Below are 71,910 nucleotides of genomic sequence, written 5' to 3' on the forward strand. Positions count from 1 at the left end.
CTAACACACTTGGCATTCTCTCCTTTTCTTCAAAAGCAAAAGCAAAATGCTGCGGATGCTGGAAATCTGAAATAAAAACAGAAAATGCTAGAAATACTCAGCAGGCCAGGCAGCATCTGTGGAGAGAGAAACAGAGTTAACGTTTCAGGTCGATGACCTTTTGTCAGAACTCTCCTTTTCTTCATTGCCCACCCTGTGTACCAGCACACATTTCATGCTCTCAAATCAACACTTTCACAACAAACCTTTCACATTGCACTCTGGTAAAGGGCAGCTCTAACTCGGATCCTGCACTATGGCTACATAGTTCCCCTATCACCAATAACAGGTATACAAAACCCAAATCCCTTCCTCCACTCGAACAGCCCCATACTCTCCATTTGTTATTTCACTTCTCCTATGCCGCTTGGCACACACTCAACTACTAACGTTATTTGCTCATTCTTTTTGCAGGACAAATTGTCACATGGTGCCCACCAAAGGCAGGCCACCAGAGGGGGCCTCCCCACCTTTAAACCTCTCACCCCCTTCGAGGACAAGGCATTGAAGAGGAATATGAGAACTGAGGACACCTTCCCTATGCAGCCGCTTCACCCTGCCATCCTCCTCTGCCTGAACCACCGCCAACTCACTACCTGCGGGATTTGCTTCCTCACTCTCAGGCACCGGCACAGTTTCTTTCACCCAGGGAAATTAAATAGTGATAGTGAGGATGTGGCACTGGATCATTCGCAGAACACGGGGGAACCAGAGGATTGACTGACGATGTGCTACCTTCCCAGGGGAGGCGGAGAACAAGGCTGGCTATAGAGTTGGAGTTGTGGGACACCGAACGCATGGGCACTTGCCTGAAAAGAGGGATGTTTGAGGAACATCATAGCTACATGCAGGTCTCTGAGTTCAGTCTCTGAGGCTGTGGGGCAATTCCCAGGTGTGACGCTCAAGTCTCCAGCTGTCCTGTGCAACAACATCACGGAAGCTTTGTCTTCCTTGAAGGTGATATGCCATCAATGACTCAAAGACAAGGATTCAACTGAAGGCTTTTAATCACTAAGAACATAGCAGCATAGCAGGTCTTCCCACATCGGGTTCGTCTGGTAGTGAATGACTCATACAGCTCCTGAGACCTTTATATGGCAAAAGACAGGGGCGTAGCCAATACACACAATAGGAACAAAAGGGTGTGGTTCACACAATACAAGCAGGTAAAATACAAGCAGGTAAAATACAAGCAGGTCTGATGAAGGCATATTTCATCACATTCACCCCTTCTACAGATTTAGTCTGTCCGGGGGTGTGATAGTCCTTCCTGAACGTCGCAACAGTACCTCGGGTTCCGACCGGGAGTCCGTGGTGCCCTCCTGGGCATACCCATGTGCTGGGGGTGTTGCAGGTACTTCTGGGGGTGGTGAGGATACCTCTGGGGATGGTGGAGGTTCTTCTGGGGGTGTTGGTGATGGGTCGTCGTCGTCGCTTCCTGCCGAGGCGAGGTCCTTTATGGACACGGTGTCTTCACGCCTGTCGGCGTGCTTGACGTACATGTACTGTGGGTTTGCGTGGAGTAGGTGTACTGCCTCCACGAGGGGATCCGTTTTGTGGCCCCTCACATGCTTCCGTAACAGGACTGTCCCTGGGGTGGAGAGCCACGAGGGTAGGGATACTCCTGAGGTTGATTTGCGGGGAAAAACAAACATCTTCTCGTGAGGAGTGGCGTTAGTAGCAGTACACAGTAGCGACCTTATCGAGTGGAGTACGTCTGGGAGGACCTCCTGCCAGCGGGAGGTGGGGAGGCCTTTAGACCTTAGTGCTAAGGTGACCGCCTTCCACACTGTCGCGTTCTCCCTCTCCACTTGCCCATTACCCCGGGGGTTATAACTAGTGGTCCGACTCGTGGCTATCCCCTTCGACAGCAGGTATTGGCGCAGTTCATCGCTCATGAACGACGCCCCCCTGTCAGTGTGGATGTAGTTAGGCATGCTGAACGTGCAAAATAGGTTGCCGAGGCACTTGATGACCGTGGCACTGGTCATATCTGGGCAGGGGTAGGCGAATGGGAAGCGGGACCGCCCTCAGACTCAATCTCACCTACAACGAGGATAAGTGTGTCTTTAGCACCACGCGCCTCTGTATCCTGGGCTGCGTGGTGGAAAACGGGGAAATCGGTCCGGACCCCGACTGATTGCGCCCCCTACGGGAGCTACCCCTACCAAACACTCCCAAGGCCCTGAAAAGGTGCCTGGGGTTCTTCTCCTATTACGCCCAATGGGTCCCCAATTATTCCGACAAGGCCCATCCCCTCCTGAAATCAACGTCCTTCCCGCTCACAGCCGAGGCCCACGCCGCCTTCAACAGCATTAAACACGACATTGAGAAGGCCGCGCTGCGGGCAGTGGATGAAAACATCCCTTTCCAGGTCGAAAGCGATGCGTCCGACTTTGCTTTAGCAGCCACCCTCAACCAGGATGGGCGGCCCGTAGCCTTTTTCTCAAGAACCCTCCAAGGGCCCGAGATCAGGCACTCCTCGGTAGAGAAGGAGGCCCAGGCCATAGTGGAGGCAGTGCGGCACTGGAGGCACTACCAGACGAACCCAATGTGGGAAGACCTGCTATGCTGCTATGTTCTTAGTGATTAAAATTGATATGCCATCAATGACTCAAAGACAAGGATTCAACTGAAGGCTTTTAATCACTAAGAACATAGCAGCATAGCAGGTCTTCCCACATTGGGTTCGTCTGGTAGTGAATGACTCATACAGCTCCTGAGACCTTTATATGGCAAAAGACAGGGGCGTAGCCAATACACACAATAGGAACAAAAGGGTGTGGTTCACACAATGCAAGCAGGTAAAATACAAGCAGGTCTGACGAAGGCATATTTCATCACAGAAGGCACCAATGGAGTGAGCGGCAGCCTCACTGGAACCTGCGGCAGTCGGTGTCTCCACCTCCACAGAAGCACAGGCTGCCGCTCTGGAGGTAACAGGGGACAGACTGGAGTGCAGCTTCCAGAATATGGTGAGGACCGTGTCGCAGGGCTTTCAGGTTCCGATAGTTGCTATTAAACCAACCATTCCACTGATCAATGGGGCCACAAATCCAGGGCCCAGTGGAATGGTGAGAGCCAGAGTCCACTGCATGATACTACCATCACTTAGGTCAGTGGTATCCCTTCCTGTTCACATAATTGAGTGGCAGTTCTGCGGATGCCCTCAAAACAATGTGGGTGCCATCGATTGCACCCTGGGCTTTAGGGAAACTAGCTATGCAATAAAATTGTACGGCTCTATCTCCCTGCCACCTTACTGGAATTCCTGTTGGGCTACTCTTCTGTCAGTGATCTGACGAATTCATGCCCATACTGCTCCCTATCTGAAGTTGCAGTCAACTGTAGCTGCCTGAACTGATCCTGTGCTGCAGAAGTTGAGAGGCGACGGAAATGTCTTTGATCTGAATTTCCTCGCTAAAAAATTTGCAATGCCAGTCCTGCAGGGTAAGTGCATTAAAGTGGTGAGGAAATTCACGCCTTAAGTGTTTATTAGTCTTCTAATTTTCAGTTTGTCCAAGTAAATTCAGGGTTTGATGGGTATATTCACGGTTTATCAGAATGAAGAGTATTGTGTGGCTGTAAACTTCAACATTGTTTTTATCCGGTTATGTTCCTGTGTGTAACTATTGTACTATAATGGAGTGACTAATCGTAGTTCGTATGCTGCCACCTTCAGGATAAAGCAATACTTGCTGTTACATTTTTAGGCTTTGTGCTGCACTGTCTGAAGAATTGCTGATTGACCAACGAAGATCAAAGAGACCTAGTTAGGAAGAGTCGGGAGTGGAGTAGGCTTTGGAGGGAAGGCCAGAGCAATCAGAGCACACCTTCAAGAAAATTGGCATCTAGGACCGCGTGGTGAAGAGAGGATGGTCGGTGCCAGCAAATGGGAAACAGCAGACAGGCACCGGCCCAACGGCTGAGCATCACAGGCAGGCAGGTAACAAGAAAGCAGGCGATTGAAAACTGGAACGGAAGGCGTGGAAGGAGACTAAATATTAAAACAAAATATTAAAGTCAAATATATACAAAATTTCTTGAAGGTGTGCTTTGCTCGACTGTGTTTAGGGATTCTCCTGTCACTGGTAAGAGAACTTCTCTCCTCGCTCTGACCTCTTCCAGCAGGACCTCCAGGGAGGCTTCAGAGAATGTGGGGGCTTGTTTTCTCGACATCTCTGATGTTTCTCTTCTCTGCTCAGCAACATTTATCCAGGAGACAGAAGGCATCACTTTATGAGGCGCATTGCTGCTTTAAATAGTTATCTGGCTGACATGCCGGAAATTGCTCTCTGGAAGTGGGCAGGTTTCCCAGCGGGTCAGTGACGCAGGTGCGAAATCCGCCTCTGAGAATCTAATGAGGCTCGGGAGTTAAAATGCCAGTTTTCAAATGCAGCGGAGGAGTTTCGAGCTACCCGCCCGCCATCCACCTGCCCACAATCCGCCTGGAGCTAAAACTGATTATTGAAAAATAAACCATATCAATAAGGTGTTTGTGTATTTTACATTTTAATGAACTAATTTTGCATTTGCCTTTAAACTGCTTGTTTATAAACTATATATATTTAGATCAGGTCATTATGAGAATTTAGTTCTCATTGCTGCTTTCTGTGTACCAGCAAGTGTCAGAAATTGCAAAGAGTAATCATTAGCTGTATGTTTAGGAAGCAGTACCAGGAGGCTTATATTTAGTCTCGTGCAAAACATGGGGAGCAGACCATTATGTCTCTCAGCTTATAAGAACATTATTTAAGACTATATAGGAATAGGAAAAATTCTTTAAACCAAACATTGACATTGGTGAGGGGAGAGAGAGGGAAGGGGAAGCATGAAGTGAGGGGCAGATAGCAAAAGTGGATGGGGAGAGAAAGATGGGAAGAGATGGGGGGGAGAAGTGAAGAGAGATAGGAGGGGGAAAAGAGAGGGGAGAGAGGAGGTGGGGCAGGGTGAAGAGAGGGACGATGAGGGGATGGATCGAGGAAATTGGAAGGGAGGAGAGATGGCAAGGGGGGAAAGAGATGGGAAATGGGAGAGAGGGAAGGAGGACGAGATGGGAGAAGAGGGCAAAGATGGGAGGGGAGAGAGATGGGAGAGTGGGAAAGATGGGAGAGGTGGAGATGAATGGGAGAGAGGAGAAAAAATGGGATAGAAATGGTAGCAGGGAGAGGGATGGGAAAGAGTGGAGAAAGATGGGCGAGGGGGTAGGGAAGAGAAATATGGTCATTGTTGTAATGTTGGAAAACACGGCAGCCAAATTGTGCACAGCAAGATCCTACAAACAGCAATAAATAAATGACCAGGTAATCTGATTTTTTAATGCTATTTATTGAGGGATAAATGTTGGTCACGACACTGGGAGAACTCCCCTGCTCTTCTTCGAATAGTGCCACTGGATCCTGTACATCCACCTGAGGGATAGACGAGGCCTCGGTTTAACATCTTATCTGAAAGAAGGCTCCTTTGATGGTACAGCACTCCCTCAGTACTACACTGAATTGTCAGCTCCAATTATGTACTCGACATAGGAACAAGAAAATGCCATTCAGCCCAGCGAGCCTGTTCCACCATTCACTAAAGGGGGTGAATTTCCACTGGGGTTCTGCCGCTCATCTGCTGAAACATTGCCGGCAACTCGCAGAATCTCCATGAGAATGGCGTAAATGGTGTTTGCCCCATTTTCTGCAGCTTTTCTGCTGATGTGGTTTTCAGTGACTCACAACTCTAGACAAGCAGGAGAACCCCTGTGGATATTCACCTAAGAATCAACTACATAGTTAGTACAGCACAAAAGGTGGCCATTTGGCCCATTGAGTCTGTGCCGGCTCTTTCAAAGAATAATCCTGTTAGTCCCACTCCCCCGCTCTTTCCCCATAGCCCTGCAGTTTTTTTCTCCAAGTATTTATCCAATTCCCTTTTGAAGGCTACTATTGAATCTGTATCCACCACCCTATCAGGCAGTGCATTCCAAATCTTAAACACTCGTTGCATAAAAATGTTTCTCCTCATGTCGCCTCTGGTTCTTTTACCAATCACCTTAAATCTGTGCCCTCTGGTTATTGACCCTTCAGCCATTGGAAACAGTTTCTCTTTATTTACTCCATCTAAACCCTTCATGATTTTAAACACCTCTATCAAATCTCCTCTTAGCCTTCTCTGCTCCAAGGAGAAGAACCCCAGCTTCTCCAGTCTATCTACGTAACTGTATTCCCTCATCCCTCGAACCATTCCAGTACCCTCTTCTGTACCCTCTCCATAGCCTTCATGTCCTTCCTAAGGGATTCTATGATTCTACAGTCATGGGTGAAGTAGTCATGTATAGGCTGCAGAGGGAACATAAGAAATGCCACAGGAGGTCTACTGTATCAATATATTCGTGTTTTTAAAAAAGTCATTGAAGATTGGAGGCTGGAGGAGAGAGCTGGATCACCCACCAGACAAGCTTGTCCTTGCCCAATCCTTGACCTGTCCAGGAACAGGAGAGAATAGAACAAATCAACATCTATTTCCACTGATTTCAATTAGATTGAAAAGGCATTGAATACAATGCCGCTAACTATAGGATGACTAAGTGAGTAAATGAGTATGTTATCAGCCATGTCTTCAGTGACACAGAACTCTAATCATTGCCATGGAAACCGTGGATAGCTGATCAGAAAATGAAGTACGGGAAATGAAAGAATTTCCACAGTAGTGTACAATTATGCAATACCACATTTACATTTGAAGAAGAAATGATTCAGCTACTTGTTCAGTGTGTATTCCTCCTTGGCCTCCACTGAGTACTGATGTGCGGAGCAGAATTATTGAAAAGATTCAGAACATGGAATACTCTTGTACTCCAATCCCCTTGCAATAAAGGCCTTTCTAATTGCTTGCTGTACCTGCATGCTAACTCTCTGGCCGCAATTTTCCCTACCTCGGCGGGTCTGTGGCGGGTGACGTCAGTGGTGGGTCCCAGTTCCACTCCTGTCTCCATCCCAGCCTCCGACATGACTTTCCCCTGATTGGGCTTGTTAAGCCCGCCCAGCGAGTTTCCCAGCCAATTGAAGGAAGCGGGTTTGACGATGTCATTTGATGACGCATTATCAGCCGGTTTCCTTAAAGCATGCGCAAATTTACTTTGACATTTGTGCTGTCAGGGTTCTACAGCATTGAGGTGCTGCAAACACTTACAAGCACAGAGGTGCACGGCTGCACCCAGGCTCTCCAATGACTCCCTCCATATGCTTATGGAGGGAGTTGCAGCACGCAGGGAGGTTCTCTTCCCTTCCAATGGGTGGAAGAGATCTCCCCAGGAGACCAATGCAGCCTGGTTGCACATTGCACAGGAGGACACAAGCAGGGATGTCGTCAGGAGGACAAGGCTGCAGTGGCGCAACCCTTTCAATGATCTCAGTAGATCACGAAACATTACTGCAAAGCCACACTCAACCTCATCTTGCTGTGCCACTCATCACATCCCCATCACTCTGCCTTCCCTACTCTACTCCTGCACATCCTTACTCACGCCAACTTATCTTGCACCTTCACCCAGCCCTCTCTATCTACATTATCACTTCCCCATCTCACTAGCTACCTCTCACACTCGCCCGCATCCTAGTGCAATCATACCAACTAACAACACACAAGGGTAGGCACTTGGGTGTTTAAGCCAATGCTCATGTGAAGTTTTTGTTAATGTGCTGTCAAACATTGAAATCTTTATTTTCAACACTTTGTGTTTTTGAACAGATTTGTGTGCACCTTTGGAAGTGGCTTAGTGAGTTGCAGTGAATGCTGAGACATAATGGTACCCCTGCAATGCTGATGAGTGTGAAAGGAATAGTTTGGGCATTGTAGAGATGCTTTATGTTGTTGGTGTGGGGTGGTGCCAACCTGGCGCATCATGTGACAGCCAGGGTGTGCAGCGTCAAGTGAAGTAAATGTGGCCATGGCGAGGCCATCCCTGGCGTCCCAGGCAGCAAAGAGGTCAGGTGCTGATGTCCTCTGTCCTGTGCAGCATCAGGTGATTGCGGAGAAGTTTGGTGTTGTTGGTGCTGCTGGTGTTGGGCTGATCGTGGTCAGATTCTGAGGACCAAGGTGAGAGAGTATAAAGTGCACGCATGCTGATGGAATAGATGGCAGATGAAGTCGAGATGACAGAAGCGATCCATCAATGGTGGGCGAGGTAATAAGGTCAGACTGGATGGAGACTTGTGTAAAGACTTGCAGCATTCTGAATCTGTAGTGGAAATGCAATTTAGAGAAGCTAGTGGTTAAGGGAACATTTCTCAATCAGCTGGGAGCTTTGACTTGACATTTGAAGCTGTCAACTCATTAGCTGATTCAATGGCCAGTGACCTCCCACCTCAGCTTCACAGACGCGGTCTAGGCACAGCGGAAAACCGCTGGGCAATCTGTCAAATTCAAAAATCTGGGGAAAAAAAGCATTGTTAAGTGGCTGTAAACAAGCCACTAATGATTTGAATTGGATCCCCCGCCGCTACCTGTCGGGTCTGCTCAGTGCTGGCAGACCCGACATCGGGAAATGCAAGTGTGCACGTTTTGACAGCGGGTTCCTGACCCACTGTCAATCATTTAAAATTTCACAGCTGACCCGCCACCAATCGGATCCGCTGAATGCTGGCAAAATCGTGCCCTCTGTTTCCTGTACAAAGACACCTAAATCTCTCTGAACACCAACATTTAATAGTTTCTCACCATTTAAAAAAATTCTGTTTTTCTATTCTTCCTACAAAATCTCATATTTCCCCACATTATACTCCATCTCCCACCTTATTGCCCACTCACTTAACCTGTCTATATTCCTTTGCAAGCTCCTCACAGCTTACTTTCCCACCTAGCTTTGTACTGTCATCAAATTTAGATACATTCCACTCGGTCCCTTCATCTAAGTCATTAATATAGATAGTAAACATCTGAGGACCAAGCACTGATCCTTATAGCACCCCACTAGTTACAGCCTGCCAACCGGAAAATGACCTACTCTGTTTTCTGTCAGTTAACCAATCCTCTCTCTGCTACCCACGACCCCATGAGCTCTTATCTTGCGTAACAACTTTTTATGTGGCACCTTATTGAATGCCTTTTTGGAAATCCAAATATACTACATCCAATTGTTCCCCTTCATCCACCCTGCTAGTTACATCCTCAAAAAACTCAAATAAATTTGTTAAACACGATTTCCCTTTCATAAAACCATGTTGACTCTGCCTAATCCTGTTATGATTTTCTAAGTGACCTGTTACCACTTCCTTAATAATGGATTCCAGCATTTCCCCAACAACCGATGCCAGTGACAATGAAGGAACGGCGATATATTTCCAATTCAGGATGGTGTGTAACTTGGAGGTGGTGGTGTTCCCCTGCACCTGCTGCCCTTGTCCTTCTAGGTGGAAGAGGTCGTGGGTTTGGGAGGTGCTGCTGAAGAAGCCTTGGCAAGTTGTTGCAGTGCATCTTTTTGATGGTACACACTGCAGCCACGGTACGCTGGTGGTGGAGGGAGTGAATGTTTAAGGTGGTGGATGGGGTGCCAATCAAGCGGGCTGCTTTGTCTTGGTGTCGAGCTTCTTGAGTGTTGTTGGAGCTGTACTTATCCAGGCAAATGGAGAGCATTCCATCACACTCCTGGCTTGTGCCTTGTAGATGGTGGAAAGGCTTTGGGGAGTCAGGAGGTGAGACAGCCCAATACCTATTCAAACGATAGATATTGGGCTGTCCCAGGGATCATATCACTGCTTACTGTGATCTTGCACATGCCACCACATGCATTCTACTATCTTTTAGAGGGCAGACTGAAAAGCACTCCAGCGAGGCAAGTCCAATTGTAAACCAATAAACTAGGCTATTTTACCCGAGAAGTATTAATAGATTGAACATAGTTTTCCACTGAGAGTGAAACAATTCTCTACTGCTCCTTGTAACATCAAAATAATAAATGATGCAACTCTGCCCCTCTGCTACATATTTTATAAGCTAGCAATCTGAATTAATTGGCAGTAACCTAACTCTTACAGGACAGACACGTTTATACCGTAGCAAAAAAACTCTCACTCAACTACTTGCGCCTTTAATGTAGTAAAATGGCCCAAAGTGCTTCACGGAGCATTAACAAGAGATTAGGACAGATGATCTAAAGCTTGGTCAAAGAGGTCGGTTTTAAGGACCATCTTAAAGGAGGAAAGAGAAGCGGAGAGGTTTAGGGAGGGAATTCCAGAGCTTAGGGCCTTGGCAGCTGAAGGCACTGCCGCCACTGATGGAGCGATTAAAATTGGGAGCGATTAAAATTGGGCTCAAGAGGCCAGAATTGGAGGAGCGCAGAGATATTTCAAGCTATATGATATGCCAACCTTTGAAGATGCCCTCTTGTATTTTAACTAAGATTTAAGACTCAACAGATTGCTGCACTGTTGTCTTTTTTGGTGTATGACCAAAGGGTACAGGAATATTCAGGTAGTACCCTGGGATAGAAAGGTACGGTGCAAAAGGCTCCCACTGCTATTAAAAACAGAACTGCAATGTGCTCACATTGCCCGTTCATCACTGGATGTTAGAATGTTAGAATTTAACACAGCTGCCAAAAACAGTTGTTTTGTTGCCTTATGTTTTGCAGATGTTATCATTTAAAATCAAAATGCTGAGCAATGTGTTTCGTTTCAAATGGAACTGACCGCTGCTCCTGTTCCCTCCCCTAGTCTTCTCTCGTTCTGTAAGGAAAGAGCAGAGTACAGTTCCATTTATAATCAAAAGCATGATGTTCAGCATCTGAATTGAAATTAGAAAATATAAATTGTGACAGGAAAGCAATACATTAAATGCACACATTTTGAAACATCCTTTAGTGCAAACATGTATTTTCAAAAACAATTATTAGGAATGCAGTTTTAAGAATTTACTCGAGAAATGCTGATTGATTTCAATTAAACATTTTCGATAATTTAAATCAAACAGATCGTTAGAAAACACCATTTCAATGAATTCAAGCTCACACTCAATGAACTGGGAGGTATTTTGTACATATTGTTTGCGAGGCTCCACCATATACAAAGAGCTGCTTTGTTTGTATATGAAAGTGAATACTTTTGCTGTATATAGCTCATAGCTATTATCTTTTGGAGTAACAAAGGAACAATCGATCTATCAACATGTGAAACAAAGCTTTAGTTGCAACTCATCCCAGTGCATAACATGTGGTAACATCAGCTTTTCAATTTATTGCAATCACAGCAAGCTGGCAAAGTGCAGCAAAATTCAGTGAATGGTGAAACACCCAGCAGCAGCAAATCTGCATTTATCCTAAACAAATGCTCCTCAGTTGATAATTACGCTCACTCCATAATTACACTCACTCCACAGTATCCAAGCCGTAGAGCTCAGGAAGGTTATAGGTTTGATTTTCTGGTCTCTGCTATGTTAGATGATCTCAACCAGGCCAGTAGTAGAGGTGCTACACTTGGCCTCAGTGGTCCTGGGCTAGGGAGTGGGTGGAGGTAAATCGATGAAAGTTTGCACTCCTGATTGCTATTTAGTGAGTAGCTAGAAAGTCCACGTGTCAGGGGAGGATAGGATCAGGATCCATTGTGAAAATCTGCTTTAATAGCCTGCTTTCACTCACAGTCTAAGTTTATACATGAAGAATGACCATTTGGACGAAGGTACTGGAGAGAACCTAATGGTCCGGATTTTGCGGAGGTAATGATGGCAAAACTGTCAGTGTTCACAGTCATTACCCCTCTGAAACTGGCCATAACTTCAGGATTTAGCGCATGCACAGATAAACGCAGAAATCCTGGAATTGCTGTCAGTAATTCCCTGTTTGTGTGGAACTCCCCAAACCCGGCAATCACTGAAGTCACTTGAACTGACGAAAACTTTTCTGCTCTAATATCGCCGTTAAAAAAGTTAAGCCTTATTGAAAGAGGTGTAACTGGGTTTACATAAGATATATGGCACAGAAACAGGCCATTCGGCCCAACCAGTCCATGCTGGCGTTTATGCTCCACACGAGCCTCCTCCCGTCTTTCCTCATCTAACTCTATCAGCATAACCCTCTATTCCCTTCTCCCTCATATGCTTGTGTAGCCTCCCCTTCAATGCAATTCGCTTCAGCCACTCCCTGTGGTAGCGAGTTCCACATTCTCACCACTCTCTGGGTAAAGAAGTATCTTCTGAATTCCCTATTGGATTTCTTGGTGACTATCTTATATTGATGGCCTCTAGTTATGCTCCTCCCCACGAGTGGAAACATTCTCTCTGTATCCATTCTATTAAATACTTTCATAATTTTAAAGACCTCTATTAGGTCACCCCTCAGCTTTTTTCAAGAGAAAAAAGAGACCCAGCCTGTTCATCCTTTCCTGATATGTATACGCTCGCATTTCTGGTATCATTCTAGTAAATCTTCTCTGCACCTTCTCCAGTGCCTCTGTATCCTTTTTTATAATATGGCTACCAGAACTGTACGCAGTACTTTAAGTGTGGTCTAACCAAGTGTAATACCCACTGGAAATGTTATGTACGCTAAGTATGGTTATCAATCTTTAACTTAAACACTGTATTATCATTGTTATAAATCCCTGGGTTAAAGTTGCCCATGTGAAGGTACGGCAAGAACTTTTAAGGACACAATGTGACTAAGAGCAGACTTTCCATAATTCTGCACCAGTATCAACTGTTGCAGACAGTGAGGCTGCGCAGTCTCCAGGCAGAAACCCCAGGAGGAAGGGGTGGAGTCGGGTTTTTCGAGCGGGAAAACGCGAGCGACTGGAAGAAAAGAGGGCAGGAGCTCTGAAAAGAGGGCTCAGGAGCTCTGAAAAGAGGGCTCAGGAGGCAAATGGCAGCCGCATCCCGTCCCGGGCTTCCAAACTCGGCCGCCGCCCTTCGTATTAGTAGCTCTGCATCCAGAACTCAAAGTGGGATTCAGTGATCGTGAAGAGAATTCAACGAAGGGGTTCGGAGTCGTAAGTCTTGCAGACATTATACATACCATGAGCTCCAACTTAAGCGCGCCAACGAAAGAGTGCACTCGAATTTGGACACAGGGACAGATTCTCCTTTGAATCCATATAAATGGAGAATGTATGTTTATTATGTCTAGATTCATTCTAATGTATGCAAATATCTAATTTAGGTCATTGACCCGTAATCTTCTTATACTGTCTGACGTTAAAACTATAAAGTAAGATAATTAGAATTAAGCCATTGTAGTAGTGATCTCCTTACTGGACTATAGAATGCTGTCTACAACAGAGACCACATCTCACATATATCTAGAGAACCGTGAAGGGGTTACATTTTGGGGGCTCGTCCGGGATTGTGGTCTATTTATGTCAGTAAACTAACAGTATTGAATGCTCATTGCTAAGAGAGTGGTTTGTGGTTTCTACTGGGCTGTTTGAGCATAAAAGATGGATGTTATTGAGGTTGAAGCTTGGTGCAAATGGAAGCAGATAGCTACTACCCATGCCATTGTGCTGAATGGTGTTGCTAACGATGACCCTGATGATGTCTTGCTAAGGGCTCTGAATTGTGTCAAAGCCTTTGGAAAGGTTAGGATAGTTGAGCGCTGCTTGGATACAGCTACCAAGAAGCAGTTTGTGTTGATCCAGACATCAGAGAACCTGAGAGGTCATGGTTTACCTGAGGCAGTTGGGCTTGCTGAAGAGGCTGGTCCCTGGCCAGTTCAGTTTGTCCCTATTACTACTAAGGAAGAAGAAGGGTTTCAGACCAAGTTGTTGTCATTCTTGAGACAAGAAGGAAAGACTGTTGCTGATGTCAAAGGTCTGATAGGTCCTTCGGCCCTGGATATGAACACTCAGTTGGTCAGTGCCATTAGTTCTCTGGTGGATAAATGCACCAATCTGCCCTTCGAGGCTCAGGGATACCGTAAGCTCCGTATGTTCTCAGGAGTGAGACCAACTCCCAGTGGGGAAGAGGAGTACGACGCCTGGGCTGAGCAGACCCTGCCTCTGCTGGAGGAATGGCAGTGCAGTGACAATGTGAAGAGGCAGAGAGTAGTAGAAAGCCTTACGGGTCCTGCTGCTGACATTGTAAGATTCTTAAAGGTGCAGAACACCTCTGCTACTTCCTTTGACTACATGCAGGCTCTAGAAACTGCCTTTGGAACTACTGAAACCATTTCAGATTTGATGGTCAGATTCAGAAGCACATTCCAGTGTGAGGGAGAGAAGCTGTCCAGTTATCTGCTGAGAATAGACAAACTGCTGCATTGTATGTTACGGAAAAGAGGGATTGAGTTGCCTGAAATGAATCGGTTCCGCATTGAACAGGTTGTGCGAGGTGCATTGCTCGAAGACGTGACTGCTCTTCGCATACGCATGACCCATAAGTTGCGAGATCCACCTACCTTCACTGAGCTGCTAAGGGAAGTCAGAGAGGAGGAGGATATGCTTCAGGCCCGGAATGTAGCAAAGAGTGCTGTGATGTCCAAGCTTGTGACTCCTGTTACAGTTCCTACTCCTAAGGGTGATGTCAACCCTGAGATGGAGCAGCTGAAGAAGGAAATAAATGTCATGAGAGCCGAGATGGCATATTTTCGGTCTAAGCCCAACACAGAAAGGGATGACGCACGGGTGCAAAAGGTTGAACACCCTGCGAAGTCTAACAGCACAATGAATGATTCCTCTAAAGGATATCCCCATGAAGGAGATAGACCTGGAGTCTTTTGTTATAACTGTGGAAAGGATGGACATTTCAAGCGAGAATGTAGAGGTGAGGAAAATCTAAAAAAAGTAAATGACCGCCTCATAAAACTTACCAAGAAGTCGGGAAACTACTAAGGGGCACAGTAACGGAACGGCCTGCTGCCCCTGTAGTTAAGACACATTCCGCTAAGTGCAATAATAGACGAGGGGATATGAAAGACATCATACCTGAAGGTTTAGTAGGGCCGAGTTCTGCTGTATCAATACAGATTGAAGGCATTTATACTAAAGCTATCCTCGACACGGGTTCTCAGGTTACCATACTGTACAGATCCTTCTATGACCGATACCTGACGCATTTGCCGTTAACCCCAATCAATCAGTCTTCTGCAGATCTGGGGCCTTAGTCCTGCTGATTACCCATATGATGGCTATTTGTCGCTGAGGTTGGAGTTCTTGGAAGCTGATGTAGGGACCACTGAGACCATTGATGCACTTGTGTTGGTTTGCCCTGACCCCATGGTGAAAGGTGAGGTTTCCATACTGGTTGGCAGTAATACACCCATAGTGAGACGACTCCTGACAAGCTGCAAAGAGCAGGGAGGTGAAAACTTCTTGAGCACCAGACACATTCACCGTTTTCAAAAAGGCTTTTGAGAAACTGCCTGAACTTTCTTCCGACGTAGATGATAGCAAAAGAGGAACTGTGTGGTACGTTCGAGCCAAACCTATCACCCTGCATCCTGGAGGAGTGGCTAGAATCCCTGGGATACCAAAATTCCCTGGAACGCCAGGTACTGAAGCCATTCTGATAGAGTCACCTGATGATCCTGCAGAAGAGTCACGGTTTCCAAATGAGCTTCTGGTGAGACCAGAGTTGCAGACCCCGACAGCTGTGATGTCAAGGAGTTACAGTGACCGTGAGGAATATGTCAGGCAAAGGAATCACATTGAGGAAAGGAATGCCGATTGCGCATCTGTTTCCTGTAAATGTACTGTCGTCACATGTGAAGGAAGAGTCCAAAGTTAACTCAACCGGAGATCTGACACCCTCCTCCTTCAACTTTGGAGATTCATTCGTTCCTAAAGAATGGAAGGGCCGATTAGTCAGGAAGATGATGGAGCGGAGAGGAGTTTTCTCTACTCATGAGTTTGATGTTGGTTGTAGTAAGAGTACTCGCCATTCTATCAGAATTACCGAGGATAAACCCTTTCGGGAGAGGTCTCGACGGCTGGCACCAGCTGACATCGAAGCAGTGGGACAACACCTGTCGCAGTTAAAAGAAGCTGAGATCATTGCCGAGTCCAGGAGTCCTTATGCATCTCCTATAGTGGTGGTGAGGAAAAAGAACGGAAAGATTCGGATGTGTGTGGACTTTAGGACACTTAACAGACGTACTATTCCCGACCAATACACCATTCCAAGAATTGAGGATGCACTGGCTTGTCTTAATGGAAGCAAGTGGTTCAGTGTGTTGGATCTCAGAAGTGGATACTACCAAATACCGATGAGTGAATCGGACAAAGAAAAGACAGCCTTTATATGTCCAGTTGGGTTCTACCAATTTGAAAGGATGCCACAGGGAGTTTCAGGCGCTCCAGCAACTTTTCAAAGAATAATGGAACAAACAGTTGGGGACATGAACTTGCTCGAAGTATTGGTGTACTTGGATGATATCATTGTGTTTGGGGCAACCCTTGAAGAACACGAAGCTCGGTTGCTGAAAGTGCTTGGTCGCCTGGAGGATGAAGGTCTTAAGCTATCATTGGACAAGTGTCAGTTTTGCCAAACATCCGTGTCCTATGTGGGGCATATTGTATCACAGGATGGAGTAGCCACAGATCCATCCAAGATCGAAGCTGTTACCACATGGCCCAAACCGAACACAGTGACTGCCTTGCGGTCATTTCTTGGGTTCTGCGGATATTACAGGCGCTTTGTGCAGAATTACTCCAAAGTGGCCCATCCTCTGAATCAGCTGCTGGCTGGTTACCTCCCACCAGCCGAGAGGAAGAAAAAGGCTAAAGGTAAAGAGAACAAGGACTACTTCAAACCCTCTGAGCCTTTTGGTGTTAGATGGGATGAGAAATGCGAAGAGGCCTTCCACACCTTAAAGCAAAGTCTTACTCAAGCCCCCGTGTTGGCTTTTGCAAACCCACAGCTGCCATATGTGCTACACGTGGATGCCAGTCAAGAAGGGTTGGGTGGTGTGTTGTATCAGGACCAAGGAGCAGGACTGAGACCTGTAGCGTTCATCAGTCGCAGTCTTACGCCATCAGAGCGTAACTACCCAGCTCATAAGCTAGAATTCTTGGCGTTGAAGTGGGGGGTGGTGGATAAGCTGCAGGATTATCTGTATGGAGCGAAGTGTGAAGTGAGGACAGACAATAATCCATTAACCTATGTGTTGACTTCGGCAAAACTTGATGCCACCGGCCACCGCTGGCTTGCTGCACTATCTGCTTACGACTTTAGTCTCAGGTACAGACCTGGGAACCAGAACATTGACGCAGATGCTCTGTCTCGTCGCCCACACTACCAGAAACCAGAGTGGAAAGATGTTGCTTCAGCAGATGTGAAAGTAATGTGTCAGATGTCCGTGGTATCTGGACCAAAGAATTCATTTCATGCCCGAGAGATTGACCACTTGGGAGCGTCAATGCATGCTGTTCCCCAGGCATTTTGCAACCTTTCCAGTTTGGATGTACAAAACTTACCCATGTTGTGTTCATCTGAAATATCCAAAGCACAACAGGAGGATCCCTGTATCATGAGGTGTTTTCAGCTCTGTCTGGGTGATATTACACAGAACGACAAATCAAAACATCCTGACTGTCATCTGCTCCTAAGAGAATGGGACCACTTGGAAATTAAAGAGGGAGTGTTGTGTAGAATCACTCACCCACCCACTAAACCATGTCATTCACAGTTGGTCCTGCCTGAAAAGTACAGGGAAATAGTGATGAAGTCTTTGCATGATGACGCAGGTCATCTGGGAGTAGATAAGACCTATGGGTTGGTCAAGGACAGATTCTATTGGCCGCGTATGAAGTCTGCGGTTGAGGAGTTCTGCAAGTCCTGTGCACGTTGTGTCCAGAGAAAGACTTTACCTAAAAGAGTTGCTCCTCTGTTTCACATGCAAAGTGATGGACCTCTAGACCTTGTCTGTATGGATTTTCTGTCCATCGAACCCGATTCCAGCAATACCACAAATGTCTTGGTCATTACAGATCATTATACTCGCTACGCCCAAGCTTTTCCCACAAAGGATCAGAAAGCATCCACCGTTGCCAAAGTGTTGTGGGAGAAATACTTCATCCACTATGGACTGCCAAAGCGAATACACAGTGATCAAGGTAGAGACTTTGAAAGTAGACTTATACATGAGTTGTTGTCCATGCTCGGGATTGAGAAGTCAAGAACAACTCCATACCATCCTCAGGGAGATCCTCAACCTGAGCGGTTTAACCGTACTTTGTTAGACATGCTTGGAACGCTGGATTCAAAGCGAAAGAACAAGTGGAGTCGGCACATTGGACATCTTGTTCATTCTTATAATTGTACCCTGATATACCTATCAATTCAGTCCATGAAAAGCGACGAGTTAAGATAGTAACTATAGGTTTTTATTGGCTAAATAACAGAGCCCACCCTCGTGGGCGATCGGTTCCAACAAGGGAGAATACTAGCTAAGCGGTCACCTTTATACCTGGGCAAGCAGGCGGAGCCATGGGTGGAGTCAGCTGAGGTAAGCCCAAGTATAGCAGTGTGCATGGCAAGAGGTAACCTTGTGTATCGATAACAACAGTGTAAACAGTGATAACAACAGTGTAACAATAGTGAACGGTTGTGAACGGTAACAATGGTTTACCACATACCCGAAATGACGCTACTGGTTTTTCACCGTACTACCTCACGTTTGGACGTGAAGCGAGGATGCCGGTGGATTTGTGTTTCGGAGTATCCATTGATGGCACATCACAGAGAACTTACCTCAAGTATGTATCTGACATCATGAGAAAGGAATTGCAAGCTGCTTATGAACTTGCTGAGTCTGTTTCTGGCAAACAGAATAAAGGAAATAAGCAGAGGTATGACCAGAAGATCCGTTTTTCCCAAACATGCCTGGTGACCGAGTTCTCATACGGAACCTAGGACTTCAAGGGAAACATAAGTTAGCAGACCGCTGGGCTTCTACACCTTACATTGTTGAAAGTCAAATGTCACAACTACCTGTGTTTCGGCTAAAACCTGCAGGTGGGAATGGACCCATAAAAATACTGCACCGGAATCATATCCTGCCATTGGGACAGCAAGTGCGTCTGGATCCGCCAGCGGATAATGAGCTGACACCTAGTAGGAGAACCCTGCAGAGAAGGAGGAAAAAAACGAGAAACCAGGAAAACTTTGTTCCAGGAGACAGAAAACCCATGACACCGTGTGTGGATCATGAGGAACCTGATGAGTCGGAATATGAAGAATGGGATCTATGGTACGACCTCCCAGAAAGACGCATAAGACAGAATCTGGATGAATTGTCTGAACCATTTAGCTCAGACTTGGACATGGTCTGGGAAGAACCAGATGCTTCCGAGAAGGAGATAAAAGAGACTGAAAGGCATGATAACAAAGGAACCAACGCCTCCAACGTAGTTGAAGGAACTGAAGACCGGGTATCCGAAATAAGGAGCTCACAGCGAGTTAAGAAAGTTCCTGAAAGATTGACATACAGTACACTAGGAGTGCCAAGTGTAATGATAGCCCCTACGGTTCGATATGTTACCTCCCTGTATACATGGTTGGGAAGCATGCAACCACTTATGTGTAAAGTTCATTAGTCATGGGGACATGCCTATATTTGGTAGGGGGGGAGTGTAATACCCACTGGAAATGTTATGTACGCTAAGTATGGTTATCAATCTTTAACTTAAGACACTATTATCATTGTTATAAATCCCTGGGTTAAAGTTGCCTATGTGAAGGTACGGCAAGAACTTTTAAGGACACAATGTGACTAAGAGCAGACTTTCCATAATTCTGCACCAGTATCAACTGTTGCAGACAGTGAGGCTGTGCAGTCTCCAGGCAGAAACCCCAGGAGGAAGGGGTGGAGTCGGGTTTTTCGAGCGGGAAAACGCGAGCGACTGGAAGAGGGCAGGAGCTCTGAAAAGAGGGCTCAGGAGGCAAACGGCTGCCGCATCCCGTCCCGGGCTTCCAAACTCGGCCGCCGCCCTTCGTATTAGTAGCTCTGCATCCAGAACTCAAAGTGGGATTCAGTGATCGTGAAGAGAATTCAACGAAGGGGTTCGGAGTCGTAAGTCTTGCAGACATTATACATACCATGAGCTCCAACTTAAGCGCGCCAACGAAAGAGTGCACTCGAATTTGGACACAGGGACAGATTCTCCTTTGAATCCATGTAAATGGAGAATGTATGTTTATTATGTCTAGATTCATTCTAATGTATGCAAATGTCTAATTTAGGTCATTGACCCGTAATCTTCTTATACTGTCTGACGTTAAAACTATAAAGTAAGATCATTAGAATTAAGCCATTGTAGTAGTGATCTCCTTACTGGACTATAGAATACTGTCTACAACAGAGACCACATCTCACATATATCTAGAGAACCGTGAAGGGGTTACACAAGGTTTGATACAGGTTTAGCATAACTTCCCTACTTTTCAATTCTATCCCTCTGGAAATAAACTCTAGTGCTTGGTTTGCTTTTTTATGGCATTGTTAAGCTGTGTTGCAACTTTTAGTGATTTGTGTATTTGTACTCCGAGATCCCTTTGTTCCTCTACCCCACCTAGACTCGCACCCTCCAAGTAATAAGTGACCTCCCTATTCTTCCTACCAAAATGTAATACCTCACATTTATCTGTGTTGAACTGCATTTCCCAATTCTGCAAGTTTATTAATGTCCTCCTGTAATTTGTTGCCGTCCTCCTCAGTATTGACTATCCCCCCAATTTGGTTTAACAGCGTATTGACTGAACAACCGTTCTGGCCCTGAAAAACTAATTTTACATGTCAAATTTCTCCATTAAGATTAAGATTACTAGATTTTTAAAATAAAAGTATTTTTTTTAAATTGTTTTTAAGTTTATATTTCAGCTTCTACCTTAACCCCATGTGTATGTCCCAATCTTTATTTTGCTCTCTGTAAAAAAAATTAAAAAGTGAATAATAAAAGCTGCTTTTTATTTCGGGGTTCGCTGCCTGTGAGAATTCTTCAATGTGATTGGCTGCTTAGATAGCTTGATGACATCACTGCTGCTGTACACTGGAGATCCCCTATAGACAGCACTACAATCAAACTAACATCGAGAAAGCTAAAGTTTTCACCACAGAGATCAGGAGACCTTTCTGGGCAGCTTTCATTGAGGTCAGCGGCAATCGCCATCGCTTCGCTGCTGACTGCAAGTTCTGGGCCATTGTGTTCAGAAAAGGAATAAAATTGCAGTGGGCAGAAAAACAGAAGAAGCTACTTGGTGAGATTTTCTTAATTTGAAAAAAATTACAGCATAAGCATTAAACAATAACATTCCTCTAATATTTGTTTATTGTATTTTCACCCTCAGCTTCTGGATTTCTTTGGTCTTTCTCCTCTTCCAGATCCAGGATGTTTGCCCCCTTTGCCCATCCCTTCTCCTCCTTGTCTTTTTTTCCTTTGAGTCAGTGCCTCCTCTTTTAAAGAATGTATCCACAAAGCATCAAAGGACCCAGGAGCCTGGTAACCTGGCTCATTTGTAGGCAGAACGTCTTTGGACAACAGAACGCAAATGGCAGGAAGGTTTCTTTTTACAGTTAAACTATCTAGCCCTGCCTCAGCGACAATGGGCTCCCAGAGTTCCTCAACCTGTTTATAAAACAGTTTGGTAATTTGATGGAGGCCTTTTAATCTTCTCTTCATGATTTCCACACAGGTGATTGCTTTGCTGACTGCTTTCCCAGTGCCAGTGAAAAGGATCTCTCTGGTATTGGCTGATTCCATCTTTCCGATGGCATATCCCATGAGATTCCTTATTTTACTGCCTTCCTTCACCTTCATTTCAATAATATCTTTTGGAAGATTGGCGATTGGCTGCGGACAAGCCAGTTCTGTGATTTTTGTTTTCTGGTAATTTTCCATTTTAAGAAATTTCTTGCAATTCCGAACAGATGAAAATCAGAACCTGTAATTATAAATGTGTAAATATTAGTTGCTTACATCTGCGAAACTGAGACTCTGTCGAATCCAGTTTGTCTGTCATTCTAATTTATTGTAAAATCATTAAAAATGCATGTTATTCTTGAAGGTGCTGACTCACCCTAAGGCACAGACACTGACAACCTTCAAGTAGCTCATTCAAATGACCATTCCACATGTGACAGCAAGTTACTCAACAATGGAGGCATCACAAACAAGCCTGATCCTGTCCTCACTTGTCATCCATAGAGGCACATTCCAGCTGGAGTTAGGAGATAACAATCGGGTGTGGGAACCCAGGCTGATGATTCCCAACCTAACCTGGGAGACTGAGGGCAACTATAGTATCCATACTGTTGCACCAACTGAGATCAATTAGCACAACACTGACTGAAGATTGAATTGGGCCTTCCTGACCTATTGTTCAGCAGCAACCCAGCGACACATATATCCACTAAATTACAGCGTGCAACATTTCAGAGTGAAATTCCACTGTGTGCCACCTAAAGGACACTACTGTAGCAGGAAGTGCTTTGTGTAGATTTTCAATTGTTCACATTATGTCTCTCCCACCCAGCCCATATTTTAAATCTTGTGGATGTCAATAGTATCGCTGTAGCCATTGGGAAATTGCTATTTTCTAAACTTTACAGCAATTCCATTTCTATGCTGTTTACCATTACCCTATAGAATCACTGAATTTTACTTTCTGTATTATTTATAGAAACAGCCAAGCGCGAACTGTTCACTTGTCTTAGTTGGCTGCACTGTCGTATTAAGAGTCAGAACGTCATGGGTCCAAATCCCAAAGAGCAGGGAGTCTCGCAGTTTCCTGTTTTAGGTGGTGGTTGAGGGATCCATATTCAGAGAATCTATGGACACCACTGAATTGGAGGTGGGGCTTGACTTATGTCAGTGCACAATAGCAAACAGTCTACAGAGTCTATTTAAAAATATTTTCTGCAAAATACAGCAAGCAGAACTCATGACCAAAACTGCAGGAATGGTTCCCAATAAAAGCAGGGTGATTTCTCCAACAAAATGCAGCGAGTGGAGGATAGTTACAAACAAATTATGTGCGTAAAATCAATCCCAGTCACTTACAGCAGTGCATTCATCAGGCATTATTGGTGGGAGAATTAGCCAATCATTTCCATTTTAGCCAGGAATAGTGATGTCACTATACGCAGCCATAAATATTGGCCAGGACACAGGAGAACTCCCCTGCTTGTCGTCAAAATAGTGCCATGGGATCTTTTATGTCCACTTGAGAGGGCAGCCAGGGCCTCGGTTTAACATCTTATCTGAAAGACAGCACCTCCGACAGTGCAGCACCCCCTCGGTACTGCACTGGAGTGTCAGCCGACATGCATGCTAAACAGCGGAAGCAGCATACTATAGACAGAGGAAAGCAATCCCACAACCAACAGATCAGATCAAAGCTCTGTAGTCCTGCTACATCCAGTTATGAATGCAAAAGACAAGGCTGAAGCATTTGCAACAATCTTTAGCCAGAAGTGCCGAGTAGATGATCCATCTCAGCCTCCTCCTGAGGTCCCCACCATCACAGAAGCCAGTCTTCAGCCAATCCGTTTCACTCAACGGGATATTAAGAAACAGCTGAGCACACTGAATACAGCAAAGGCTACAGGCCCTGACAACATCCCAGCTGTCGTGCTGAAGGCTTGTGCTCCATAACAAGCTGCACGTCTAGCCAAGCTGTTCCAGTACAGCTACAACACTGGCATCTACACGACAAAGTGGAAAATTGTCCAGGTATGTCCTGTCCACAAAAAGCAGGACAAATCCAATCCAGCCAATTATCGCCCCATCAGTCTACTCTCAATCAACAGCAAAGTGATGGGAGGTGTTGTCGACAGTGCTATCAAGCAGCACTTACTCAGCAATAACCTGCTCACCGATGCTGTTTGGGTTCTGCCAGGACCACTCGGCTTCAGACCTCATTAGTCCATGTTTGGACGAAGGCTGTCAAGAGCTGAATTCTAGGTGAGGTGAGAGTGACTTCCCTTGACATCAAGGAGCCCTAGTAAAATTGAAGTCAATGGGAAAACTCTCCACTGGTTGGAGTCATACATTACACAAAGGAAGATGGTTGTGGTTGTTGGAGACCAATCATCTCAGCCCCAGGACATCGCTGCAGGAGTTCCTCAGGGCAGTGTCCTAGGCCCAACCATCTTCAGCTGCTTCATCAATGACCTTCCCTCCATCATAATGTCAGAAGTGGGGAAGCTCACTGATGATTGCACAGTGTTCAGTTCCACTTGCAACTCCTCAGAACGTAAGAATTAGGATCAGGAGTAGGCCATACGGCCCTTCAAGCCTGCTCCACCATTCAATAAGATCATGGCTGATCTTCAACTTCAAGTCCACTTTCCGGCCCGAAGTCAATATCCATTGATTTCCCTAGAGTCCAAAAATCTATCTATCTCAGCCTTCAATATCCTTAATGATTCAGCATCCACAGCCCTTAGGGGTAGAGAATTCCACCCCATAATGAAGCAGTCTGTGCCCACATGCAGCAAGACCTGGAATGCAGGCTTGGGATAATAAGTAGCAAGTAACATTCACGCCACACAAGTGCCAGGCAACGACCATCTCCAACAAGAGAAAGTCTAATCATTCCCTTTAACATTCAATGGCATTACCATTGTCGAATCCCCCAACATTAACAGTCTGGGGGGTCAGCATTGACCAGAAACTTAACAAGCCACATAAATACTGTGGCTACAAGAGCATGTCAGAGGCTAGGTATTCTGTGGTGAGTGACTCACCTGACTGCCCAAAGCCTTTCCACCATCTACAAGGCACAAGTCAGGAGTGTGATGGAATACTCTCCACTTGCCTGGATGAGTGCAGCTCCAACAACACTCAAGAAGCTCGACACCATCCAGGATAAAGCAGCCCACTTGATTGGCACCCCATCCACCACCTAGGACATTCACTCCTTCCACCACCGGCGCTGCAGTGTATACCATCTATGAGATGCACTGCAGCAACTTGCCAAGGCTTCTATGACAGCACCTCCCAAACCCACGACCTCTACCACCTAGAAGAACAAGGGCAGCAGGTGCATGAGACCACCACCACCTCCAGGTTCCCCTCCAGTCACACACCATCCCGACTTGCAAATATATCTCCGTTCCTTCATTGTCGCTGGGTCAAAATCTTGGAACTCCCTCCCTAACGGCACTGTGGGAGAATGGCCCCTTTAATTGCTGCACAGCCCATTCAAATTTCCGCACATGCGCGGTTTTTCCATTTAAAAGCCAGCGAGTCGGCCTTGAGAGACTTCCAGACCACTGTGCAGCCATAGCCATGCAGCTTAATGGGAACATTGCTGTGGGAGTACCTTCACCACACGGGCTGCAGCGGTTGAAGAAGGCCGCTCACCACCTTCTCAAGGGCAATTAGGGATGGGCAATAAATGCTGGCCTTGCCAGCGACACTCACGTCCCGTGAATGAATTTAAAAAAAAATTTGTACTCAAGTCTTTGGAGTGGGACTGGAACCCACAACCGTCTGACTCAGTGGCTGAGCCACGGCTGCCGCTTAAATAAGAGGAACAAACTGCCGATGCTGGAAATCTGAAACAAAAACAGGAAATGTTGGAAATACTCAGCAGGTCAGGCAACATTCCTGAAGACCGAAAGAGAGTTAACGTTTCAGGTTGTCGACTCTTTGTCTGGCAAAAGTTTAAAATGCAACAAGTTTTAAGCAAGTAGAGGCAGGAAAAGGAGGTGGGGGTGGGGGGGGGAAATAAAAGGGAAGGTATGCGATAGGCAGGCGTGATTAAATGACAAAAGGGAGTGGTAATGGGACAAGGAAAGAAACAAAAGATTGTTCTGGAGGAGCTATAAATGGCAACAGCAGAATCATTACCAGCACCTGCTGTCTGAAATAATGTGGGCAGTGGTTGTGATCTGAATTTTTGAACTCAATGTTGAATCAGGACGGCTGTAAAGTGCCTAAACAAAAGATGAGATGTTGTTCCTTGAGCTTCCATGGAGTTTCATTACAACAGTATAGGAAGCCAAGGACAGGAAGGTCAGAGTGGGAGCGGGGCGACCAGGAGCTCAGGATCACGCTTGCGGACTGAACGGAGGTGTTTAGCAAAGTGATCATCCAATCTGCGTTTGGTCTCCCCAATTTAGAGGCGACCGCATAGTGAACAGCGAATACAGTATACTAAATTGAAAGAAGTTCAAGTAAGTCGCTGATTCACCTGGAAGGAGTGTTTGGAGCCTTGGACGGTGGGAAGAGGACGTGAAACAGCAGGTGTTGCATCTCCTGCGCTTGCACGGGAAGGTGCTGTAGGTATGGATGTTGGAGGTGATTGAGCAGTGGACCAGGGTGCCATTTACAGCTCCTCTAAACTCATCTTTTGTTTCTTTACTTGTCCCATTACCATCTCCTTTGTCTTGCACCATCATCCTTTTTGTCATTCAATCACTCCTGCCTTTCAGCCTATCACAGACCTTCCCTTTTGTCCTTTCCTCCCCCTTTTCGTGCCTCTGTACTTAAGAACATAAGAAAGAGTAGGCCATATGGCCCCTCGAGCCTGCTCCGCCATTCAATAAGATAATGGCTGATCATCGACCTCAACTCCACCTTCCCGCCCGATCTCCATATCCCTTGATTTCCCGAGAGTCCAAAAATCTATCTCGACCTTGAATATACTCGACGACTGAGTCTCCACAGCCCTCTGGGGCAGAGAATTCCAAAGATTCACCACCCTCTGAGTGAAGAAATTCCTCCTCATCTCAGTCCAAAATGGCCGAACCCTTACCCTGAGACTATGCCCCCTAGTTCTAAATTCTCCAGCCAGAGAAAACAACCTCTCAGCATCTACCTTGTCAACCCCCTCAGAATCTTATATTGTTGAACCCGTTACATCTCTTAACTTTTTCTAGTTCTGACGAAAGGTCATCGACCTGAAACGTTAACTCTCTTGCTCTCTCCACAGATGCTGCCTGACCTGCCGAGTATTTCCAGCTTTTTCTGTTGGTCATGGTAACTAGTCCACATGTCCAGGAGCTGTGAGCACCCCTGTTGTGCCAGCTGCTGGTTGCTTTACCCTCCGATACTCACCTCTCTCCGCTCAGGCAGACTGCCCAGCTTACTACCGTAAATCGGCTCACTGTCGCGCTGCAACTTGGCCCGCCCCGCTTTGACGCCATTTCCGGTGCGACCGCACAGGCGGGGCGGAAGTGATGGTAACGATGGCGGAGCTGAAGAAGCTGCAGGCTCGCTTGGAGAAACTCGAGACTCGGCTGTACGGAGAGAGGCCGAGACCGTCCGGCCAGGTACACGCAGAGACAGAGGGCGAGGGCGAGGGCAGGGGCTCGGCCGACTAACCAGGCAGGGACAGTGAGGACAGGAGGGAGTGGGAAGCCAGGGGGAGAGGAGGGACAGGAAAGGCAAAGGCAGACCAGGGCGGGTGTACAAGGGGAAGAGGAGGGGGAGGGAGGCAGGTAGATCGAGACAACAACAACTTGCATTTTTATATCTCCAGACAAGAAGCAAAGAGTTGGAATAAAAGGGTCTTTTTCCGAGTGGCAGGCAGTGACTAGTGGGGTACCGCAGGGATCGGTGCTAGGACCCCAGCTATGCACAATATATATTAATGATCTAGACGAGGGAACTAGATGTAATATCTCCAAGTTTGCAGACGACACAAAGCTGGGTGGGCGTGTGTGCTGTGAGGAGGATGCTGAGAAACTCCAGTATGATTTGGACAGGTTGGGTGATTGGGCAGATGTATGGCAGATGCAGTATAATGTGGATAAATGCAAGGTTATCCACTTTGGCAAAAACAGGAAGGCAGATTATTATCTGAAGGCAATAGATTGGGAGAAGGGGAAGTGCAACGAGACCTGGGTGTCCTTGTGCACCAGTCGCTGAAGGTAAGTATGCAGGTGCAGCAGGTGGTTAAGAAGGCAAATGGTATGTTGGCCTTCGTAGCGAGAGGGTTTGAGTACAGGAACAAGGATGTCTTGCTGCAGTTGTACAGGGCCTTGGTGAGACCACACCTTGAGTATTGTGTGCAGTTTTGGTTGCCTTATCTGAGGAAGGATGTTCTTGCCATGGAGGGAGTGCAGCGAAGATTCACCAGACTGATACCTGGGATGGCAGGAATGACGTATGAGGAGAGATTGGGTCGATTGGGCTTATACTCGCTGGAGTTTAGAAGAATGAGGGGATCTCATTGAAACATAAAATTCTAACAGGACGAAACCGACTAGATGCAGGAAGGATGTTCCTGATGGTGGGGGAGTCCAGAACCAGGGGTCACAGTCTAAAGATAAGGGGTAAGCTATTTAGGACAGAGATGAGGAGGAATTTCTTCACCCAGAAAGTGGTGAACCTGTGGAATTCTCTACCACAGAAGGCAGTTGAGGCCAATTCATTAAATATATTCAAGAAGGAGTTAGATATATTTCTTAAGGCTAAAGGGGTCAAGGGATATGGGGAGAAGGCAGGGACAGGGTACTGAGTTTGGATGATCAGCCATGATCTCATTGAATGGCGGAGCAGGCTCAAGGGGCCGAATGGCCTACTCCTGCCCCTATCTTCTATGTTTCTATGTTAACATAATAAAATGCCCCAAGGCGCAACACAGGAGCCTTACCAAACACAATTTGACACCGAGCCACATAAGGGGATATTACGGCAGCTGACCAAAAGCTTGGTCAGAGATAGATAGGTTTTAAGGAGCATCTCAAAGGAGGAGATAGAGGTGGAGAGGTTTAGGGAGGTCAGAAGTGGGGATGTTTGCAGATGACTGCACAATTTTCAGTGCCATTTGCAACTCCTCAGATAATGAAGCAGTCCATGCCTGCATGCAGCAAGACCTGGACACATTCAGGCTTGGGGTGGTAAGTGGCAGATAGCATTTGTGCCACATAAGTGCCAGGCAACGACTATCTCCAACAAGCAAGCATCTAACCACCGCCTCTTGATATTCAACTGCATTACCATTGCCGAATCCCCCACCACCAAATCCTGGGGGTCAAATTGACCAGAAACATAACTGGACCAGCCAGATAAATACTGTGGCAACAAGAGCAGGTCAGAGGCTGGGTATTCTGCATCAAGTGTCTCACTTCCTGACTCCTCTTTCCACTCTCTACAAGGGGCAAGTAAGGTGTGTGATGGAATACTCTCCACTTGCCTGGATGAGCGCAGCTCCAATAACGCTCAAGAAGCTCGACACCATCCAGGACAAAGCAGCCCACCTGATTGGCACCCCATCCACCACCTTAAACATTCGCTCCCTCCTCCACCACCGCACCATGGCTGCAGTGTGTACCACCTACAGGATGCATTGCAGCAACTCGTCAAGGCTTCTTCGGCACCACCTCCCAACCCGCGACCTCTACCAGCTAGAAGGATAAGGGCAGCAGGCGCATGGGAACACCACCACCTCCAAATTCCCCTCCAAGTCACACACCATCCTGAATTGGAAGTATATTGCCGATCCTTCATCGTTGCTGGGTTAAAATCCTAGAACTCCTTCCCTAACAGCGCTGTGGGAGTAGCCTCACCACACGGACTGCAGCGGTTCAAGGAGGCAGCACGGTGGCATAGTGGTTAGCACTGTTGCCTCACAGCGCCAGGGACCCGGGTTCGAATCCGGCCTCAGGTGACTGTCTGTGTGGAGTTTGCACATTCTCCCCGTGTTTGCGTGGGTTTCCTCTGGGTGCTCCGGTTTCCTCCCACAGTCCAAAGATGTGCGGGTTAGGTTGATTGGCTATGATAAATTGACCCTTAGTGTTAGGGGGATTAAATACGTGGGGTTACGGGGATCGGGTGGGATATGTGTCGGTGCAGGCTCGATGGGCCGAAATGGCCTCCATCTGCACTGTGGGGTTTCTGTGTGATTCTGTGTGTGAGGCGGCTCACCACCACCTTCTCAAGGGCAGCTAGGGATGGGCAATAAATGCTGGCCTTGCCATCGATGCCCACATCCCATGAACAAATTTAAAAAAAAAAATTTATTCCAGAACTTAGGTCCCAGGCAGCTTGAGGGTACAGTCACTAATGGTGAAGTGATTAAAATTGGGGATGCTCAAAAGGCCAGAATTTGAGGAGCACTGATATCTTGGAGGGTTGTAGAACTGGAGGAGGTTACAGCGATAGAGAGGGGCGAGGCCATGAAGGGATTTGAAAACGAGGATAAGGATTTTAAAATCGAGGCATTGCTTAACCGGAGGCCAATGTAGGTCAGTGAGCATAGGTGAATGGGACTTGGTGCGAGTTCGGATACAGGCAGCAGAGTTTTGGATGACCTCAAGTTTATGAATGTTGGAAGATGGGAGACTGGCCAGGAGTGCATTGGAATTGTCAAGTCTAGAGGTAACAATGGCATGAGGGTTTCAGCAGCAGATGAGCTGAAGCAGGAGCGGAGTCAGATGATGTTACAGAGGGAGAAATAGGCGATCCTAGTGATGGCGCTGATAGTGGTTGGAAGCTTATCTCTGGGTCAGATACAACACCAAGGTTGAGAACAGGCAGGCCAGGGATGGGGGGGGGGGCAGGGCAGAGGGTTGCTGAGATGTAGTCCAGGTACAGGGGGCAGAGGGTTGCTGAGACGTAGTCCAGGTACAGGGGGAGGAGGAGGGGCAGAGGGTTGCTGAGACGTAGTCCAGGTACAGGGGGAGGAGGAGGGGCAGAGGGTTGCTGAGACGTAGTCCAGGTACAGGGGGAGGAGGAGGGGCAGAGGGTTGCTGAGACGTAGTCCAGGTACAGGGGGAGGAGGAGGGGCAGAGGGTTGCTGAGACGTAGTCCAGGTACAGGGGGAGGAGGAGGGGCAGAGGGTTGCTGAGACGTAGTCCAGGTACAGGGGGAGGAGGAGGGGCAGAGGGTTGCTGAGACGTGGTACAGGTACAGAGGGAGAGAAGGAAGCAAGCAGGCAGGCAGGCAGAGGGGGCGGCCAGTTACTGAGAACGAGGGAGCCTGGCAAGCCAAGTACTGAGGGGGTAAAATGGAGGGAGAGGGAAGTGGCGCTGGAGCTATGTCTGTTTTTAAAGTAGGTGACACTGGTATTAAGTGATGTTTGTCAGGTGTGTTAGAGTGAGCAATAAGCTGTTATTTACTCCTGTGGTTCAATGAAATCATCAGCTGCTCCAGTTTATATTTGCCATCTGAGTCCTGATATATTGAAAGATATATTTGAATGGCTGAGTTTAGTTGAAATGGCTGATTATTAAAAATGTTTGTTGCTCTGAACTCTTCTATTTGTTACTATTTTGTCTATTTTCTATTTAGGGATAAAGGGTAGCTATTCAGAGTGGCAGAAGGTGGGAAGTGGGGTCCCACAAGGATCAGTGCTGGGACCAATGTTGTTTCCAATTTATATTAATGATTTAGACTTTGGAATCAAACACAATTTCTAAATTTGCAGATAACAAATTGGAAGGGATAGTCGACACTGAGGAGGACTGCAACAAATTACAAGGAGACATTAATAAACTTGCAGGATGGGCATATAATTGGCAAATGAATTGCAACATAAAGTGTGAGGTATTACATTTTGGTTAGAAAAATAAGGAGGTCACATATTACTTGCAAAATAAGAATCTAAATGGGGTAGAGGAGCAAAGGGACCTGGGAATACAAATACACAAATCACTAAAAGTTGTGACGCAGTTCAATAAGGCCATAAAAAGCAAACCAAGCACTAGGGTTTCTTTCTAGAGGGGATAGAATTGAAAAGTAGTGAAGTTGTGCTAAACTTGTATCGAACTTTGGTTAGATCACACTTGGAGTACTCTACAGTTCTGGTCGCCGATTATAAAAAGGATATGGAGGCACTGGAGAGGGTGCAAAAAATATTTACAAGGATGATACCAGAACTGCGGGTTATATCTATCAGGAAAGGATGAACAGGCTGGGTCTCTTTTCTCTCAGAGAAGGCTGAGGGGTGACCTAATAGAGGTCTTTAAAATAAGGTTTTGCTAGGGTAGGCACTTGTGGGGAAGGGCAAAACTAGAGGCCATCAATATAAGATAGTCACCAAGAAATCAAATAGGAAATTCAGAAGAAACTTTTTTACCCAGAGAGTGGTGATGATGTGGAACTCGCTACCACAGGGATTGGTTAAAGCAAATAGTATAGATGCATTTAAGGGGAAGCTAGATAAGCATGAGGGAGAAGGGAATAGAGGGTTATGCTGATGGTTAGATGAGGAAGGATGGGAGGAGGCTCGAGTGGAGCACAAACGTGTGCTGTATGTGTACCATGCTGTGGAAATGAGCTTTTATCTTGGCTCTGACTTTCATCACTTTAATCCATTTATATTTTGAAGAAAACCAAGTCATAGTCAGGATGATTGAGATTTTGGAAACCTAATTAAGAAATACTGTAGTTCAATTTTCTGTATGTATAACACAGTTCCAAGTATGACAGGCTATTTGTTTCTGAGCTCACATTTCCCACAATATTTACAATCTATTTCAGAAGCCATCTAAAATTTCTCAGGCTTCATATTTGGCGTCACATTATCCTTTTTCCTTACTAAGTATTGCACTTCATCCTAGATACTTATTTCTTTCAGCTGCTTTGCTACCAATTCACTAGTATTACAAATGTTAATGTAAGCTATCAATGTCTATTTTCATTTCTGTAAAAGTCTCTTCCTTGTACTATTTTTTCCAACAGCTAATCTGGCTCTGACTAGTCTTAAGGAGCCTCACAGTTACATGTTCTAGCTAAGGATCTGAGATTTCCTGCATAGTTTCATTGTTTCATCGGGATCTTGGTCCCGATTGTTTAATATGTTGTGTTCATAGATTTCACAAGACTTTTCAATGTAAAATTGTCCCAACTTGCTCAGAAAAGTTTCTATATCACTCCTGTGCTCATCTTTCTCAAATCCAGGCCACCAAGTATTTTCAGTGGCTCTCTGTCCATCGGCACATTAGTATAGCAGTTTTGATATTTTGTGGATGCCCACTGAGACTTGATGCAATGCCAAAATTTTCCAAATTCTCAAAGCTTTTCCAGTTGCCTGCTGAATTACCTGCAACCTCTAGTTTGGCTGGAAACGCACATTTTGAATAATAGATTTGCAGAATCATAAAATGGCTACATTACTGGTGCATTTATCTTTTTCTCTCAAATGTTTTAGATAGACTAAAATATTGTAAATTTAAAAAGATGACTTCAGTGAGCTGTGATCTTAAGTTTCTTGTCTTTGTCGTGAAAAGGCAATACATAAATATTATCTAGGGATTTTTATATGTCGATATGGACTGACATAGCAAGCCATTTTCCTGGAGATAATTCATTTTCCAATTTCCTCTTTGTTGAAGGACTTGCATTCATTCCGTTAAAACTTCTGAAAAAATAGCTTGTTTACCTTGTTTGCAGATCACTTGCAGTCTCTAGTGGCCAAAGCTAAGTATTGCAGCTTTATAAGATTAAATGTATTTTTCTTTGATCTTTTAAGCACTTATGGATGCTAAACCAATATGCCTACACAAATAATCAATTCCAGAGGAGGAAACTAAATGCATTTACTTGAGAATGAGAAACCATTCATGGATCACTGTATCGCACTAATTGGAACTTTTGAGTTTCAAGATTAATGAAATGAAAAGCAGAGGGATGAGATATATTTTCGATATTACCAAAAAAAGGACACAGTAATCAGTTTAGAAAAGGAATTTCAATTGAACTGGAGCTTTTTTCTGAGGAAGTCCAGATTGGAATAAAGAGCTCCCTGATATTTTCCAAGCCAGTATAAGTGGTTTTTCTGTAGATTACTAATGGAATGTATGAACAAAATAGTATAAGAATGAGGATGTTACATGTGTGCCAACTAGAACCTAAGAAATAGGAGCAGGAGTAGGCCATATAGTCCCTTGAGCCTGCTCCACCATTCAATAAGATCATGGCTGATCCTCTACTTTAACTCCACTTTCCTGCACTATCCCCATACCCCTTGATTCCCTTAGAACTAGTGATCTAAGTGCAATTGGGGAGGTGGGGTGGAGGAGGAGAATCAGTTTTGGACAAACATCAGTTTTGGCTTTTGACTAAAAGTACAGGAAGAGCCCAGATTTAATGCTGCTTTTTTTTTTAAAGACTTGCCCCAAGATTTACTGTGTGCTCATTCATCCATTGTGCTGCATTGTTTTCTAGTTTTCAGATGCTATTGTAAAAGTCCAGGCCTCGCTGGGGAATATTTCCAGTAAAAGAGAAAGGATAAAAACTTTGTACAGGAAAAGTAAGTACAGACTACTTGAAGCAAGATTGAGCTATATATTGCATTTATTTTAAAAATTACATTTCTCTGATGTTTATCTTGGCTATAAACTTTTTTCAAGTGTTTTTCATCCTTCATTTTGAAATCCCAGATTTTATGCTAGGAAAAATACTTGTCGATCCACTTTTTTAAATGTAATGTTTTTATTTAGAAGCTAAGATGAAAAGCAATGGGCACACTACAGGATACCTCCAAGTTTGAAAAGAGTAAATGGGAAAAAAATGAGAAAGCAAGGTAAATCAGGAAGTAGCAATCAAGTTTAGGTTTAGAAGCCTGAAGGTAGTGTAGGTTCAAAAGACAGAAAGGTAAGGAGTCCCATAGTTTTGAGATCCTGGGAAAAAGGAATTAGAATAGGAGTCTGTACAGTAGTTATTTTAACATAGTGAGGCTGCTGGGAGGAGGAAGTGTGTCTGAAATGCCATGGAAGAAAAGTTTTGGAGGAACACTAACCACTGTATAGAGTCAATAAAGCAGAGAGATCGCAGACCAGAGTTGAAAGAGGAATGACTTATTAGACAACAAGCTTTCTGCGATTGGGTGAAAGGTGTTAGTCTCCTCCGATATGAGAGCAGTCTAGACCAGTTTTGGGCTTTATAGAGAGCTGAGTGTTGTTGAGGGCAAAAGAAGAGACTGAACTGTTGACAGCTTTAGAAGTGGAGGAGATGCTGGAGATCTGCTTATGGTCAGGAGATAGTACGGCTAAGAGCAATAGATTAAGAAGGGCTAAGGTTGGCATCATCAAAGGTAAGAGGTGGCTACTGTTGGTTAGACTTGCAAGAGATACGAAGAAACTATCTTTGCAGAGTTGACACACAATTTTCATTGCCCCATTGAAGAGATCAAGATGTAGGGATTCAACCGTTCAGCTGCAAGAGTCCTGAGCATTGTGTGCACTGAAAGCATATGATTTGCAGGAAGCTCATGTAGAATAAAATTAACTGCAAAGGGCAGATAGGGTTGAAGAATGAGCTCAATCATCACAACAATGACCACAGCATTATTAGATTCAACTTGATCAACCATACCAAAGTTACCAAAAATGTAATGCTAGTTCTGGATTTCAACTGGATTTGCAAAGGTGACAGAGGACTTGAATTGGGTAGATTGGATAACCCTACTAGGAAGGGACATTGCCAACACGGAAGAAAAATAGAATACTTTTACAATCAATCACCTAACAGCAAAAGGAAACTATCTTGGCAGTAAGTGGGCCATTAAGAACTGCAACGGGGTTCTTGAAGATTCAAGTGGAAACTGAGGATACCGTAGAGGTTTTAAATGCGTATATCGTATCAGTTTTCAGTCCAGTAGGCAATGCTCAGTTAATGCATTGTACAGTTGACTCTAAAGTTGTAAGTGTCAGTGGATGCAGATATAGTCCTACATGGCATAAGGGCTCTCAAGGAGATTGGCTGCTGGTCCTGACAGCATTCACCCAAGGGTGCTCAAAGACGTGGGAGCTGTGCTCATTGAGGCTCTTTCTTGTATATCTAACCGCTCCCTATGGTCAGGGATCCTCATGGACTACAGGGAGGTCCATGTGATGCCAATATTCAGAAAGGGCCGCAAGTCATAACCGGGAAAGGCCCATTAGCTTGACTTTGGTTATAGGCAAGCTGCTAGAAGAGATCATTCGAGATGCTCTGTATGGCCACCTGGATAGAGAAGGGGTTATTAGGTCTCTCTGCATGGCTTCTAGCAAAGGTGGTCATGTCTTGCCAACCTGGTGGATTTTTTTGAACTTACTTGGTTGGTGGATGTGGGTAGCCCAGTTGATGGTGTATAACTGGATTTTTAAAAAGCTTTTGCCAAGGTGCTACACAATTAGCACCTTGGCATTAGGTAGTATCCTGTGAAAAATCTGAACTGCTTTAAAAGTGACATTTCCAGTTTCCACTCTGGCTTGGGTGGGCTGGATGTAGAGCAACAATTTGCCTTAAAATAATCTTTGGGTTGCCAATTTTTATTGTGCAATGTATCTTACAGCTTGTACATTGTACTACAGCTGTTCAGGTAGTGGTGTAACGATTAGAATGGCTTTGTTTTTGTGATGTTTGGGGATCTCATTTTCATATTTAGACATGCACATTATAAATTGATTTTATTTTACTTAATTTGGTGGATTTCATTTTCAAGAGTTTTTGCATGCACGTTGATGCAGGATTAATGGAGAGGTAGATGCAACTGCTGTGGTACAGTTTAGGTCTGCATATCATAGCATGCTATTTCTGGATAGAAAAGCCTTGAGGGGCTGAATGGCCTACTCCTGTTCCTATGGTCACTTAATTGTGTAGCAGCCTTTGTTCGTCAAAGCCAAATGAAGTTTGAGTTTTAGGTCATGATCTGCAATCAAAAGAGTGATGCTTCAGCATCACCTTGTTGTGTCCTGTAAAGGAATGTTTATGCAAAATCTTGGCCAATCACCTGTTCCTGTGCAGTGGCAATTTGGGGGTTTTTATAAGGTTTGATCACATTTATTAAATCACCTTGAGTGCTGTTTAAATTCCTGATTACCTCCTTTAAAAAATTGGGCATTTGTTTCTGGACACCTATATAAACAGATTGTTACAACTTCCTGTAGAAGACATTGTTTTTGTTTATTTTTTTCTTTTTATATAAGAATTTAACTAGTTTTGTATAACTTCTACATTTTCAGTTGACGATCTGATAAAGTACTTGGACCCTCAGTACATAGACAGAATTGCTATCCCAGATGCCATGAAACTAGAGTTCATTCTAGCAGGTAAGGTTTAATTACATAAGATAAAGAGCACAGAAACAGACCATTTGGCCCAACCAGTCTATGCCGGTGTTTATGCTCCACTCGAGCCTCCTCCTGTCTTTCCTCGTCTAATCCTATCAGCATAACCCTCTATTCCCTTCTCCCTCATATGCTTATCTAATCACCCCTTAAATGCATCTATTCACCTCAACTACTCCCTGTGGTAGCGAGCTCTACATTCTCACCACTCTCTGGGTAAAGAAGTTTCTTCTGAATTCCCTATTTGATTTTTTGGTGACTATCTTATATTGATGGCCTCTAGTTTTGCTCTTCCCCATAAGTGGATACACTCTTTAAAATCATGAAAGGTTTTGATAGAGTAGATGCAGAAAGACCTCTATTAGGTCACCCCTCGGCCTTCTCTTTTCAAGAGAAAAGATACCCAGACTGTTCATTCTTTCCTGATAGATATACCCTACCCTCTGCAGTGCCTCCACATCCTTTTTATAATATGGCGACCAGAATTGCACACAGCACTCCAAGTGTGGTCTAACTAGTGCTCGATACAGGTTTAGCATAACTTCACAACTTTTCAATTCTATCCCTCTAGAAATAAACCCTAGTGCTTGGTTTGCTTTTTTTATGGCCTTGTTAACCTGTGTCGATACTTTGTGATTCATGTATTTGTACTCCTAGATCCCTATGTTCCTCTACTCCGTTTAGATTCTTATTTTTCAAAGTAATATGTGACCTCCCTATTTTTCTTGCCAAAGTGTAATACCTCACATTTATGTGTTGAATTTCATTTCCCTATTGTATGCCCATTTTGCAAATTTATTAATGTGGTCTTGTAATTTGTTGCAGTCTTCCTCAGTATTGGCTTTCCCCCCCAATTTGGTGTTGTCTGCAAATTTCGAAACTTTGTTTTTGATTCCAATGTCTAAATCGTTAATATAAATTGTGAACAACAGTGGTTCCAGCACTGGTCCTTGTGGAACATCACTACCCACCTTCTGCCACTGAATAGCTACCTTTTACCCCTACTCTCTGCTTTCTGTCCTGAAGCCAGCTATCTATCCATTCTGCTACTTGTCCCCTGACTCCATATTCCCTGACCTTATTCATTAGTCTATTATGTGCTTCCTTATCGAAAGCCTTTTGAAAATCTAGATAAATTACATTACTGCATTACCCTTGTCTACTTGCTCTGTTACCTCTTCAAAAAATTCAATTAGGTTGGTCAAGCAAGACTTTCCCTTTTGAAATCCATGCTGACTTATTATATTTTTCGTTTCTAGATGTTCTATTTTCTCTTTTAGTAAGGATTCCATTATTTTTCCTACCACTGATGTTAAGCTGACTGGCCTATAGTTTCCTAGACATGTTCTATCTCCCTTCTTAAATATAGGTATTATGTTAGCTATCCGCCAGTCCTTTGGCAATGCATCTTTTTCTAATGAATTACTAAATGTGTGTAGTAATGCCTCTGCTATTTCTTTCCTAGATTCTTTTAAAATACGTGGATGTAATCCATCGGACCAGGGGTTTTATCCTCTTTGAGTTTCATTAGTTTATTTAGTATAGCTCCTCTTTATTTTAAGTGCAGTTAACTCATTACTAATCTCATCATCTGATGTCATCTCCACCTGTTCTATCTCCCTGGTAAATACTGAAGCAAAGTAATTATTTAATATCTCTACCATCTCTTTATTGCTGCCTGTGGTATTATCCTCTCCATCCCTTAGTGGCCCTATTCCCATCCTGACTTTCCTTTTATTATTCCTGTGCCTGTAAAATATTTTAGTATTTTGTTTTATGTTCCTTGATAATTTAATTTCATAATTCCTTTTTGCCTTCCTAATTGTTTCTTTGACTTTTCTCTTAATCCCTTCATATTCTCCCTTATCATGCTCTCCCCTGCTGTCCATGTACTTAATGTATGCCTCTTTTCTTACCCTTAATTTATCCCTTATCGCTTTATTCATCCACGGTGTCTCATTAGTGTTTAGCTTGTTTATGTTTATTAGCGGAATATATTTTTCCTGGACTCTGTTGAACATCGTTTTAAATGTTTCCCATTGCTGTTCTACATCATTGTTTGTCAATTCTGTTGTCCATTTTATTTTCCCAAGTTCTATTCTCAGCCCCTCAATCAACTTTTCTCCAATCTATTACCCTGGTCTTTGTCATACCTGTGTCCTTCTCAATTATTATCTTAAAGCATATTATATTATGGTCACTGTTGCCTAGATGTTCCCCTACTTTTACTTCTCTTATCTGCTCTGGTTCATTTCCCATTACTAGATCCAATAGCGAATCCTCCCTTGGGCTTTTTACATATTGGGTGAGAAAGGAATCCTGTACACATTGTAGGTACTCCATTCCCTTATCCCCTTTACCTACCTCTTCTGTCCAATTAATATTTGTGTAGTTGCAATTCCCCATAATTATTCTGTTTTTTACTCATTTCCTTAATTTGTCTGCATATTTCTTTTTCCACCTCCCTTCCACTATTAGGTGGTCTGTAGGCTACCCCTATTAGTGTGATTAATACTTTATTAAGTTTTATATCTATCTTCATGGATTCTATTTCTGTCTATTTGCTGATAGCTGGATCAATTTTTTCTACTGCCATTATGTTATCCCTAATAAGTACAGCTAATCCACCTCCCCTTTCCCCCCCCTCTATCTTTTCTAAATATGTTATACCCTGCAATGTTTAATTCCTAGCCATGATTTTTCTGTAGCCATGTCTCAGTAATCCCCACTATGTCTGGCTCCTCGCAACGCATGATTGCCTCCAGCTCCCCTGTTTTGTTACAGACACACTGTGTATTGCTGTACAGACAGATTAACTCATTTTAATAGCAGTTCCTCTCTTTATTTTTAACCATCTTTTTAAATTCCTGTTCTATAACTCTTTATTCTCTGTCCATCAATGTCCTCCCTTACTTTACTCTTTCCTATGCTCCTTTCCTGTTTTGTTTATATTTAGTCTGGTTTAATTTCTTGTAGATCCCTCCTCCCGTCTTACTAGTTTAAAGTCTTTTTCATCTCCCTGTTTACCATTTCCACTAGGACACGGGTCCCACCCTGGTTCAGGTGGAGCCCGTCCCATCGGTACAGCTCCTTTCTGTCCCAGTTCTCGTGCCAGTGTCCCATGAAAAGGAACCCCTCTTTCCCCCACCAGCCCTTTAGCCACGTATTAATTCTCCTGATCTGTCTGTTTCTATGCCAATTTGCACATGGCTCGGGCAATAATCCAGAGATTATTACCCTCGAGGTCCTGCTTTTTAATTTCTTCCTAACTCCTGATACTCCCTCAGCAGGACCTCCTCCCTGTTTCTACCTAAGTTTGTTCCGACATGGACCACGATAACTGGATTTACCCCCTCCCTTTCCAAATTCCTGTCCAGCCGCCTTGAGATATCCCTTATCCTGGCACCGGGTAGGCAACACACCCTTTGGGATTCTCGTTCTTGGCTGCAGAGGAGGCTATCTATCCCCCTAATTATAGTATCCCCTATCACTACCACATTTCTATTCTGCTCTCTTCACCTCGCTCCCCCCCCCCCCCCCCCCCTTGGACAGCCTTCTGAGCCACGGTGCCTTGGTCTGCATTGTGGCTGTCCTCCCCGCAGTTTTGCTCCTTCTTCTCACAGGTAGCGAGTACATCGTACCTGTTGGACAGGACCAATGTCTGCGGGACTTCCCTCTCAACCTCTCCTAAGTCCCCGCTACCCGACTCATGGCAGTCACACCTTCCCCTTCCTGAACCTGTGCTTCCCTCTGGGGTATGACTGTATTCTGGATAAAGCTATCCAGAAAAGCCTCCCCCTCCCTTATGTTTCGGAGTGTCTCTAACTCGCACTCCAGCTCAATGACTCTGAGCCGAAGTGACTGAAGGCAGAGACATTTCCTGCAGATGTGGGAATCTAGGACGGTCTCACTGTCCACAAACTCCCACATGCTACAGCCCCGACACATAGCCTGCCCTGCCATCTCCAGACTTTATTTGCTTGTTTAGTTAAAGTTTTTAATCAAATGATTATTTATAGTTATATTAATTATTTAGTTTATCTAGTTAAGTTAATATTTAATAACGTAATAGTTATAGTTCCCCAGCTCTTAGTTTAAAGAGAAAAACAGCTGTACTACTCCCCCACCAATCAACTACCTGCTGTCCTGCGACATCACTCCTCTTGATTTTGTTTTTGCTCTCCTCCACTCCCGCTCCTTTTATCCCCGCCACTCTCGCTGTGCTCTCGGGCCTCCGCTCTCGCTGTGCTCTCGGGCCTCCGCTCTCGCTGTGCTCTCGGGCCTCCGCTCTCGCTGTGCTCTCGGGCCTCCGCTCTCGCTGTGCTCTCGGGCCTCCGCTCTCGCTGTGCTCTCGGGCCTCCGCTCTCGCTGTGCTCTCGGGCCTCCGCTCTCGCTGTGCTCTCGGGCCTCCGCTCTCGCTGTGCTCTCGGGCCTCCGCTCTCGCTGTGCTCTCGGGCCTCCGCTCTCGCTGTGCTCTCGGGCCTCCGCTCTCGCTGTGCTCTCGGGCCTCCGCTCTCGCTGTGCTCTCGGGCCTCCGCTCTCGCTGTGCTCTCGGGCCTCCGCTCTCGCTGTGCTCTCGGGCCTCCGCTCTCGCTGTGCTCTCGGGCCTCCGCTCTCGCTGTGCTCTCGGGCCTCCGCTCTCGCTGTGCTCTCGGGCCTCCGCTCTCGCTGTGCTCTCGGGCCTCCGCTCTCGCTGTGCTCTCGGGCCTCCGCTCTCGCTGTGCTCTCGGGCCTCCGCTCTCGCTGTGCTCTCGGGCCTCCGCTCTCGCTGTGCTCTCGGGCCTCCGCTCTCGCTGTGCTCTCGGGCCTCCGCTCTCGCTGTGCTCTCGGGCCTCCGCTCTCGCTGTGCTCTCGGGCCTCCGCTCTCGCTGTGCTCTCGGGCCTCCGCTCTCGCTGTGCTCTCGGGCCTGCGCTCTCGGGCCTTGGGTCACCGCTCCTTTTATCCCCGCTGCTCTCGCTGTTAAGCATTTATTTTGTTAAGTAGAATTAATATTTGTGATATATAGTAGATCTTTTCCGCCTGGAGTTAAAATCCTGGTGATGGATTCAAAATTCAAATCACTGCATACTGAAGACATGTAAAGATTGAAAGTGTATTTTGAGAGGAGAAACGGGTACAGAAAGAAAATGTATTTCTGAAGTGCATTTAAAATAAAATATCCGCAGGTACTTCACAAATCCCCCATGATCACTCACAATAAACTTAACTTTCATATGTAAAACCTTGTGTATTATCGAGTTTAATTTAAAATAATTTCTAGCCAATTACTGTTTGAACCTTCAAGTTCACAAAAGTGTCAAAGTAATGAATAGGAAAGCTTTACGTAAATCAAAATGCACTGCAGTCTTAATATAACACATGTTGAGGAACATAGACTGTTCATTATAGGACGTTCATGTCACTATTACTGTACTTGTGGCTCTATAGTGTGCAAATACGGTACGCAGCCTGCACCAGGATCGCAGTGAACCAGTAAGATTCACTCAACAACCTATACTCTCGTCATCGAGAGCACAGTCACAACAATTTGACAATGGACTTTACTCAGGAGGTTTGCTAGTTTTACTTGTGATGTGGCTGGGACTGGCTGAGTGTTCAGCCACAACCTTCCCTCCCTTGCTTAAAATAAGTCATATCTGCTGAAATTTTAGTTGTGGTCGGAGCGCTAACTACTTATATAAAAGTTCATTATCCCCTTCAATGCCACTGCCAGATGTTAGGGTGAGTTCAGTTAGTGAAGTTGAAAGGGTCAGTGAACTGATGAGTAGTTGTGGTAGTCAGTGCTGCAAGTACAAATGAAAACTTTGAGGGATATAGCGTACGTTCATTCCACCTGATTGCACTCACTAAAGGAGTGCACTGCAGCAAGGGTATAATGTATTGTAACATTTCAACAACTTAGCTGCTTAATATTAAACCAAAACGGTTCTACTTGAAAATTGCATTCTAGTCATGTAGTACAGTTCCAATGACCATTATGAATGAAATCTAGATTTCCTGGCTTCTATTCAAATGATGGCATGTTTTTAATTCTGAAAATATTCATTTAGCATTTTATTCTGTGTGCGCCGAATGTGTGTAAATTGTGGAGTATATGGGAGAAACTTCATTAGCTCAGTTTTTTTGTTACATTATAGAGGAGCAATTCATCTATTCCCAAGTGCGTCTTTTAGAAACTGTGAAGAAACAGCAGCCGTATCTCGAGAGTGAGGCAGTTAAAGGTAAGTACGAGCAATTACCAGAAAATGAATCTCACTCAAAACTTTCCTCAATCCTTCCCTCTCAATCTTTTTAACCACTGTACTGCCTTATTTATCCAGACAGCGCTTCTAATTTTCTTGCACTTTACTGTCTCCTGCGCACTAGTTTTCCCTCAAAGCCGCAAATTAAGGATGTGAAAGGACAATTACCACAAATCTCTCCCCGCGCCCCCCCAACCACTCTGACGCACGCCCCCCACCCCTCATTTCCACCCACCCCCTTTCCTGTGGATATTTCGGGGTAAAATCCCGTGAATATTACAGGATATAATTATTCCATATACAGTATTATATTAAATTCTAACTTGCTGCTTGTATTTTTGCAGCTGTTCCAAACTATTCTGCAAAGGTGCAAGCACTGACCCAGGTTCAAATTCAGGAACAGGTACTGTATGCACTGCTAATATTTCATATTTTTCTAATTGCTTTTGTTGCAGAGAATGAGTTTTAGTTAGTGATCAAGTCTAATTAAAATTGAGGTACTATAAACTCTCTGTCCTGATATGTACTGTTTTGTTTCAATTGTTATTTGAATTTTTTTGAAGGAATAATATAAATGCAACCAAATTGTAGGTAAAATGATCTGCCAGTTCTTTAATCATTTGTATTGATCACTTTATTTTTCTCAGTGTAGATATGATTTTTTTTTTAATCCTCTGTCCTACCTTTTTTATTTCCCATGTTTTTATGTAGGATCAATGTAATGCAATCACAGAAGAGGTAACCAAGATGCTAGATGAATATAACAAAATGGTATCCTTTGGTTTCTAGCATTCATACTCTTTTATATGGTCCCTCGGATTGTGTTACCAATATGGAATTCTTGTTAATTCAGCACAGTAATGTTAACTCCTCAGTATACAGTCTGAAGGAGACTCACCTGCCCCCTTTATGGGCAACTCGTGTGGCAGCTGTGGTTGAGTTGGGGGAGAAAAGGTTTTCTTTTTGTCCCAAACCTGACGAGGCTTGTAACCTTGCATTTTTTACACTTAAGACAGTTAGACTCCACTCCTTTGTTTCACTATTTTGGGTTCTAGTAAGAGATTGATCATGCTATGTTTAGTATTTAGATTGATGTATTCGAGTTTTTAAAAAGATTTTACCTTAAATTATCTCAGAATTCCACAATGCTGAAATTCTTGACCTAACTCCAAATTTCTCTGCATGGTGTTTTTGAACTTTTTAAGTATCCATCACTTAGAACTAATCTGGACAACAATTAATTAATTTGGAGATAAAACTGTGCCTCCTCAATGAAATGTATTTCTAGACAGTTGTGGATATATAAGAACATAAGAAGTAGGAGCAGGAGTAGGCCATACGGCCCCTCAGGCCTGCTCCGCCATTCAATAGGATCATGGCTGATCTGAACCTAGACTCACGTCCACTTCCCTGCCCTCTCCCCGTAACCCCTAATTCCCTTATCAGCTAGGAAACTGTCTATCTCCGTTTTAAATGTATTTAATGTCGCAGCTTCCACAACTCTCTGAGGTAGCAAATTCCATAGATTTACTACCCTCTGAGTGAAGAAGTTTCTCCTCATCTCAGTTTTGAAAGGGCAGCCCCTTATTCTAAGATTATGCCCCCTAGTTCTAGTCTCACCCATCAGTGGAAACATCCTCCCCGCATCCACCCGATCAAGCCCCCTCACAATCTTATCTGTTTCGATAAGATCGCCTCTCATTCTTCTGAATTCCAATGAGTAGAGGCCCAACCTACTCAACCTTTCCTCATAAGTCAACCCCCTCATCTCCGGAATCAACCGAGGGAACCTTCTCTGAACTGCCTCGAGAGCAAGTATATCTTTTCTTAAATATGGAAACCAAAACTGCACGCAGTATTCCAGGTGTGGCCTCACCAGTACCCTGTATAACTGAAGCAAGACTTCCCTGCTTTTATACTCCATCCCCCTTGCAATAAAAGCCAAGATTCCATTGGCCTTCCTGATCACCTGCTGTGCCTGCATACTAACCTTCTGTGTTTCATGCACCAGGATCCCCAGATCCCTTTGTACTGTAGCACTTTGCAGTTTCTCTCCATTTAGATAATAACTTGCTCTTTGATTTTTTCTGCCAAAGTGCATAACCTCACACTTTCCAACATTATATTCCATCTGCCAAATTTCTGCCCACTCACTTAGCCTGTCTATGTCCCTTTGCAGGTTTTTTTATGTCCTCCTCAGTCGCTGCTTTCCCTCCCATCTTTGTATCGTCGGCAAACTTGGATATGTTGCACTTGGTCCCCTCCTCCAAATCGTTAATATAGATTGTAAAGAGTTGGGGTCCCAGCACTGACCCCTGCAGAACACCACTAGTTACTGATTGCCAACCCGAGAATGAACCATTTATCCCAACTCTCTGTTTTCTGTTAGATAGCCAATCTTCCACCCATGCCAGTATATTACCCCCAATCCCGTGATTTTTTATCTTGTGCAGTAATCTTTTGTGTGGCACCTTGTCAAATGCCTATTGGAAGTCCAAATACACCACATCCACTGGTTCCCCTTTATCCACCCTGTTTGTTACATCCTCAAAAAATTCGAGCAAATTTGTCAAACATGACTTCCCCTTCGTAAAACCATGATGACTCTGTCCGATTAAATTATGCTTATCCAAATGTCCTGTTTCTGCTTCCTTAATAATGGACTCCAACATTTTACCAACCACAGATGTTAGGCTAACTGGTCTATAGTTTCCAGCCTATATATTTCTATGATTCTGTTAAAGGAGGGCAATTGGGTTTAGAATAGGTACCTCTGGTGGGAAATGATGGGCTGGATTCTTTGTGGACTGAAATTTTAATGAATCTCTTTCACAGGTCAACAGACACAAGATAAAATGAAAGGCACACTTGAGCTTTGTCCACCTTTTGGGCCAATGTCATTTCACGTGTTTATTGAAGATGCTGCCTTTGGTGAATCAGTCCCTAAGGCAAACTTCAACGTCAAATTGTAGTTAGCATATTTCTATGTTTTTGGTGCTGTTGTGGTGTGCTGCTGAAGCGCATGAAGAATAAGTGAGGAACTTTTTTTTAAATCATCTTGGTTTATTGAATATAGTTTAATTTGTATTTGGAGTAAACTCTTGAAATTTATAATTAAGTACTTTCCTTTCAGGATTCTGTAGCTACCTTTTATTCACCTTAACTGTGACCCTCAGATTCTGCTCCTTTCAAAGCAGTTTGTTCAATGGGAAGAAATGCTAACCAAGCTTGAGGCTGCAAAGCAAATAAAGCCACTCGCTGACTGACATCACATAGCATGGGAAGATCAAAATGTTACGTGGAAGTGGAGCAATCCATTCTTTTTGCTATCTATATAATATTGTATATGTAATTAGTAATATTGGAAAATAATATTGTTTGAAAATGTATTCCTGCAATGACATATTTTAAAATCTCCTGCCGTAATAATAGAACTAGCATTATATGCGATGGTAATCAGAGTGATAGGATTTAAAACTTAAACTGACCATAATGTAATTTTATTCTTATTTGAAAAAGAACGGATTACTCACATTTGCCAAATATTGCCTTCCTTTTGCAGCGTTCAAAGACTGGGTGATTGGTGCAGATATGATGCAAGGTTTTATTTTGTGCAGCCTATGTAACATAGAATCTTTTGCAATTTACTGTCATTGGATTAATTTGTCAAGAGGATTGTATATACATATACTAAATCCTTATCTGTTTTGTGCATTACTGTGGTGATTGATGTGTATTAAGCAGCACTTCTGCCAGGCTCAGGTTCTCTCTCTCTCACTTGTCAGTGGATAGCATGATTATTGTGACCAGCTGGGATCATCATAAATGTGAGTGTGGTAAAATTGCACTGTTGCCTACAAGTGAATGTAGTCTTGTCGGCAAAACCAGAAACTGCTGTAAATGCACATCAGGTCAGTCAGTATCTAAAAGGGGTTGCTATTCTGATTATAATCTCTCATCAGCATGTGCATGGACAGGCTGGTAAAGTCTCTTGGTTGAACTGACCAATAGAGGTAAAACAGCAGGTAGAGGTCAAAAAATTAAATACGCTAACTATGCTACACTCACTCATAGAGACAATCTTATCAATTGTTGGGTCATAAATGTCTTTAGAAAATCATTTTTAACTTCACTACTTGAGGTCTAATGAGAGGCCAGCAGAAACTGCTGTTGATTAATTCTAATCAACCCCTTCATCCCCTCAAGTATTGACTTCTTAAATATTCACCTTTACTGCTTCTCATCCACCTTGGCAAACTCTTGTACATTTTGTCTTGGGCATAGTACCGGATGCCTAATCCCTGTTCTTGCCAAGCTTCATTGGCTCCCTCTTCCCTAGAGGATTGACCTCTGGGTCCTCATTCTCATTTTAAAGTCTGTCTACAGTCTTGCTCCCGTCTTAGTCTTCTCCAACTATTTGACCCAGCTTGCATCCTCTGCTTCTACTCCCCACTGCGCCATCAGTGGTTGATCAGTCAGCCATTGCACTCTGCTCTTTGGAATTCCCTTCCTTTGAAGCCACTTAAGAGTCTATTCCTTCAAGTGCGAAGTGGTGGTAGAACTACTGTTTTTACCATATATAAATAAATAACTTGGACTTAGAAATTGGAGGAAATTTGTAGATGATGCCAAATTGGGGATATAGCTAATAATATGGATGACTGCAGCAAACTACAGGATGACATACAGATTTGTAGATTGGGGGGATCATTGACGAATTGAATTCAATATAGTGAAGTGAGGTCATTTATTTTGGTAGGAGGAATAAAAAAGCCACTTATTCCTTGGAAGGTAGGAAACGAATTGGGTTATGGGAGCAAAAAGATCTGGGAATATATATAGATACATAAATCACTAAAGTAGCAACACAAGTTAAGACCATAAAGAATGCAAGCAAAGTACTGGGATTCATTTGTAGAGGAATAGAATACAAAGGCAGGAGATAATAAATTTATATAGAACCTTGGTTAGACCATACTGAGTACTGTGCATTTCTGGTTTCCGTACTACGAAAAGTATATTGAAACATTGAAAGTGCAGAAATTATTTATAAGGATGTTGCCAGAATTGAGAATGCAACTATAAGTAAGAGACTGATAGAGGTCTTTAAAATTATGAAGGGTTTTGATAGGGTGGATGTGGAAACGCTGTTTCCACTTGTGGGTAAGTACAGAACAAGGGGATAAATATAAGATAGCCACTAACAGGTCAAATAAAGAATTTAGGAGAAAATTCTTTACATAGAGATTGGTGAGAATGTGGAATTCCCTGCCGCATGGAATGACTGAAGTAGATAGCATTGGCACATTTGACGTGATGCATCATGCATACATGAGGGAGAAGGGAGTAGAGAGCTATGGGAAGAGGTAGTTAGAGTGGAAGAGACCTGTGTAGAGTATAAACAGCAGCATAGATCAATTGGACCAAATGCCTTATTTCTATGCTGTAGATTCTGTCATTCTATGAAAACGAAATGCAATGGTATAGGCAGGGGAAATGAACAAATGTTAGTGCAGTCCCTGCCAGTTGTGGACAGACACCACATGTTTGTACTTAAGGGTCTACTGGGTATAACAGGAAAGGGTCCTATTTTGTGTTGGGTTTGGGCTGAGCACATGTCACCAGAATACATCAAGTGCTTCCTCTTAAACTAATTTTGAGCAAAATTAACTGACAAATAATCTGGATATAACAAGAAAGGGTCTTGCTTTGAATTAGACACTAGATTGAGATTGGGCACTGTCCACTCTCATGGAGATGTATCACCAGGTACCTCTCCTTACAGGGAGAACTTCTGAGTAAATCGGAGATGTTTGAAAGTCATCTGCATCTGATATTCCCAGGCAGTTTCCCATTTGAGTGCTAACTAGCCCTGACCTGGCTCAGATTTTGAGATCGGATCAGGCATTCTTCAAGTAGTGGTCATAGGCTAGCATGAGCAGGTCCTATTTTGAAGTAGGCCTGTGGAAATGGGTTAACCCAATCCCACTAGGATACATCAAATGTTTCCCTTTAAGAGGACAAAACCATTAAAAGATCATGAAGAGATTATGACCCACACAACCTAGTTGTAAATGAAATGAACTAAATATAAAATAACAATCAAATCAACATAAAAATTCCATGTGATTCCCAGTGGTCGTGGAGGTATGGCTACCTTCTAGTTACAGAAGGTGCCCCAACTCCACTGCAACGCAGTGTCTCCTCTAACGGCTGTTATTATGAGAGCTCCAGGCAGTAAACGGAAACACCATGAGGCATCCATTGAGCTAGTAGATACTGCATGTGGCACTTTAAGATCACCTGGGTATAACGTGTGCATATAAAAAAGGATAGGTAAAGACCCGCTGATCCATTGAGCCTACCCTATATGGGCGTGGTGTAACTTCTGCACACCATTACCCCCACCCCCTCCCTAGCCAAGCAGCCATGGAATCTCCTAAGAGAAGTAAAATAAAAGAGAAACAAAACTGGACCCAGAGTTAGATTAGGAATTCTTGGGGCCCTGGGCATTGCTTTGAACCCCCAGCTTAACTCTCTCTCTTACCCACCCCCACCCCATCCATTAAAACACACACACTATAATAACATGCATGAACAAATATTCAAGGTGCAAAGAAGTGATGCCACAGTGGGACATCGGTCCCTTCGCAACTGGAGCCTTAGTTAAAAAAAACTGTCCCATTATTATGGAGTTTCTTTTCTGTGGCGAGCATTTTTATTTATTAAAGATTTTTATTTTGTAAGAATAATTTGATTCAGTGGCTGCAGTTTTTATGGTGAGTTTTACCTGGGATCTTTAAGCCTGTGTGTTAATCTGCCCCTACCGAGAACAATGTAGCAGGCAAACTCTGGGAAATTCCTCTCTGATCCTGAAGGTGATTAAGCAAGTTACAGGAGACCAGTGATAAAGCCCCCCTCCCATGATTCACCTAATCTCTATATCCGGTAATGTTGGTCACTCTCAAGAACTCGTCCAGCTCACGCCTGATCACTTGCAGCGAACCCACACACTACACGTGCCAACAAATTGTTCCAGAGGTCGCTGCCCTTCGGCTGTCTAACCTAGTTCTATGCTTATTTAACTTGTATATCCTGGTTCTCCCTCACATGTTTACTTCAAATTGTGTAAAAATTGGACTGAGTCTAATGCTTTTATTTTTTTTAAAATCTGACATTTGATATCTATGATTTTCTAGTTAAAAAGCCCCAGCGCTCTTTGTCCGTTATGATAATTGATGACCATTAAACCGTAACAATATACTGGCTATCCTCAGAGTCCTTGGAAAAGGTTCAATCACCCACCATATGAGGGGACCAAAACTAGACAGTATTCCAACTGTAGCCTGACCAAGGCCTTATTACAGAGAAAGGATAGTATTTGTTGTTTTACATTTAATTATTCTGCCAATACATCTTAACACTCTGGGCCAGAATTTGTGGTCGGTCTTGCCGCTTTTGAAATGGCAGCAAGTTCGGGATTTCCGCATTGCGCTAAATCTCGAACTTGCAATCTGTCCGACGGGGAAATCCTAATTGCTGCTGCAGAGTTAGGCTAATTGCCCAGCAATTGCATATGAAAATTTTACAGCTGTTGCAAACAGGCTCAGGGCCTATTTGCACAGCGTAAGGGGATACCTCCTGGCATATCCAAGTAATATTAAAAGCTATATGGAAGCATTTTAGGATTTTTGTCCATGAAAAGTTCAGAGGAAGCTGTTGCTACATTGAGGGTTTTATTTAATTTTTGGCATCTATGTGGAGCATAAGCTTAAAAAGAATCCATACAGAAAGTGGAGGAAGGGGGAGAAAAACCTTAATTACTGGAGCCTTCCGGTATTTAATGTGCATAAACATCTATGTTATAAATAAATGAGAGACCTTCTGTTTGCTGATTGGAGCACCGGCCCACATGATCCCGGGTATGCTTCCGCACACTGTGCACCTCTGGGATGCGTGGGCCATTACGCTGCCCTCTAGTACGCAGCATCTGCCAGCAAGTTCTCGAAGGAGGGTCCCCATCAGGTAAGTGCGCATTCTGTTTGGATGCTGGCAGCGTAATCCATAGTTAATGCCGCCAACTGCAAAATCCAGGCCTCTATTTGCTTTTGCAATAGCCTTCAGTGATTCATGTACTGTAAATCCCAAATTCTTCTGCTCAGCAGCCTTATGCATTCAGCCCTACAAGGTATTCACCCAAACTGATTTTTAACAAGACAAACATGACCTAAAACAATAAAAATAAATCAAGGGGGTCAAATCAGAAAATGAAAACTAAAGATTCCATGTGGTTACATGAGAATCTCCTATTTTAAATTGGCCAGTTTAATTGTAGGGTAGCAAGCTTAATCCCACTGGGACACAATTAAATGCCTCCCTTAAGCAGCAATACCAGTAAAATTCCAAGAGAGATGACTCACTAACCTAGTTTTCAAAAAAAGTTGTAAGATTAAAGAGTTCTACTTTGAAGTACATAGCACTTTGTTACTTCCCAGAATGCCTCTAAGCACATCACACATGAATTACTTTTACAGTGTAGCTACTGTTACATGGGCAAAGACATCAACCAATTTGCACACAGCATGGTCCCACAAAAGGCAAATTAAATGAATGACTAGTTCATCTGTTTTTTGGTGGTATTGGTTGAGGGAGGAATGTTTGCTAGGACACTGGGAGAACTCCCTGCACTTCAAATAGTGCCATGGGATCTTTAGCTTTTCATCTGAAGGACGATACCTCTGAAAATGCATCACACCCATAATAATGCACTGGAGTGTCTGCCTAGATGCGTGTTAAGTCCTGAAATGAGAATTGAACCCTCAACCTTCTGATTTCGAGTGCTTCCAACTGAGCCAAGCCTGACATTAGAACAATGGTACTATGATAAGAACCGCTAAGCAGCATTACTATGTCGAAAAACACATCAGGATGTCAGAAATTATGAGGACATTGATAACTCATTGGCCTGGAATTTACAGTCGGGATGATGGTAAACTGGCAGCATGCGCTGTCATTCTGCCTTTGAAACTGACTGCAACTTCGGGATCAGGCGCATGCGGAAATCCCAAAGCTGTGGTCTGTCAATGATGGCTCTGAAACTTGCTGTGCTGTGTAGTCACTGATGTAATGTTGGAAACCTGGCAGCCAATTTGCACACAGCAAGCTTCCACAAACAGCAATGTGATAATGATCAGATAACCTGTTTTTTAGTGATGTTGATTGAGGGGTAAATATTGGTCAGGACACCAGGAATAACGCCCCTGCTCTTCATTGAAATAAGGCCATGGGATCTTTTCTGTCCACCTGAGGGAGCAGGCAGAGCCTTGGTTTAACGTCTCATCTGAAAGACGGCACCTTGACAGTGCAGCATTCCCTCAGTACTGCACAGGAATGTCAGCCTAGATTTTTGTGCTCAGGAAGGGGTAAAAAATCCAGTTTCCCCTCCTGATCAACATTGATTAATTGTGTTGGAAAGTGCAAATGTACGGATGTTGCATGAGTACAGAAACAGGTTCAGCTGTGATTTCCTCCCTGCCCCTCCAGTCGGATAGTCCACTGACCCTTTCAGTTGTGACTCATGCATCAAGAATGGCTAATTGGGTAAAGTACCAGAGTGTGATCGCCAGCAACAACAGCAACTTGCATTTATATAGCGCTTTTAACATAGTAAAATGTTAAGATTGGTCAGGACACCAGGAATAACGCCCCTGCTCTTCATTGAAATAAGGCCATGGGATCTTTTCTGTCCACCTGAGGGAGCAGGCAGAGCCTTGGTTTAACGTCTCATCTGAAAGACGGCACCTTGACAGTGCAGCATTCCCTCAGTACTGCACAGGAATGTCAGCCTAGATTTTTGTGCTCAGGAAGGGGTAAAAAATCCAGTTTCCCCTCCTGATCAACATTGATTAATTGTGTTGGAAAGTGCAAATGTACGGATGTTGCATGAGTACAGAAACAGGTTCAGCTGTGATTTCCTCCCTGCCCCTCCAGTCGGATAGTCCACTGACCCTTTCAGTTGTGACTCATGCATCAAGAATGGCTAATTGGGTAAAGTACCAGAGTGTGATCGCCAGCAACAACAGCAACTTGCATTTATATAGCGCTTTTAACATAGTAAAATGTCCTAAGGCGCTTCACAGGAGCATTGTCAAACAAGCATGAATCAGTACCTTCAGAACAAGACGAGAGAAGATTGTGGCAGGGGAAAGGAAACTTGAGCAGGAGTTGTGCTCTCAATGAGAAACTGGGACACACTTGAAATTGATTTTGAGAAACTAAACCAAGAGACCATAGCTGACTGCAAGAGAGCAGGGTACGCAAGGGCATCAACCTGAAACGTTAACTTTGTTTCTCTCCACAGATGCTGCCTGACCGCCTGAATATTTCCAGCATTTTGTGTTTTTATTTCAGATTATCAGCATCCGCAGTATTTTGCTTTTGTTTTAGAGTGCAAGAGTTATTGACGTGGCAGTTGAGTGTGTAAGGGGTCATTTTAACGAGCTTGTGGTGTGCGAGATCGGTTTTTGATTTCACACTGCTCGTGAGCGGTTCCGAAGCACTCCCCCCCCCCCCCCCCCCCCCTCACCAGTTCTAGACACTGGGCTTATTGCCAGACCACCTTGATGTGTTGGCCCAACTTGTGACTCGGAAGACAAATGGATCAGGTGAGACAAGGTAAGTTTTAAATCAAAGGTATCTTTATTTTTAAGGAGAATAAAACATAGAGAATGAAGAAAATGCAGACAAAAATCACGAACACGCCTCTCAATGGGAACTAAAATTTAACACACAAGAGTTACTTTGACTATCATAATACATCAATTCTAGATCAGCGATATAATAAAACGGGGGTGGAGAAAGCGCACAGCACAACGAAGGATGAATAACACTCCCGAATTACAAAGCCCTTAATATTAAAAACCCTCCCGTCTCTAAAGTATACCTCAACTAGATCAGCTAGGTGGAGTTGGGCCTCTATGCTCAACAGGGTTTTTAAAACTGTCCTTGACCTTGGTGCTCCTGTATCGTCCAGGATCTCCAATCTTCCTTATGGGACCGGCTCCTGAACCTGCTCTCCTGCTCGAACTTGTAGGCCCTCCGTGCTCCTCGAACCGTAATCGAACCTTTCCACTTGCTCTGCCTTTGACCTCGTGTCTGTGTGAAACTTTTTTTTAATGTCTCTTTTCCCCCAACAGTTATACTGTTTTCTTGCCCTTATCTTGGCACCAAATCAGGGGTTTTCTTTTAAAGTAATGGGCAGGCTGCTTTGACAAAAGCGGGTACTTTATTTTAATGTCTTGTAAATGAAACTAATGGGATCTGTCCTGTGTCCCTCTGAGTTTGGTACAGATAATAGGTTTTGTCTGTGCTCTGCGATTTCAGAGATGGGTTTGCATTTTGCTAGCAATTAACACACCTTGAGGTGTAAATACTTTTGTTTTGACTTCGTTACTACTGTAACCATTTTACCATATCAATTGCAGTCAGTTCTGGAATCTTCTAATCGGTGGTGACTCAGGTTTCTTTAAGATACTGCAGTGGTATGTCCTTCTGAAATGAGTCATGTGATCTGACAACTCCATCTTGTGTTCATAAAATGTGGCCATTTCAGGGGTTTTACAATGTAGACTGTATTTTCCTGGATTTTTGCGAATCCTACAAGTGGCAAGAAGACTCAGCGTGGGACAAACTGGCAACAATAATCTATTCGAGAAAGGCTCGATACCAAACTGATGGGGATAAAAGTGGGATCAAATAAATGTGAGGGGAATCACTGAACAAATTACTTGAAATAAATGAAGTTGTGCAGACTTGTAAGCATTGCAGAGAAATAATGGAGGCATCAGGAGCTCTTAAACTGTTGGTGTTAAAAAAATCCACTTCAAATACAATTAATGGCATCATTGCATCTAGTTTTGCTATACAAATTTCCATTAGAGAAAATATATTTTTAAATACAAAGCATTGACAACCTTCAAGCAAATTCTAAATAAATTTTTACATCTTAATTTTTTTTTAAATGACGGGTGAATTTTCTTGGGAATTCTCCTGCTGTAACTTCAGTGTTTATGCACATGAGTGGGATTTCCACTAAAGTTATGGTAGTGGAGTGGGTAAAGCTCTGAAGAAAATAACACCTAAAATAATTGTGAAATAAGGCCATTTGGCCCATCTTAGTTCATACATCCAGAAATACCCTAGCGTCCCCCCATTGAAGCATCCAATTAGTTCTTAAATGATTCCAGATTTTCACCTCCACCACTCTATCTGGAAGTCCCTTCAATGCATTGATCACTCCTTGTGTGAAGAGCTTCCTGATGTCAGTCCTAAATGTTACTTTTACTCGCTTACCTGTATTCCCTTATCCTATCCACACAATCTATTTTAAAGTAATTTTCTGGATTTACTTTTTCCATACTATATTTTATATACTTCTATAAGATTACCTCTTAATGTTTCTTTTCAAGACTGAAAAACCCAACTTTCTCAGTGAAGAAATTTCTCCTTATCTCAGTTGTAAATGGCCGACCCCTTATTCTGAGACTGTGACCCCTAGTTCTAGACTCCCCAGCCAGGGGAAACATCTTCCCTGCATCTACCCTGTCAAGCCCTGTAAGAATTTTATATGTTTCAATGAGATCACCTCTCAATCTTCTAAATTCTAGGTAATATAGGCCTAGTCTCCTCAATCTCTCCTCACAGGACAATCCCCCACCCCAGAAATCAGTCTGGTGAACCTTTGTTGCACTCCCTCTATGGCAAGTATATCCTTCCTTTGGTAAGGAGACCAAAACTGTACACAGTACTCCAGGTGTGGTCTCACCAAGGCCCTATATAATTACCGTAAGACTTCTTTACTCTTATACTCCAATCCTTTTGTAATAAAGGCTAACATACCATTTGCTTTCCTAATTGCTTGCTGTACCTGCATGTTAACTTTCCGTGATTCATATACAAGGACACCCAGGTCCCTCTGCATACCAACATTTCCCAATCTCTCACCATTTAAAAATGTTTCTGCTTTTCTACTTTTTCTACCGAAGTGGATAACTTCACATTTCTCCACATTTTATTCCATCTGCCATGTTCTTGCCCACTTACTTAACCAGTCTATATCCCTTTGCTGCCTCTTTGCATCCTCCTCGCAACTTACTTTCCCACCTAGCTTGGTATCGTCAGCAAACTTGGCTACATTACACTCTATTTTGAGATCTAAGTGTACCAGCCTCATGCGGTCTGATTTCTGTTTAGAACTGAACCAATCCTTCTTTGCTTTTTTGGATGGGGGGTGAGGAAGCAGAGATATTACAATAATTAGGATCGAAAGTAGTTGAGTGTGAGGTAGAGACTTTTTTTGTATTGGTTTCAGAACGGAATCTATTTAACCAGGATTGGCTGATTGATCTTCCAGCCTACAACAAATGCCTTGCTTTAAAAGAAACTGGAAAGGATAGGACCAAACTGAATAGCTTAAAACATAAACAGCTGGGGATAGAATTCCTACAGGGGTTCTCCTGATCTCGCACCATAACTTGGATGAAAACCCTGCAGAAACGATGGCCCAGAAATTGCTGGAGCGGCCCATCTCACAGCAAGCGCTGTGAATAGGATTTTTTATCTCACCCTTTAGATCATATTATTTTTGCACTGCAAAATGCTGGAAATGTGAATTGATAATGGGGCATCTGGGACTTCCTCAATGTCTGGTCCAAAGGTCTATCTCCTTAACCAATGATACTTAAAAATAGAGAAAGAAACAGATGAGTTAGAGTCAAATTAGATACAGAACGAGAGGAGATTAAGATAGAGAAAAAAAGACAAAGAAAAAGTAAGAATTAAAAAAAATAATGATAATGTAAAATACCTCTAGGGACAATTTACTACCTGTAGGAGAGAGACACCCCGCAGTTTCAGTTGTTCCCTTTCTGGGCCTTTAAGGTTGAATTTCATGTCCAGACCATAAATCATATCATTAACAGGGTCCTTACAACATGAAATACCAGCCCTAAATGTCTGGCGAGATTCATTCATATGAATGGTGCAAATCCAGCAATTTCTTAACACTCATGGGGAAGGTTGACGGCGAGCTCCCATTTTTGCGAGGCTAATGGCGGAGCAGCGCAAATCATCCAGCAAATTGTGGCAATTCACAACTCATTGTGTATCTGTTCCTTGCCACAAATTACTATTTTTTAACGCACCAATAATGAGGTGGACCGTGAACTCGCCATTATTTTACCAGCAATTTCTGGGCCGGTATTTCTCCAGGTTTTCCGGCCAAAGTTACAGCGGGAGGTTGGGGAAACCCCCACAGAACTTCCCGGTGCAGATGTTTTAAAACTGATGCTATTCATTTTTTAAGTTGAGGATGAAACGAGGGTTGGATGTACATGGCACATTGTACAGTGACCATCCAGCAGACTGCTTAATGTTTTCTCCTTGATTGCTGTACTTGTCTATCTATATTTTTAATAAAAACATTCCAATAAGAAGTTAGCCAATTTACTTAATTACCAAATGCCTTTCCTTTAATGGGTGAAAGAATTTTGCTGAAAACCATGTAATTTGATTCCCGCGTGAAACTTTCGAAAGTTACGAAAGAACTGCAATCAAATAGAAATGCTTCATCTGCGCCATTAAACTATTAGAAAAAGGTGAGCAATTGAGAAAAGGTGCTGCACAATATAATGTGTGTTTATGGAGATCTGAGAGAGTGCCTAGAATTTGCCAGCAAATGGAGCACTTAATATGCCTAAAAGGGAGATGAATGTGGAAAATAAGCAACTTTTGAGCTGTCAAAACTTCAGTATGCTTCTGCATCAAATTATATGCCACAGCTTTGTATCTTCCTTCACCCATTATGTAGTTAAGGGGAAGCTAGATAAACACAAGAGAGAATGGAATAGAAGGTTACGCTGATAGGGTTAGATGAAAAGGGGTGAGAAGAGACTTGTGTGGAGCATAAATACCGGGATGGAGCAGTTGGGCCGAATGGCCTATTTCTGTGCTTTACATTCTGGTATAATTCTATGTAATTAGTGGTCATTTTTGATTTCATGCTGCCAGGGAGAGCTTGAGCTGCCAGTTTACTGTTTGGCATATCACACACAGCACGCCCCTGAATTTTCGATATGCGCTTCAGGTGGTGAGGCTCCCCACCACCTGCAGTGTAAAGTCGGAAATTACCATTGTTGTATTTTCTTTGATTTAACAGCTTGTGAAAATGTTGTAGTAGAATTAGATTACATGAGATTGCTGTGGAATTCACCAGAGAAGGGGGAAAGAATGGTATGTCCGAGATGCAACTTTACAAACTAGATCTCTTCACAACACAGCAGCTTGTGGCTCAGAATACTTGAATTGTACTTTTGAATAAGATTAACATTGTTTATCTTCTAAATAGGCCTGGTTTTAACTTACCATTTTAAACTTCCTTAAAAAATATATAAAAGCAATCAATATTACAGAATGAAAGAGGGATTCACCAGAATGCTTGTATGGCTTGCCTTTTTAAAGTCAAAAAGAAGTTTCCTTTCTCAAAATTTTCTGACATTTCCTGAGGCAGGGAATTATGTTGGGTTAGTTTTCATGGTGCCAGTAATTTCTGCATTATCTCATGCCAGCATCTTCTGCATTGTCTTGCTCAAGTAACCATGTATTATATATTATCACCATTATCTTCTGTGATTTCAGCCTTCACCTTAACTGCCCCTCTACTAACTTCCTTGGCTCCTCACTCTCCACATTGATACTCCCACCACACACATGGCCAACCCGCCTGAGCTGGATTGCCATAAAAACCCACTGATTGAGTACTATGTCATTCTGGGAGGGATTCCTACCACCCCTACCTGGTCTAGCCTACATATGACTCCAGTTCCATAATATATGGTTGACTCTCAGTGCCCTCAGGAATGGAAATAAATACTACCATGCCAGTGTCACTCACATCCTAAGAACAAATAAAAAATATATGGATCTGTGATAATATTCCCACTTCTGTTGATCTCCTCTCTCTTTAATACCCTCATCCCCAATAGAGCTTGGACTTCCTATAGTTTCCATCACTTCTCCTGGTCCAGCAGTTACCTCCCCAGCTTCAAAGCTCAAATCTATTTGACGCACAGTGCACAGTATTTGTTTACAAGTGGGAATTATGAATAATAAATTGGATTCCCATGATTAAAGCTATATCTGATAGTATTTTAAAGGCTGTAGTAATGAGTGTTAAGTCTGTGAATTATTTAGTTAATTAAAACAGACTAATGAGTAACAATAAAAACAGGTCTTTACTGGTTGGAGGTAGGGACGATACTGAATACAAGATTACTGCACAGTGCTTATATACCGGTGTGTTCACCCCCGGTATTACGTCTACAGCAGCCTGAGAAAGTAGTACATCTCTTAAGGTGGAACAGGCTTAAGCTCTCTTAAGGTGGAACAGGTTACATACACAACACTCCTCCCTTCTTAGCTTTATAGTCATCCCCCCCATTTAACATAACGTAATAACATATATACATATATAACTTCATGTTTAACGTAACATATCACAGATTCAGTCTCTGCGGAAAACAGTTCACAGATTCAATCTCTGTGGTGTAGTCGGTTCACATTACTCATTCAATCGTCCTTTCATGGATTTAACAGCTTGAACTTCCAAACTGATTTGGCTCCGTTCGGAGGGACCACGTGTGTGATCTGGTAGAGGTGATAATGGTTCAGATGGTCATCTTCTGTTTTTACTTTTCCTTTTCTGCTTCTTGGAGACTCTCTGGGCTCCATTGTCAGCTGCCACAGCTGCCAGCTGCATGCGCAGTTCCTCCTTCTCTTCCTCCTGTTTCCGTCGTAGAGCCAGCTTCTCCCGATGTTCCGTAGACTTTTGGTGCTCCTCCATGATTTCTGCACTTTGGGAGTCGAAGTTACAAGCTGGGCAGGACAGGACATCGTAATATTCGGTGTCGTCCACCAGGTCATGGTAATATTCGGTGTCGTCCTGAGCTAGACCAGTGAGAGGGTCGTCTATTTCCTCCATACCCAGCTGGACGTTAGCCAGCTCTTGTTCCAAATCCAGACATCTTTCCTGAAGAGACTTCTTCATGTGTACCTCTGCATCCAGCTTTTTCTGGGCTTTCAGCAAGTCGTTTACTAGTGACCTCATTTGTGATTTTAATACTTCAACTTCCTTTGGAGATTGATTGATCGGACTATGCAATCCCTCTACCGGAGCAGCTGTTTCAGCGGTCTGTTGTTCTACATTGACGTGAGTCAGCGTACTTTTGGCATCCAATGGCTGCTCTGTTGCAGTCGTTTCAGTCTGTGTCGTCACATCAGCCATCTCAATGACTTTTGAGAGCTCCGAACCCTTTTCCTTTGAAGATCGCAGCTCGTGTTCAAGTTTTTCCCATTTCAGAGTCTTGTCCCTCAGCATATGAAGGAGTTGGCTGACCGTTAACTCTTCTGACACCAGATTATGGCACGCACCTTCAGAACCTGAATCAGCTTTGATTCGTTCGGCCTCCTCGTGCAGATGGTTGGTGTGCTCCTGCTCCATTTTCTCCATCAGTTGCTTCTGTTGACTTTCCAGATTCTCCCACTCTGTAACAAAGAACTTTTTTATTTCATTCATCTCTTGCTCAAAACGGCGAATCATTTGTTCTAATTGCTGTTGTAGTTTGAAATGGAGTTGAGTTCGAGCCCAGTGTCCCTCAAAAATGTGCATATCAGTAGACTTGACAGACTCAGAATTCTCTGTTAAACTATGTTGTTGTTGCTCAGTGGAATTCTGTGCTGAAACTTTGTCTTTTGCACATGGGTTGGTCTTACCATCATCAGTTCTAGAGTCTGGGCTGATTATCTGCACCGAGTTCTCACTCTTTATGGCTTTTAGCGAATGCCAGTCCATATTTATGTTTCTAAACCACTCCCGGCCTAGTAGTGGTGGACCTCCCTCCGGTAGCACATATAAGTCCATTATTTGACTTCCTTTGCCCTTGTTGGCCACTGCAACCTTTATTGTCCCGATGGGGTACACTCTCTGCCCCGTGTAGGTTGTCAATATAATCTCCGTATCCTGTAGGGGAATATGTTGGAATAACCTTCTGTAATCTTTCTTATTCATGACCGACAATGCCGATCCAGTGTCCAATTCCATTTTTACTTGGACTCCTTCTATCTGAAGAGTAACCCAAATTGTCTGGAGGTCTGCACCCTTACCAACGTTGAGTACCCTTAAGCTAGCCAGTTCAATACTGCTTGCGTCTGAATCGGACTCCTGTTCGGCCACCTTGTGTACCTTTGCGTATTTCCCTTGCGGTGACTTCTTGTTGCTGGTCTTCTTCCCTGACCTGCATACTCTAGCTATATGTTCAAGCCTACCACAAGTTCTACATTCTTGGTTTTTAAACCAACACTGGTTCTGATCATGCGTTGTCTTTCCACAACGATAACATTTGCCAGAACTCACACCCAATTTGTGTGCACTGAGCTCCGGTGACCGTAGCTGCATTACTGCCGTGCCTCTCACTGCGGCTTCGTGTGCTGCTGCCATAGTGACCGCCTTCTCAAGCGTCAGCTCATTCTCCTCGAGCAGTCGCTTTTGTGTATCCTGTTTAAATAAACCACACACAAATTTGTCTCGAAGTGCCTCTGTCAGTCCCGTTCCAAACTGGCAATATTTCGCTAATTTACGCAATTCCAGCAAATATTCAGCATTGCTTTCATGCTGTAGCTGCCTTCTGTCGTAAAATTTAAATCGTTCCGCTAGCATCAGCGGCGTGGGGTTTAGATGATCTTTCAGGACAGTAACAATCTCATCGAACGTCTTATCCGCCAGTTCATCTGGTGATAACAGGTGTTTCAATTGCCCGTATGTCTTCGCACCCATTAAATTTAATAATGTTAGAGCTTTATCTTGGTCACGAATTTTATTGGCCTTACAATAATTTTTTACTCTTTCAACATATATGGCCCAATCTTCGAGGTCACTATCAAAGGTGCTAATATTCCCGTGTTTAGGCATTGTAGATTTGCAATTTCTCAGATTTTCTTTTCTTTACTTGTTATCAAAGATGGCGGCTTCCCGCTCTTGCCGTCGTCCTCCGCCCACAAAATGGCGGTTTTCCCGCGCTTGGCGGTCTTCACCCGTCCCCCGACGCCGTCTCCCTTCAGCCCCCGAGTGCGGCCCTTATCAGCGGATGCGATCGATGGCCCGGCTGCGCCTCGCACTTGAAAGTGGCCCGGCCCTTATCTGCCGATCGCTATCGCCCTATACCTCTCTCTTCCCCAGTCCTGTCTTCTACTCCGGTTCACAAGCTGATGGAGGCTTCAGGGTCCTAATGCCTGTCACTTCCAGTGGGGTGGTGAGTGGTGAGGTTTGAAACCTCTCTTCAACCGCCGTGGAATAACTGCCGCAGGGTAAGAACCTGACTCGTCGCCAGTGTTAAGTCTGTGAATTATTTAGTTAATTAAAACAGACTAATGAGTAACAATAAAAACAGGTCTTTACTGGTTGGAGGTAGGGACGATACTGAATACAAGATTACTGCACAGTGCTTATATACCGGTGTGTTCACCCCCGGTATTACGTCTACAGCAGCCTGAGAAAGTAGTACATCTCTTAAGGTGGAACAGGCTTAAGCTCTCTTAAGGTGGAACAGGTTACATACACAACAATGAGTATTGTAGTAATTTAAATGAATGAATGGCAATCTGTTTTCTGATTGGAGGACCAGGCCCACGTGATCCCAGGTATGCTTCTGCACAGGTTGCGTCCCTGGGATCCGTGGGCCGTTACTCTGCCCTCCTACTCGCAGCGTCGGAGTGCAAGTTTTCGCAGGAGGGCTGCCATCAGGCAGGTGCCATTCTTTTTGCAGGTCGCCGGTGTACTCCAGAGGTACGCCACTGACCGCAATTTTTGGCCCATTGATTGAGTACTTCAATATCTATATGAGTAATTTCCGCAAAGGTTCGCCTGATCACCCAAACTCCCACCATAACTTTGGTGGGAGGTTGGTCAAAGCCCTGGAGAAATGGCATAAACGGATATCAGTATTTGCAGGAGGACCTCCACACAGAAACTGCGCTAAGGTAAAGGGTTCAAATATCAAGTGACATAAGTTAAAAATGAAAAAGTTTGAATGGAAGTTAGGTGTAATGTTTTCATGCAAGGATAATAGACTTGTGAAATAAGTTACATGGGAAGACCATTGATACAGCGTGCTAGAAATTCATGTACTCACCGCCACTCCATAGTGCCATAAAATGGCGGCCGCCGCTCTTTCGCCAGCCGTTGGTGGTTCCCGCGGGGGTGGCCATTTTCCTCTTCCCCTTTGCGCTACCGGTAAATAGCTGCGTGGTGACATCAATCGGTGTGCAACGTGACTTAATGTCACCAATGCAAACTTCAACCCTAGCGCTGAATTCAGATAGATAGAAGCAGACTGTTTCCAGTAGTTGTGGGGTCAACAACAAGGAGCCATAGATTAAATGGAGGCAGGAGAAATTTCGATTTAGATTTAGAACAGGAGGCAGGAGAAATTTCTTTACACAGATATTGTGAGGATGTGGAATTCACTTCCAGCATTAGTGGTTGAAGTACAAGCCATGAAAACAATCAAGATTAGATTTGATAGGTGGATGAAGGAAAAGGATTTGAAGGGATATGGGAACAGGGTGGCTAAATGTTATTAGAATTATTTGCTCCTGTGGAAGGTAAATGTCAACATAGACTAGTTGGGCTGAATGGCCCATTTTCATGTTGTAACTTCTATGAAGAAGTAATAATAATATAGGATTTAAGAAGAAAGCCACTACTGCCTTCTCAGGACAACTAGGGTCGGGCAATAAATGTGGCCTTGCCAGCATTGCACGAGTCTGGAAAACAACTAAGAAAAACTAAACACATTCCAATCATCAATGTTTCACACTGAAAGTCAGCATTTTGTTGTGGTTAGGAAACCGGCTCCTCCCTCAGGACTTCCAGTGCCGCGTCTGAGAACCTGTGCACCCTCTCCCTCAGACCCTGAGCCATCCTGCAAAGTGCCGCTGTGTGCCAGCCAGAGCACGCCACACCTTCAGTGGAAGTGAGTGTGAGGAGCCCACAAATACTGCGCCAAGAAAATTGTGTCTAATCAGTGCTTGAGTGCTAAACCTGCAGGTTTCTGGTTTAGCAGTGCCAGGCTAGTTCAAATTATGATTCAAATTAATCAGCAATTAGGACCAACATTGTTTGCTACATCCAGACTTTCAAACAGGCTAGTACGATAGCAAAATACTGCAGATGCTGGAAATCTGAAATAACAACAGAAAATGCTGGAAAAACTCAGCAGGTCAGGGAACATCCGTGGAGAGAAATTTGAGTTGACGTTTCGGGCCGAAACCCTTTTTCAAAGCTGGAAAGAAAATAAAATAGATCGAAGGCAGGGCTGCGATCGAACAAAAGAAGTAAAAGAGACAATAAAAGGTATTCGAAACCAAACGAGATGGTAATAGGCCAGTGCAGACAAAAGGCAGCTGAGATTAGGTGTGAAGTGTACTGGCAGGTAAGAGACAGCTGCCAAGTGGGAGAGAGAAACAAAAGGAAAGGGTGGGGTGGGGGGAAAGGAAGACCCATAACAAAGGGGTGGAAAAAATTATAAGTAAAAAAGTAATAGGGGCCGAGGTTATGATCTGAAATTGTTGAACTCGATATTGAGTCCGGAAGGCTGCAAAGTGCCTAATCGGAAGATGAGGTGCTGTTCCTCGAGTTTACATTGAGCTTCCGTGGAACAATACAAGAGGCCAAGGACGGTGAGGTCCGAGTGGGAATGGAGCGGTGAATTAAAATGACAGGCGACCTGGCACCTTCCCATGCAAGCGCAGGAGATGTAACACCTGCCCCTATACCTCCCCCCTTCCCACTGTCCAGGGCCCCAAACACCCCTTCCAGGTGAAACAGCGATTTACTTGTACTTCTTGCAATCTAGTATACTGTATTCGCTGCTCACGATGCGGTCTCCTCTACATTTGGGAGACCAAACGCAGATTGGGTGACCGCTTTGCAGAACACCCCCGTTCAGTCTGTAAGGGTGACCCCGAGCTTCCGGTCGCCTGTCATTTTAATTCACCGCTCCATTCCCACTCAGACCTCACCGTCCTTGGCCTCTTGTATTGTTCCATGGAAGCTCAACGTAAACTTGAGGAACAGCACCTCATCTTCCGATTAGGCACTTTGCAGCCTTCTGGACTCAATATCCAGTCCAACAATTTCAGATCATAACCTCGGCCCCTATTACTTTTTTACTTATAATGTTTTCCACCCCTTTGGTTTGGGTCTTCCTTTCCCCCTCCCCCCCACCTTTCCTTTTGTTTCTCTGTCCCATCTGGCAGCTGTCTCTTACCTGCCAGTACACTTCACACCTAATCTCAGCTGCCTTTTGTCTCCACCAGCCTATTACCATCTCGTCTGGTTTCGAATACCTTTTATTGTCCCTTCTACTTCTTTTGTTCGATCGCAGCCCTGCCTTCGATCTATTTTATTTTTTTCCAGTTTTGAAAAAGGGTTTCGACCTGAAACGTCAACTCAAATTTCTCTCCACGGATGTTGCCTGACCTGCTGAGTTTTTCCAGCATTTTCTGTTGTTATTTCAAACAGGCTAGTCTGATTAGCACTGTTTTCACCCTTTGGTCAAAATAACGTCCAATGACTTCGGTCTTCCCAATATTTAGTTGGTGGAAATTTCTGCTCATCCAGTACTGGATGACGGACAAGCAGTCTGACAATTTAGAGACAGTGAAGGGGTCGAGGGAATTGGTGGTGAGGTAGAGCTGGGTGTCGTAAGTGTACATGTAGAACCTGATGTTGTGTATTCGAATGATATTGCTGAGAGCCAGCATGTAGATGAGAAATGAAGACACGGGTGCTAAGGATAGATCCTTGGGGGACTCCAGAGGTAACGGTGCGGGAGCGGAAAGAGAAGCCATTGCAGGTGATTCTCTGGCTACGACCAGATAGATAAGAATGGAACAGGCAAGTACAGTTCCACCCAACTGGGCAATGGCGGAGAGGTGTTGGAGGAGGATGGTGTGGTCAACCATGTCAAAGGCTGCAGACAGGTTGAGAAGGATGAGGAGGGATAGTTTACCGCAGTCACAGTCACATAGGATGTCATTTGTGACTTTGATAAGAGCTGTTTCGGTATTGTGGCAGGGGCAGAAACTTGATTGGAGGGACTCAAACATAGAGTTCCTATTGGGTAAATATATATTTCATAGACATCAGGTGAAAACAGAATCAGTTTTGGCTGTGATAGAGTCATAGAGTTATACAGCACAGAAAGAGGCCCTTCAGCCCATCGCGTCCACACTGGCCATCAAGCCCTGTCTAATCTAATCCCATTTTCCAGCATTTGGTCCGTAGCCTTGTATGCTATGGCATTTCAAGTACTCATCCAAATGCTTCTTGAATGTTGTGAGGGTTCCTGCCTCTACCACCCTTTCAGGCAGTGAGTTCCAGATTCCAACCACCCTCTGGGTGAAAAAGTTCTTCCTCAAATCTCCTCTAAACCTCCTGCCCTTACCTTGAATCTATGCCCCCTTGTTATTGACCCCTCTACTAAGGGAAAAAGTTCCTTTCTATCTACCCTACCTATGCCCCTCATAATTTTGTACACCTCAATCAGGTCCCCCCTCAGCCTTCTCTGCTCCAAGGAAAATAACCCCAGCCTGTCCAGTCTTTCTTCATAGCTGAAGCACTCCAGCCCAGGTAACATCCTGGTGAATCTTCTCTGCACCCTCTCCAAAGCAATCACATCCTTCTTATAGTGTGGCGACCAGAACTGCACACACTATTCCAGCTGTGGCCTAACCAGCGTTTTGTACAGCTCCATCATAACCTCCCTGCTCTTATATTCTATGCCTCAGCTAATGAAGGCAAGTATCCCATGTGCCTTTTTAACCACCTTATCCACCTGTTCTGCTGCCTTCAGGGATCTATGTACATGCACACCAAGGTCCCTCTGATCCTCTGTCTTTCCTAGGGTCTTACCATTCATTGTGTATTCCCTTGCCTTGTTAGGCCCTCCAAAATGCATCACCTCACACTTTTCAGGGTTAAATTCCATTAGCCACTGTTCCGCCCATCTGACCAACCCATCTATATCGTCCTGCAGACTGAGGCTACCCTCCTCGCTATTTACCACCCCACCAATTTTCATGTCATCTGCGAACTTACTGATCATACCTTTTACATTCACATCCAAATCATTAATGTAGACCACAAACAGCATGGTCTCCAGGGTCTCTTGGAGCTCACATTCTAGGTTCACACATGAAGAATTACCACTTTGGTGAAGCACTGGATTGCTCCAACCCTTGAGGAACTGCACCTCAGCAAGAGCCGGTGCTTTCATGAGCTGAAGGTGGATTCGAAAAGAAACCTGCAGCACATTTCACAAAACTGGCATGTAATCACGTAAAGCTGAATTCTTATTTTTGCAGCTTAGTTATTCAGAGGAAAAATGCATGCAAAAATTGAAAAAAAACTTGAAGTATCATTATATTTTATTTGGATAAAAATGTTTACTTTGATCAATAGCGTTTGAGGAAACCTCATGCTGACAATGTTGCAGTTTGCTGGAAATTTTTAGGTATGCAAGTTTTTGGAAGTTGTATACAATTCTGTGTTGGCTGCCCCTATATTAAAAGGTCAAATGTGAAAGCTGAACAAGTAACCTCTTACAACATTTTTCAAAGAACATCAAGCATTTCAGAAGGAAATAGTTTGAGAAGCATTGTTCTTTCTGTTTCTTTCATGTAATCTTTGAATCTGCTCCATCTGGAAACCACTGCTTCTTGACCTCATCCAGGATGGAGTCACACTTCCTAGCAGCCTCTGATGGAGAGATCAAACACAGACGGGTTTTGCTTTGGAGTCAAACTATTTCTTGGAAGATTATTCCAGATAAAGTACAGAGACTAACACTATAGTAGTAATCATTGAAAGTTAAAAGACCTGCTGTTGAAGGGACAAAATTCTGATTGAAATGAAAAATCAGGTTGTATTAAAACCCTAAGTGACCTTAAAGGACAGGTATGCTTTACAGTGAGATTGTTGGTTGTAAGGTCAATACTATTGCAATTTTACTACCTTATAGTCTGCCAACTTCAAAAAAAACAAAATTATATTTTCCCTACCCCTTCAACCAATAAATACACTATCTGTTTGGAACTGAGCCATACAGAACAGGTAGATTCCAGGTGAAATCCCTGAGATAACTGATCTCAGACAGGGTAACAGTAAGAATGTCACAATTAGCCAGATTGTCACCAGGCTAGGGGCAGGTCAAAAAAAACTGCCAAAGTTCACATTCCTGATTTTTATTGAACCCTCTCTGTATGAAATGAAATACATGTAGATAATGAGCTGGGCTCAGCGCTGAGCTCCTCCATTCCCACTTTTCCCTTTTTGTCATTTCTGAGTCCAGTGAGGCAATGCCCCCTGATATTGGGCAACTGAGTCCCTGTGAGAAGCAAGCTACAGGTAGGCTACCCTTTATCCGGACTTCCGAAAACCGAAACCCTCTAAAAACCGAAGGTTTTTTCGGTCAGCGTAAGTCGTGCGCACGACATGACCAGAGTGGCGCACGACTTACAGGCCTAGCTGGATAAGGGATAGTGTAGCATTTTTCCGCACTTCTGAAAACCGAAGTCGCTCAGCGTAAGTGTACCAGCCTTTATCCGCACATCTGAAACCAGAAAACCTCTGAAAGCCGAAAGTGGCGCAAAGCATGACCCGACGCTGCTGGATAAGGGATAGTGTATCCTTTATCCGCACTCCCGAAAGCCGAATTACCTCTGAAAACCGAAGTGTTTTCGCGCACCTTCCGAAATCCGAAATTTTCCTAAAACCGAAACACGGCTGGTCCCGAGGTTTTCGGATAAAGGATAGTCTAGCTGTATAGATTTCCAGGGGAGGCACTCAAAGCTGGGAGGCTACAATGGAGAATTCAGTGTGAGCTGTTGGGGCATTGTTTCACTTTTTTGCTTTTTACATAGAATTATATAGAATATACAGCACAGAAATAGGCCATTCGGCCCAACCAGTCCATGCTGGCATTTATGCTCCACTCGAGCCCTTCTATCACTTGCTGCAGGAGCACAGGCTGTGTATCAATTCTTGTTGCTCCTTCTTCTGTAACTCTGTCACCTGTTCTAACATTTCTTCTTCTGCAGATCAATGATAGAAATGGAAAACAGAGGAGGAAAAGGAGGAAGATGATGAACCAAGACCCTGTACCCTCTCTTTCACCCATGCTATCTGTTATAAGAACATAAGAAATAAGAGCAGCAGTAGGCCATACAGCCCCTCGAGCCTGCTCCGCCATTCAATAAGATCATGGCTGATCATCGACCTCAACTCCACTTTCTCACCCGATCTCCATATCCCTTGATTCCCGTGGAGTCCAAAAATCTATCAATCTCAGCCTTGAATATACTCAAAGACTCAGCATTCATAGCCCTCTGGGGCAGAGAATTCCAAAGATTCACAACCCTCCGTCACCTCTCTTCCTCACCACAGCTTAGGGAGGAGATAGATAAGGGGATGAGGACATTGCACTGGGTGAATCATAAATGAGCCAGATCTATGGGGAATGCAAAAGGAGCCTACCGATCCTAAGTGGAGGCTGAGGAGAGTGTACCCCTAAGCTAAAGTAGGCTGAGGAGAGTGTACCCCGAGGCTAAAGTAGGCTGAGGACAGTGTACCCCTAGGCTAAAGTAGGCTGAGGAGAGTGTACCCCTAGGCTAAAGTAGGCCGAGGAGAGTGTGCCCCGAGACTAAAGTAGGCCGAGGAGAGTGTACCCCTAGGCTAAAGTAGGCCGAGGAGAGTGTACCCCTAGGCTAAAGTAGGCTGAGGAGAGTGTACCCCTAGACTAAAGTAGGCCGAGGAGAGTGTGCCCCGAGACTAAAGTAGGCCGAGGAGAGTGTACCCCTAGGCTAAAGTAGGCCGAGGAGAGTGTACCCCTAGGCTAAAGTAGGCTGAGGAGAGTGTACCCCTAGACTAAAGTAGGCTGAGGAGAGTGTACACCGAGGCTAAAGTAGGCTGAGGTGAGTGTACCCCTAGGCTAAAGTAGGCTGAGGAGAGTGTACCCCTCGGCTAAAGTAGGCCGAGGAGAGTGTACCCCTAGGCTAAAGTAGGCCAAGGAGAGTGCACCCCCAGGCTAAAGTAGGCTGAGGAGAGTGTACCCCTAGACTAAAGTAGGCCGAGCAGAGTGTACCCCTAGGCTAAAGTAAGCCGAGGAGAGTGCACACCTAGGCGAAAGGAAGCTGGGGCCAGTGTACCACTAGGGTAAAGTAGGCCAAGGAGAGTGTACACCAAGGCTAAAGTAGTCCGAGGAGAGTGTACCACTAGGCTAAAGTAGGCTGAGGAGAGTGTACCCCTAGGCTATAGTACGCTGAGGAGAGTGTACCCCTAGGCTAAAGTAAGCTGAGGAGAGTGTACACCTAGGCTAAAGTAGGCCGAGGAGAGTGTACGCGTAGGCTAAGGTAGGCCGAGGAGCGTGTACACCTCAGCTAAGGTAGGCCGAGGAGAGTGTACGCCTAGACTAAACTAGGCTGAGGAGAGTGTACCCCTAGGCTAAAGTAAGCTGAGGAGAGTGTACCCCTAGGCTAAAGTAGGCCGAGGAGAGTGTACCCCTAGACTAAAGTAGGCTGAGGAGAGTGTACCCCTAGGCTAAAGTAGGCTGAGGAGAGTGTACTCCTAGATTAAAGTAAGCTGAGGAGCGTGTACACTTGACTAAAGTTGGTCGAGGAGAGTGTACCCCTAGGCTAAAGTAGGCCGAGGGGAGTGTACCCCAAGGCTAAATTAGGCCGTGGAGAGTGTACCCCGAGACAAAAGTATGCTGAGGAGAGTGTACACCTAGACTAAAGTAGGCTGAGGTGAGTGTACCTCTAGGCTAAAGTAGGCTGAGGAGAGTGTACCCCTCGGCTAAAGTAGGCCGAGGAGAGTGTACACCTAGGCTAAAGTAGGCCAAGGAGAGTGCACCCCCAGGCTAAAGTAGGCTGAGGAGAGTGTACCCCTAGGCTAAAGTAGGCCGAGCAGAGTGTACCCCTAGGCTAAAGTAAGCCGAGGAGAGTGCACACCTAGGCGAAAGGAAGCAGGGGCCAGTGTACCACTAGGGTAAAGTAGGCCAAGGAGAGTGTACACCTAGGCTAAAGTAGTCCGAGGAGAGTGTACCCTAGGCTAAAGTAGGCCGAGGAGAGTGTACCCCTAGGCTAAAGTAGGCTGAGGAGAGTGTACCCCTAGGCTAAAGTAGGCTGAGGAGAGTGTACCCCTAGGCTAAAGTAGGCTGAGGAGAGTGTACCCCTAGACTAAAGTAGGCCAAGGAGAGTGCACTCCTAGACTAAAGTAGGCCGAGGAGAGTGTACCCCTAGGCTAAAGTAGGCTGAGAGTGAACCCCTAGACTAAAGTAGGCTGAGGAGGGTGTACCCCTAGGCTAAAGTAGGCTGAGGACAGTGTACCCCTAGGCTAAAGTAAGCCGAGGAGAGTGTACCCCTAGACTAAAGTAGGCCGAGGAGAGTGTACTCCTAGACTAAAGTAGGCTGAGGAGAGTATACCCCTAGGCTAAAGTAGGCCGAGGAGAGTGTACGCCTAGGCTAAAGTAGGCCGAGGAGAGTGTACGCCTAGGCTAAAGTAGGCCGAGGACAGTGTACACATAGGCTAAAGTAGGCTGAGGAGA

The 71,910-nt window shown here is 44.3% G+C and overlaps 2 protein-coding genes across 4 annotated transcripts; one reads left to right on the forward strand and one right to left on the reverse strand.

Moving 5' to 3' along the window:
- Positions 1 to 20,895: 20,895 nt before the first annotated feature.
- On the reverse strand, positions 20,896 to 27,092 carry rpp25l (ribonuclease P/MRP 25 subunit-like). Of its 3 annotated transcripts, none has more exons than XM_085974029.1 (2): positions 27,012 to 27,092; positions 20,896 to 21,888 (listed from the first exon to the last, which is right to left on the reverse strand). In XM_085974029.1, the coding sequence occupies exon 2, from the start codon at positions 21,843 to 21,845 to the stop codon at positions 21,291 to 21,293; it is 555 nt and encodes a 184-aa protein (XP_085830155.1). In that variant the 5' UTR covers positions 21,846 to 21,888; positions 27,012 to 27,092; the 3' UTR covers positions 20,896 to 21,290. The 3 variants fall into 3 exon arrangements, with proteins under 3 accessions (XP_085830155.1, XP_085830161.1, XP_085830166.1); XM_085974035.1 differs by lacking the exon at positions 27,012 to 27,092 and adding an exon at positions 26,899 to 26,997; XM_085974040.1 differs by lacking the exon at positions 27,012 to 27,092 and adding an exon at positions 22,024 to 23,584.
- A 41-nt stretch (positions 27,093 to 27,133) lies between these two features.
- Positions 27,134 to 49,766, forward strand: dctn3 (dynactin 3 (p22)). The gene is made up of 7 exons (XM_085974020.1): positions 27,134 to 27,226; positions 34,068 to 34,152; positions 36,848 to 36,934; positions 43,091 to 43,174; positions 43,540 to 43,598; positions 43,907 to 43,966; positions 46,372 to 49,766. The coding sequence occupies exons 1-7, from the start codon at positions 27,134 to 27,136 to the stop codon at positions 46,459 to 46,461; spliced, it is 558 nt and encodes a 185-aa protein (XP_085830146.1). The 3' UTR covers positions 46,462 to 49,766.
- Positions 49,767 to 71,910: the final 22,144 nt, after the last annotated feature.

Source organism: Somniosus microcephalus, chromosome 2 (assembly GCF_052327205.1).
Source record: "Somniosus microcephalus isolate GS21.2 chromosome 2, FLI_Smic_1.0, whole genome shotgun sequence".
Lineage (NCBI taxonomy): Eukaryota > Metazoa > Chordata > Chondrichthyes > Squaliformes > Somniosidae > Somniosus > Somniosus microcephalus.

What these genes read in the sequence shown, in the direction of transcription:
- rpp25l (XM_085974029.1), bottom strand. Translation starts at nt 21,845, where the DNA reads ATGGAAAATTACCAGAAAACAAAAATCACAGAACTGGCTTGTCCGCAG.
- dctn3 (XM_085974020.1), top strand. Translation starts at nt 27,134, where the DNA reads ATGGTAACGATGGCGGAGCTGAAGAAGCTGCAGGCTCGCTTGGAGAAA. An exon ending in AAAAACTTTGTACAGGAAAA is followed by an intron (nt 34,153 to 36,847) that starts GTAAGTACAGAC and finishes CTACATTTTCAG; the next exon opens with TTGACGATCTGATAAAGTAC. An exon ending in CGAGAGTGAGGCAGTTAAAG is followed by an intron (nt 43,175 to 43,539) that starts GTAAGTACGAGC and finishes GTATTTTTGCAG; the next exon opens with CTGTTCCAAACTATTCTGCA.